At 36.0% G+C, this 72,089-nt stretch overlaps 2 protein-coding genes across 2 annotated transcripts; both read left to right on the forward strand.

Moving 5' to 3' along the window:
* The first annotated feature begins 10,682 nt into the window (after positions 1-10,682).
* On the forward strand, positions 10,683-23,672 carry LOC131636214 (uncharacterized). Its single transcript, XM_058906857.1, has 20 exons — positions 10,683-10,976; positions 11,064-11,133; positions 12,198-12,240; positions 13,774-13,851; positions 13,981-14,065; positions 14,174-14,256; positions 15,117-15,174; positions 15,394-15,504; positions 16,190-16,247; positions 16,433-16,529; positions 17,374-17,409; positions 17,641-17,777; positions 17,946-18,016; positions 18,105-18,158; positions 19,416-19,558; positions 20,585-20,725; positions 21,447-21,686; positions 21,856-21,915; positions 22,953-23,198; positions 23,277-23,672. The coding sequence occupies exons 1-20, from the start codon at positions 10,826-10,828 to the stop codon at positions 23,418-23,420; spliced, it is 2,106 nt and encodes a 701-aa protein (XP_058762840.1). The 5' UTR covers positions 10,683-10,825; the 3' UTR covers positions 23,421-23,672.
* Positions 23,673-57,311: 33,639 nt separating this feature from the next.
* On the forward strand, positions 57,312-59,093 carry LOC131636212 (uncharacterized). Its single transcript, XM_058906855.1, has one exon. The coding sequence runs from the start codon at positions 57,312-57,314 to the stop codon at positions 59,091-59,093; it is 1,782 nt and encodes a 593-aa protein (XP_058762838.1).
* Positions 59,094-72,089: the final 12,996 nt, after the last annotated feature.

Here is a 72,089-nt window from a genome sequence, read left to right on the forward strand (position 1 = left end):
CCTTTGCATTTTTTTGCTGACTGAGCCTGCAAAGCTACATCGCTCTTTGAATTTCATGCAGATCTTTTAGCCATTCTTTGTTCATGAGATTCAATATTCCCTTGAAGCTTTTCTTTTGACAATTTCGACAAATCTTTTTATTCTTCTATGACTACCACTATGTGGTTGAACTTGGAAGCCAATGACCTCAAGATTTTTGCAACAAATGATCTTAAAGTCAACATTTCTCCATATAACTTGATTTGACTCACTAGTTTCGTAACTCTAGTGAAGAAATCAGTTATGCTTTCACTTTCATCCATCTAAACTAATTCATACGTTCTTTTGTGAGTTTGTAACCTCACCTCTTTCACCTTTTTTGCACATCCAAAAGACTTTTCAAGAATCTCCCATGCTTCTTTTGCAGATTCTACATCAGTAACCTTTTCAAAATAATCTGGACTCAAACATTGATGAATTATAAAGAGAGCTTTATAATTCTTCTTCTTCAATTCTTTGTGTGCAACCTCTTCTTCTGTTATGTTTTCTTTAAGCGGTTTCAACCCTTCTTTCACAAGATCTCGAAGATCTTAACAACATAACATAACCTTCATCTGCTTGCACTAACTCTCATAGTTATTAACTTTCAAAATTGGAAGAGTTGCTAGAAAATTCTCATTCGGATGATTCATTGCCATCACGATTCTCTTACCTTAAATTGTTTTACTAGAGCTCTAAATACTAGATGTTGGAATTAAACTCAAACCTTTGAGTAATTCCTTATCACTCCACAATGAAAAAGAAATAAAGGGAATTTGGGGAGAAAGGTGAATTAGGGTTTACAAAAATAAAAGGGAAAAAAAGATGATTTTCTTCATAGTTTCTCTCTACCCACAAACCGGAGAAAACCTTTTATTCTCTTTGTGCTTTTAAGGTTGCAATCTTATATCCTTTGTTCAACTGACTGGAGAACTCCTTCATCTTTTTGTTATTGTTTGAACACGAGGACTCCTTGATTGACTAGAGCATGGTATGAGTGATGATCTTCTAGTTTAGTCTTTTGATTTCACCAACTTCTATAATATCCCTTTCTCTTGATTTTTCTGAAATTCATGAAGGTTTCTATTTATATATTGATGAGTATGATATAATAGACCATTGAATAAGTTTATAAATAAGAAGATTTAATTTTGAAGAAAATGCAAAAAAGTAAGAATAAATTTTCAAATTTTGGTGGTGAGTTTTGAAAAAGAATATTGTGTCGGAAGTCATTTTCCTCCTTAGACGATTAGTCCTATAAATAGGAGTTAAGCTCTGATGCCACTTGTTGGACTTGAGACTTCACACACAAGAGGGGAGGTGAATTGTGTGGTTTTGAAAAACTTTGAAAACTTTTTGAGATTAAAATCAGAGTTTGAAAAATATTTTTCTATATCTAAGCAACTGATAATAAATATTGAAGTAAAATAAAAAATTTAAAGAGTTTAAGGGAAGAAGAAAAAACACTGAGAATTATAAAGGTCCAGTCAAATCAAAAAGAGCTACTCCTCTCTCCAAGAATTGATCTTGAGAGTTTCTATTATATACTTGGGAGCTTTTAGTAGGTGAAGCTCACGAACCCCCTTTTACAAGGATATGGTGGTTGCCATACAACCATGATAATGCAAGATGGAAGATATGATCGTTTGCGTATTCTCCGTTGAAATGTTGAGACTGAAGTGGCTAAGCTTCCTTACCAACGGTAGATTGAAGCAGTAAGGCTTCTCTCCACAAAATATCTGAGCTCATATTGGTTTAACACTACCAATAATCTCTTGAGATTTTAATAGGTTGATATTTTAACCTATGGTTTTAAACGGGCTAACGATGAACCTAATGGTTTAAGTTCATTAATATTGAAAAACTTCATCCTTCAAATGAAAAAGGCTTTCCAATAGACTTAGAGGAAGATCATCAATATTAACGATCTTTAACCTAAATAAATATCAGGAACTTATCACACAATCCCCAACTAAAGCTTTTAAAGAGTTTAACTTCCAACCATATAATTTTATCTCTAAGTGGATTGTGTTCATCCAAGATCCATAAACAACATTCTTGGATAACTTATACAATGCTACCCATTCATAATTACAAAGACACCTCACTCACAAAAGATCTTTTCTAAAAAAAACATTTGGATATAAGAATTAGTGAGAGAAAGTGAAAATGGAAAACTTAGAGAGATATTGTGTGTGTCTCAATACAAAAACCGAGTTCTGGATTAAATGAAACGAGGAATGAGACTTCTATTTATAAGCTTGAAATTTTCCAAAAGAGGAGACATCGTTAAATAAAAAATGATCGTTACAAATCGATTAAGACAATCGATTAGATCATTTAAATTTAACGTCTATGGGCTCTCCAAAATAGGTAAGAAGTGATATATAGCCATTGCTAATCAATTGAGTGCATTCAAATTGTCTTGTTCTTCAAAAATGCGCCATTCTAATCGATTAGATCCAGCAAAAAAATATTTTCTAGCTTTTTGAATGCTCCCTTCATTTTTAATGCAACTTCTATATATGCTTCTCAAGGTTTATTCTATTCAAAACATTGTATAAAAATGTTTGTAGTGTGTGTGTGTAGGCTTATAGTCACCTACTACTATAAAGAGAGACTTTGAGTTTACAAAAGTTTCCTACTAAATTGAGAAATTGACTCTTCTAAGCCTTGTCTGGTAGATTCATTTATGTTGACACTTGCTTTGAGATTTCATTTGAGGCTTTAGATATAATATGTATATTGCGTTTGTATGAACCTTTGTTGATGTCTGAAACTTTGTCAATCCTTTTATCAAATTCATAGCTTGCATCTTTAACTGCTTAGGTATATTGATTGACTTTCTTGGTTGTTGCATCTTTATCATGCTGAATATCATTTATTCTGATCTTTTATGGTTGTTATCATGTTACATCTTTGTCATGCTAAATACATGTTCTATTTATTTTATAGTTGTCGCCATCAAAACAGAAACCTATTACCTGCAAAACAAAGTTCCACAGAAAAAGCGGAGATGCACAATGACTCCCACAGGTTACCTATTGAATCATATCAACCAAATCCTAAATCAGTTAGAAAAGGGATCCATTGGTCATATTTCTAGAGCCCAAAATGTTTAGGCCCACAATTTTACTAAGTATGCTATTCTGGTTAAAACAATGGGCCAGTTTGTTTCAGATTTTAAAAAATGGATTTTTTCTTTGTATTTTTGAAAATAGATTTTCTAAAACTGTTTTTCAAAATATTACAAATTTTTTTATATTCGTTTTTTTTAAAATGAAACACTAATTTTGACATCTTATAACATAAACATATATAATTGATGACCAAAACTTAGTCAAAATTATAATTTTTTTAAAAATTTGTATTTCAAAAATGATTTTTATGAAAATCTATTTAAAATAACTTTAAAATTAAGTGATTTTTTGAAATTTTGATATCCAATTTTTTTCTCATAAATAGATGAAATACCTAAAATCACATTTTAAAAATAACTATTCAAACAAAATTTTTATTTGAAGCTTTTATAAAAAGTTTCTTTGTAAAATTTTTTTCCACAAAATTTAATAACACTATAAAAATTATTTTAAAAAAAAACCAAAACAAACGGCCAAAAATCCCCTGAGCCCAAATGTAATATTGAAGACACATTCAATAATATATGAAAGTTTTCTTATTTTTTAGAAAGAGTATCACAATTAACAAAGTTATATCTTTTGGCAAAAAAATAATGTCAGAAATGTTAGAAATTTGGTATGATAATCCTGGATATCTTCAAGAATCGTGTTCGTTCACTTTTCGCACAAAGTATTTCGACCCTATTCTTGTCTGAGTTCACGAAATCTTTGCGGGCATAATTCTCGAAGAACAATCTGTTTCTGACAATGGAGAACAGATCAGAATGTAGAGGAAGTATCTTTTTCGTATTCGAAACCGAGGCCAAATGACTCCTTATATAGGAGATCAACAATAGAAACCGAAATGACACACCTGTTCGGTAAAAATAGTTATGTTGGTTGGGAAACGACGCATCTGTTCGATAAAACGGTTATGTCGGTTGAAAAAAGGTGCAACTATTTAAACGAAAATTTCGTAGCGGGACCCAAAAAAAATTGTGTTTGGTACAATGTTATCTTTATATGCATGAGTATTAATATTGTGTCTACCGACAAAAAAAATTCTAAGAAAGTTTGTGTTTGGTACAATGTGCTTAAAAAAATTGAAGTTTTAATTTGGTCTCTTATTCTTTTTTTCCTTTATTTGTTTCCTTTTTGGTTTAATACATTTTAGGCGTTGGCCTTTACCAAAAAAAAAAAAAAAAGTTTATATGTGAAATATATGACTAATATATTCCGTGTTTAATTATTTGTGTAAATATTGGTAAAATATTATTTATGAAAAAAACCCAAATAACTCATGTTATTGGTTGAAATGCAATGACAAAAATATTTTTTATAAGAAAAGTGCACAGAAATTTAATTTAGATACTTTTTCTTTCTTAAAATATTACTACATCAGATTTTTTTATATATAAAACTATTTATTTTTTAGATTAATTAAATAATTAATATATTTTTTTGACTTAAATAATTAATATATCTATTTAATCCATATATATAATTTAGATACATTAATTATTCAATAAATATATAAAAATAAAAAATCTCTTATAAAAAGAATAGAAGATAATCATCATAATTATAATAAAAATATACCAGATAAAAAATGATTTATTCTAAAACAAATTTATGTTTTACCTTTAGAAAAATAAATTTAAAAATGATTTTTTATAATTTTATTTAAAATAATAAAAAAAGAGTTTAATTGATATACACTGTCAGTGTAAAAAAATTTACAAGCATCATAAACATTCAATTGTATTACTTTAAAAAAAACTAGTAAAGGACCCGTGCATTCGCACGGGTCACGCAAAGTCGATATAAACAATAAATAAATATATAACGATCGTTAATAAATATATATAAAAGATATATAAATTAAAAATAAAAAAAATTTGAAATTATAATTGTCATATAAATATTAATTTAATCTAGTTAGAAAAATATACTTTAGTAAAAAAAATAGAAAAAAATAATTATGTAGTCATCTACCCGTGCGTTCGCACACATCATACAATATAGTTATAAATATATCGTGAGTAGTCATCTACCCGTGCGTTCGCACGGATTGCACAATATTATGAATAATAAATAAATATAATATATGTTGTTATATTTATTTGATTTAGTAACAGGTACCAAACTTTTTTGTCCAAATTTTGTTTATTGTCACTCATACCACTATCTTATTATAAGCATTTGAAATCATTTTACTTATTTTAAATAAAAATTACAATATAGTTAATAGATTTATTTTTTCAAAAATATCAGTTATAGGTTAATATGTAAATATAAAAAACAAAGGAAATAATTAAGTATTTATCTATCAGTAGTAAATAAATATAATATAATGATGGTTAAAAATGTAAATAAAATATATACACATTAAGTAGCTTTGCCCCGTCGAAAAATATATATTTTAGTAGAAAAATAAAGAAAATAATTAAAAAATAATTTACCCGTGCTTTCGCTCGGTTCATAGAATGTCATTATAAATAATAAATTAATATAATATAGTGATAGTTAAAAATGTATATAAAATACAAAAAGAATAACATTTTTTTATAAGAAATTATGTATTCATCAATCATAATTGTCTCATGTTAAATGTAATTTTATAAGTAGTTTCTGACAGTCGAAAAAATGTATGTTTTTCATAAGAAATCTATGTATTTATACATCATAATTGTATCATGTTTTTTTTGTAAAAAAAAATATTAATAGCAATTTTTTTAGTATAAATGTTAAATTTTATCATAAAAAATTACTAACATTTTTTTATAATTGAAGTTTTTAATATCTTTTATTATATTTTAATAGTATCTTTAATTATAATCAATATATTACATATATTTTAAAAAAAAACATAAAAAATAAATAATATTTATAGATAAAACTATATTTAGTATTATTATATAGTATTATTGTTAGTAGTTTAGATTAATGAAGCAATTCTGACAATAAATTAATTATTTGATTTGTTGATCAATAAATAATTCATTCAAATGTATAGTGCATATTGGTTCAATTACTGATAAATATTTATTATTAGTCCTTACTCAATTAACATATAATAAATTTTGAATCAATTTTGAATATCATTTAATTTTTTATTTTTTATTTTTAATTCTATACAAAATCTTTTTCGTTTATTTTCAATTATTTCTCCATTTAAATTTGAATTATGTCAAGATACTGTATATTTGTTGATATTGTATGGAAGGTAGAGATAAATGTATTCTAATTAAAAAAGCGATTAATATTTTATTAAAAAAATTAGTTATTTTGTTAATAAATAAATAATATTAAAAATATTTATTTCATTGATATAACTTCAAATAAAAAAAAATTAAACAACAACATTGATTATAATAAAATAATAAAACTAAATGATTATATTGGACGATAAAACTTTCCTTATCAAATTGATAGGATTTATCGGGTGTTTTGAAATTATAGACACCGCCTTACCTTTGATTTTTTTATATTTAAAGATTAAGAATATGGAAATAGATTAGAGTTATAAATCATATGCAAATGACAATGGAAATGGAGTGCATTAGAGTTATAAGCCATATGCGGTTTTGATAATAATAAAACTTAAAGTATAGTAGAACCATATGATAACAACTTCCTGACTTGGTAAGAACTCCCACAAAATTGAACCTTATGATAATATCAGAAGATTTAAAATTATATTCTTAAAAATTAAATCTACGAAAACCAATTTAGAAAAATATAGTGTTCAAAAAACCTAATAAAACCTAATAACAGAGACATGTTTTGCAGTGTTAAAAAATCACTCTTCCTGCATCAACAAAAAAACCAAATAAGTTGATAAGAAGAGTATAGCAATTTTTGAACCACGATGAAAATCGTTGAAGCATCTTGGATTTACGGTAAAAGAGGTGGGTAGGTTTCCCAAGAAGTTGTGGAGGCAGGTCATAATGAATTTGGTTTTATCGATACGTTAATGAATGGTCTGCAATAAATATAATTATTAAAATAGGATTTTTAGTAAAACGTATAATAGGGTTGGTCATAATGAATTTGGTTTTATCAATACGTTAATGAATGCTCTGCAATAAATAAAATTATTAAAATAGTTTTTTTAGTAAAACGTATAATAGGGTTTTTAGTAAAACGTAGTATAATAGGTAATCATGTATAATAGGGTTTTTAGTAAAACGTAGTATAATAGGTAATCATGGTACTACCTCTTAATGATTACTTTAAAAATAAATATACTATCTTAAAATTTAAGAAATTTTATATTGTAGGCTTGTTTATATATTTCACATGTAATTTATTAGTTGACATAGTATATTTTTTTTTGTAATTGAATTCGGAAAAAAAATAAAATTTATGTAATTGAAATGAATATTATAATTTAAAAAATTATTTAATATTATATTAAGTAATCATTTCTCTTAATTTTTTTACAAATAAGATAGTTATTTTATAATAAAGAGTAAGTTTTAAAAAAATGGACTCTCTCTTTTCATATATATTTTTGAATTTTTTTTTACAAATAAGATAGTTATTTCATAAATAGATTATTTAATCATTTTTTTAAGATAAATTTTCTTTATTTAGGTCTCATTTATCATTACCCATAAATTTATTACAATATAATGAATTTATTACAATAAATATATTTATTATAAGGCATGCTAATATGAGTCGATGATGAAAAGACAATTGTTGGCATGAATATCAGATTAAAATATGGGACCAATTTTTATATCCATTACAAAAAGTTGGGTAGTGTACCTCCAACCAATCACATGATTCCATCTTATTTAACACATTTAATTATTTATTAAAATACTATAAATGTTTGTTGTTTTTAAAATATTTTACAAGGAGGTAACATTACCCAACTTTTTGAGTTGGGTAGATAAGAATTCACCTTAAAATATAAGTTTAAACTTGGACATGAAATTAATTTTGGTAGACATCGATTTTATTAAATAAATTAGCCATTTTGTCAATAAATAAATAATATTAAAAATATTTATTTCATCAATATACCTTCAAATAAAAAAATATTAAATGACAACATTGATTATGATAAAAAATTAAATAACTAAATAATTAAATGATTATATTGGCCAATAAAACTTTCTTTATCAAATTCATAGGATTTCAGATGAATTGTTCCATGTAGGGTTTAATTGCATTTATAAGGCAAAAAAAAAAACTTTACGACAACATTGATTATGATAAAAATATTATTAAATGATAATATTGGACGATAAAACTTTCCTTATCAAATTGATAGTATTTCAAATGAATTATTCCATGCATTATTAACATTTAATATTATTAAAATTTTCTACAAATTGTATTCGAAATGGTTAATAATTAGTATTGAAGTAATATAAAATAATAAAATAAAATTTTCTACAAATTATATATACATATTTATGGTTAACAAATAAAGTAATATTTAATTAATATATTATCATAAACTTAAAATTCAATGTACTTTGACCCTATATTAAAATATTTTGGTAAAATACAATTTTAATAATATTAATTATATTTTAATAGTGTTTGTAATGGAAGTTAATATATGATATATTTTTTAAAAAGAATATCACAAATAAATTAAATTGATAGATATAATTATTGTATAATATATTTTACATTTTTATTTAATAAATATATTACCATAAATTAAAATTAATATATTTTTAAGAATTTGCTTCCGTATTTTCCATTGTCCCGTGTCCATCCATTATAAACTTTATTATAATAATGAGTCTTTAATATAAAAGTTAGAAACATACGATTACAATCCTTTCATAAAATCTACTATAATGTAGGTTTGAAAAAAATGAAGGTTCTCAATGTTGTAGCTATATTGGAATTACTATTTTTAAAACGTAGAGAAGTGAGATTGTAATTAAAAAAATAATTATTGTAGAGAAAATAAAATTTTAAATTTTAAAAATAATTAGGGATTGTAATTACAATGATTCATTACTTTTATCATAAAACATCTATAACTTAAAACTAACATTTATGCCATTCTTTTTTCTTCTGTAGTTTATCAGTATTGTAGAGAAAATGAAGTACTAAAAACTCACATAGGATTAAGTGGATACAACTTATAGAATGGTTTATAAGTGAATATATTTCATTTGGTATTAAGATCATTTCCTTTGGTATTAAGATAAAAAGTATACTGAATCCAAATGAAACATGATAGAGTTTTGTATGACCCTATGAAATATATACTACCTGCTTTATTTTGCTTTGAAAAACAGACATCAGTTTTGAAACTTAGGATTTGGATTGATTTAGAAATCATTCTTTTTTAAAAGCAAACAGATTTCAATTAACAAAAAACATGGAATTCATATAAACAGTTGGATAAAAATGTTCAGGGATATTTTTCACCCATGTTCAGACTTAAGATCTCTGTCTTTAAATCTATAAAAAACACTTTGAGATATAAATAACTTCACCAACACATGTCTGATAAATAAAACATTGAAAACGGAGACTTCTAAAAGACACAAAGTTTATAACACTCCATAAATCATCTGGTTAAGAACAAAATACTACGAATATATTAAAAGCAAGCAGAAAATGATTTCAAATAATAAGCAAAGAAAGATGAAACATATATGATGCCGGCGAAATATTATCCGGTTAAGAACAACATAGGATGGATAAATGAAAGCATTAGAAAATGATATCAAATAATAAGGAAAGAAAGATGACGACAGAAGAAAGAAGAAAAATTCCATGCAGCCGAAAAAACTATGGAAACGAAGATGAAAAGAAACATTTTGCTTGATAAAATGGAACTGAATAATATAAAAGAGTTTGATGGTCAGTTTTGTGGAAGAGAATGAATTTATAGATGGAGGGAAGGAATTGGAAGGAACTCTGGTTCAAATTGCATAACTTAGGTTTGCTTGGAATGACTAAAAGCAATTTGTTAAATGGACTACCCATTCCAATAAAAATATAATTAATTAGGGCTAAAGGCAATTGAATAGGTTTAGGTGTGTAATAATTACGTTTAGAGTTAATGAAAGGTTACTAAATAATTATAATATTTATTTGTTAATTTAAATATTGAGGGAGATGCAATTACTTTTATGTCCCCGTTTATCAGTCTCAAAATGGTGATTAGAGGGATAATTAAAAGATTTCATATGTATTCTACTTTATTATATTAAAAGTAGATTAAAATATAAGTCAAACCCTTTATGCTTACCAATGACTGTGATTCACTAACGGTGTAAAAAATCTTTACACTATTAGTGCATTTCAATTAAATTCTAAAAAATATTTAAAATATTTTTATAAATTAAAAAGACTAATTTTAACAATCATAAAATATATATTATTGAATATTAAAATATAGTTAAAATCACATAATATCTCAAAAAGATATATTTTAAAAGTAATTTTAAAATTAACTGATTTTTTTTTTTAATTTTAGCATTAAAAAAATTATAATAGAATTATGAAGCACTTAAATTAATATTGAAAAAAAAACCTTAAAGAAATGCCCTTGTTACCGTGAATTTTGTCAGAAATTCAAAAGAGGAGTATACAGACACTGCTACTTAGATATAGCCACTAGTAGTGAATCCCATTCACCGAGTTTACGTATTTCACACGATCCCTTACATCTGAATCCCCACGTTGCTCCCAATACCATGCCTAGGGTTCCGACGAATCCTCCTCCCCCCTCATCGTCAATGGCTTCCACCATCAAAGCCTATGCACTCCCTGTTATTCTCTTCGCCGCAGCCATGTTCTACCAGCTCTTTGTTATCCCCAATGCCTTCCCTCCTTCTCATTATGACGGTTACTCCCTTTTTATTCTCCTTTGTATTTAATTTTTGTTAATTGTTGTTTATTTTTTTGAATTTCTGTTTTTTTTTGTGATTTCAGTTCTGCAAATTGATAGGTATAGTTCCATCGACACGGTGAAGGAGGCTTACAACAATCTTGAATCTAAATGGTATTTGAGCTTTAAATATGTCTATTTGAATTTGGTCACTGAATTATCGGTTTTTGCACTTGACAAGTGAGATAGCACCGAAACTTCGAATTAAAGGTGTGTTTTGTAATACCCTTGTAGTAGTTATCTAATGACCTTCAAGACCCAGTCAACGTGAGATCTCAATAAGTTCAAACCTACATTTGCAATTTTTCAACTCCAAACCAACCGTATAATCAGAGCAGTCGCTCCTGGATAGCGGCGTGGAGCAGCCGACCTAAAAAATGGGATAGCGGGATTGCGTATTGTGGGATGACTGCTATTTGATATTTTTTTAGACAAATTACATGAATAGTAATTATAAGCATACAAAAAGGGAGGAACGAAGTGCAAGGGAGGGTGAGGGAGGAACTTGTGATTTTTCTCTGGAACGAAGAGAGAAGTGCAGAAATGTTGGTGAAGGAAGGTTAGGGTTGAGTCTCAATTTAAATATGATTGAAAAACCCAAAATTACCCTTAAAACATAGTGGCCGCTATAATGTTCTGCACCGCTAAGCCTCTTCCCATTGCGGCTGGTCTCCCCTCCGCACCACTATAGCGGGATAGTGCTGCTATTGACTACTCTGCGTACAATTAGTTTTAGGTTTTAAGCAATATATAATATGGTGTTGGACAAGGGGGTTGATTGTAGTTAGATGTTTTTGTTTCTGTTTAGGTCTATGCTTTTGTGGATGAGTAGTGGCTATGTAATGGGTACTACTCAGTGCTCACTCTACTTAGCATGGGCACTGTAGCTTCCTTATTTATATTTTACATTTTTTCAAGTTATCATAGATGGCTGGGATTTCATTAATTCTAAGTCTTAGAATTTTCCTTTAGTGAGGGTTTTTATAACATGTAAGGAGTTTGATGGTTGTAACATGAGGGTGTTAAGATTCCTTTAGCATAATACTTCAGATAAAGAACAATGATTTTGTTTATCCTGTAATTGTTTGTTTTAAATATGAAAAAAAGTTGTGCTATTTATGATTTTTTATCGGCATTCTCGCTAATAATCTTATGAGACTAGTTTCATGGTCTTTCAGGAATTCTGATGAGGAAGTATCTGATGTTCACGAGTTTTTAAAGGTTAGTGTCATTTATGAGCTATGTAGTCTATCATTTTAATTATTGTATAGTGCACCTCTTCAAAGAAAAAAGTCTTTGATACATAATTGGTGTGTAAAGTGGGATTATTAAATATGGTGCAAACACTATCATCAGGATTCTTCTAATCATTTTCATTCTGTTTGATCCTAGTTATGTTTTTTGTGTTGCCTTTGATTTAGTTTATTTTCTTACGACCAGTTTGATTCATGAATCATGAGGAATAACTTATACTTTATTTCTTAAAAGACTAGACTGTGCTGAATTCATTTGGCATTGTAGAAAGAAAGATAGCTTTACTAGTGCATATATATATATATATATATATATATATATATATATATATATATATATATATATATATATATATATATATATATATATACACACACACATACATACATATATATGTATATGTCATTATGGTTCTTAGGCATTGAACCTACAATAGTCAGAGACAAAAGTTAGGGGAAATAAAATACGAGAAGTGAAATGAGAACATAACTGCTTTGCTTATGTAGTAGAAGTTCAAATTTAAAGTTGAAATATGGTCTTTGCTAGTGAAGCTAGCATAGTCAGAATCAGTCTATTAACAAAACCCATTAGTTTTCAACAAGGCAAAATGATTGGTAGTATTTAAGTATATGCTAGTGAGGAAAAAGCAGTGACCTCAAACTGATTATAATTGTGATTGATTACACTGAAGAAGTACAACATTGATAGAAACTCAGGAGAAAAATTATAGAAAGTGGTAATTTATTGAATAAAGTAATTGAATGTGAATGATTACAATGGAACCAGAGTCACAGACTCCTACCAGAGAATATGTTCTCCTTACTCTAATTATCAAATACATGCCCCCTCCCACTAATCATGCTTACTTATAGTCATTCCAACACAACCACAAAATAATCCCACGTTCTGTAACCACCTACCCCCACTTCTCTAAGGATCCACATCCTGGAACTGCTTACCCCCACTTCTTCTCTTTCTTCTAGAATATACCTTCCAAATAATGGGCCTTGGTGGAAACACCCCAATATCAATATTGGACTCAACATTAATAGACTTAGGGGTTCTATCAAACATCAAAATATGTATGTATGCATTTGCATGTGAATGGATAAATGTGTTTTACAATAAGGTATAGTTAGTTATGACAGTCCATCTGCATGCTATATCCAGTCTTTGCTGAAAAATGGTGTGAATATGTGAATGCAAATAAGATTCAGGCGAATGAAGTGCGGTAATTGGATATCTTATTGTAACTTGAATTTGTTTGTTAAAATATAAAAATTAAAAACTATCAAGTCCGCTCACGGGGTTGTGCAAGTTGAAAATGAAATGATGAAATTGTTTTGGATGTTATAACCCAAAACTTTAAGGGGTGGAATAGCTCCGGGGGATGTACTAATATTTTAATTGTAATTTGGCATTGTCTTTTTCCTTCCATATGACACGGATATTGTGGGTTACTATGGTTTTATGTACTTAATTTGTTCTGAAAGCTTTCAGATTCGATATGCCTATGAGTTGCTCACTAACCCTTCATGGAAAAGAGACTACGACTTATTTGGCATTGATGAACAACATGTGAGTAAATTTTTTGCATTTTTTAAAATTCATGTCTGTTTTTTACAATTTGTTCCAAGTATGTCTCTTGTCCCTGATATATTTTTGTCTCCAATGTTTTTCAACTAAATGATATGACTTTTATGTTAGCATATCATTGAGGATGGCAACAAGCGTTATGCTGGGAAAAGTATTTCACAATTGGACTTCCCTTTACTAAATGCCCCTTTCTCTGGTTAGTCCAAGCCATTCATCATAAATGACAGGAATTGTTTGTTGAATATTTTTTGAGGATTTATGGCATGGAAATATTTTGATGCATACATCATTTTTTACCTCTCAGAGTCTATTGATCATTCTACTAAAGTCATTTCTGCAAGTGATTTCAAGTCTATATTTCCAGATTCAAAGCTATGGTTAATTCAGGTACGCACTGTGTAGAATATGCTGATATATTGTGACTAACAATCTCCATTTGTGAAATTGTGCTGATTGTCTTTGAACTTGAGTTAGGCCTAACTAAATTCCAAAAGCTAGTTCATGGGTGGTTCTTAGAATTGTGACCGGGCCTAATTCATTCCTACAAAATCGTTGTAATGCGAGGATTGCCCCCACTTATACCATCTTAGAATTGCGGTTGAGCTTAATACAACCTTTACAAAACCGGCTTGTAAGGTGTTGGATAGACTCTGATAACATCTTATATTTGTGGTTGAGCCTAACTCAACCTTACGAAACAAACTTATAAGGTGAGGATTGCCCCCACTTATAAAATATGTTTAGATCATATATTGTCTGATGTGGGACTCTTAACAGGGGTGAATGCCGTCCATCACTTATAACCACTGTTTTACTCATATTTAATCGACGTGGAATCCCAACACACCCCTTTAGTTTGGGACTAGGCATCTAGAGTGTGAAATTTGCTAGATTGGTCATGTATGGATGGCACATCATCTGGGTGGCCAGACACCTTATCTAGGATAAACTCTGATAGTATCATAGGATTTAGACTAAGTATAACTAAATCTCAAAGACTAGCTCTTGAGGGTTAGGCTTGCCCACCACTTGTAAGTTATAACAAATTTGTTTATTCCCTGAGTACATTTGTTTATTTGTATAATGTCAATATTTTTTCAACAAAAGAAATGTCAATATCTGAGAATGTTACTCTTTGGTAAGTGATTTGTTTCCATCATGTTGTCTAAGGATTCAGAAACTATTAATTATGTTTTTTCACATTTGTAAATCTGAGAATGTTTCTGAATTATCATACATGTATGTAGTTGTATTCATCTGGGAGCAATCGTTGTGTTGAGTTCTCAAAGTCTTGGAATAAAATAGGTATGCAATTTGATCACAAACTCCTTGTTGGATACTATGTTTTTTCTTGTGCAATAGTGTTTTCTTTTTATGAACAGAATTAAAATATCGCATTTATGAATGTGCTATTCTATAGTTTATAACAAGGACTCAATCTAAATGACATCCGAGCACTTTGTCATATCAGTCACCACACCAGTTTAAAGATAAGAAAATTCTGATTAATTTCTCTGTTTCTAGCTTCTTTGTTGGATGCATTTGCAAACACTGGTATGGTGGAACTTGGTGAGAAGGAGGTCTCTATTTACTTTGCCGATAGAAGATCAACGGGAAAACCCTTTTTCAGAAATGGTATGTGCTGAGTAAAAATTTTGTTTTCTGCCTCGTCAAAACATCCATTGCCCAGTTTTAAATTGCTGTTTTGTTTCACAATCTCATTTTATTTGTAAATAAAACATTCTAGCACGAAGGCTTAAACCCAATATAAGAATCACTTTTTTCACAGAACTTACTGTTATAAGTTCATTGTAAAGATTGTTTCTATTTGGCATAAATTAGACTAGTTGCAGACGTGCTGTTAATGCTGACTATTTGGTTCTATATATGCTTGTGTTGCATGTATGCATTAGTAATAGAAATAACCACTTGATTGGGCTGAAGTGGTTAATTAGCTCCACTTAAGGACAAATTGCACGGGAGAGCCTAAGTTTGAATCCCGGGTGAAACAATTATTGGCTAGACTTTACTTACCTTCCGGCCAAACTCTGGATTACCAGGCCCCCTACCCTGAAAACCAGAGTGTTAACACCAAAATAAGAAGTAATTGAAATGATTTTTTAGTGGGTAGGGACACGTGCCCCAGATCCTCCAACAGAGGTCCATCTATGACAAATAAATATATGTTAATCTGAGCACTCAGCACTGTTGCTAGATATACATTATTTGACATGATGATGTTTTAGAAATTTCTGAGCTGTTTACTTGATTTACAAATACATAAGTTACTTGTCTTGACATATTGGAAATGTTTATCCAGGAATTCCATCTCTTTTTGCCATTCCTCCTGGATGCAGTACTGCAAAATGTTTTAGAAGGTAGTAAGTTTTATTATAAGACAGTCAATGGTTTGAGTTGACGATACAATTATGACTTGAAGATCCTTTTTAACTTACCGAGGGTTATTCACATTTAAATATTAGATATTTACTATTACTATATTATGTACTTGCATTAGTCATATACTACAGCGCAGAATTACTATACATGATTTATGTGTTAGGTTTGATGGCGAGCTTACGGTTGACAAGGTTACAAATTGGGTTGCAACAGCTGTATTGGCTTTTCCTCAAATTAACTACTACACAAAGGAATCATTGGTAAGTTGTATAAACTCTAAAATATCATGCTCTTTTCTGTGAGTATGTGTGACAATGCTCTTTTTTTCCTCTACCATTCATTTTTAATAAGGAAATAGGAAATTTCTTGTACAAGTGAACATTTGCATTCAGCAGTGTTCATGGGTAGAAGCTAACGTAACATATAATATTTGATATAAACAAGCTTGGTTAAGCTTTTTGCTGTTTTCCTCCCTAGGTTCATTCCCATGCTTCTTTTTTCAAAATTTAATTTGGTCATTTTCGCTATTTTATTTTTTGAATACAGAGAAAGTAAATGGCAACACATGGCAACAACAAATTCTGTATTAATTAATTATTATACAAAATTAGCTCTTGGGAAAAGTTCTTTGCAAAATCATGATTATTAACTTTTCTAAACACAATAAGATGATCAATCAAACACACAATTGTAGGATTTGATTGGTGTCAACAAGATTCAGGTTTCTTGTTGTAAACATTTTAGAGAGGACTTGGATGGCTTTTCTAATATTTTCATACACCATATGATATAATCTCAATTCTAAGGGTTGAAAGAAAATTTCCATGTTGTATCGCCTGCTTATACTTATAATGTACGTATGGAATTTTTTTTAAGAAGAAAACAAAAGATTGATGTAGTTTTTTTATTTCCATCTTTTGAATTAGAAACACAATAAGGATGTACGAGCTGAGGTTATATAAATATCATGTTTGATGTCTACTTGAGTTAAATAGCATGTGGCCATTTCTAATTGTTTGATTTCTATTATAGTAAAGGTTGCTTGATCAAATTCTTATGATCACTAATTGAACTGTTTGTGAAACTCTACTTATAAAATTTCAGGTGCCAAATTTTTTAGGAAAAGTTAGTCATCATAAGGTACAATTAATTTGCTCTTCTATTATTTCTGTATTTTCATTCCCCTAGTTTGCTTAATATAAATGTTGCTTTTATAATTCCTCTGCTAGGTATCACCTTATTTACTCTCCTGGTTATAGAAAATATTTTGTGAAGGGCTTTTACGGTTTTACATGCTCTTCGATTCAGTAGATCTGTATTTGAATTTATCAATTTTATCCAGGGTTGAGTATTTTTGAACCATGCTTATAGGTAAAAGTAATATTATTCTCAAAAACCGGGGAGCGTGCTTCTCCATTTATACGACAAGTAGCTAAAGACTATTGGGCTTATGCTTCATTTGCGTTCATTCTCTGGCGGGAAGAGGAATCATCCTATTGGATGGGGGCGTAAGTTGCAATTTTCACTAAACCTTAACAGGAGGACATTGTTCTGCGTTACATTTCCCATAGAGATGGTGCCATGAATATTTTAAATAAATATTCACATGCTTGTCGATTCACTGTTTGATCTAATAATTTGTTGGATTTATTTTGTTTTAATTTCTTTAATGTCAGATTTGGGGTGGAATCTGCACCTGCTATAGTATTTTTGAAAGACCCAGGGGTCAAACCTGTTGTGCACCATGGTATGTTTCTTCTATGCCATTCTACTAATGATCCAATTGAATATACTTTATTCTTCCTTAAACTGACTATCTGTGTTGTGTGCTGCAGGATCAGTTAATGATTCTTTGTTTTTGAGTATGATGGAAAATAATAAAGAGCAAGGTAGGTACAGATCTTTAGTTTAATTTTTCCTGTGGTTTTGATTGTAAATTTTAATAATAAAAACGCCCTTACCTATATTTCTCTAGGCTTTGTTTGGGAGTTTGGAGGGGAAGGGAGGTGAGGGCTTTGAAAAAAAAAGGAAGGATGGAGTGGGAAAAAATGAAGGATTTTGGAGGGTTTATTTTTATTCGTAATACAAAATTCTACTAGTTTGGGGGAACTCAAAATTTGTATTGGAGGGAGGGTTTTGGAGGTTTTTTCATAAATTCTTCAAATATATTTTATTTTGTTATAATATTCTGAAAATTAAAAATATAGTAATGATAAACATTTATAATTCCTTCCCCCAACACCCTCCCTTCCCCTCTCCTCCAAATTCGCAAACAAAGCCTTAGAAAAGTGGGTCGGGCGGTGATGCTATGGGACCAAAAATCTTTAAATGGTATATTGGAATGGAGATAGTTGAAAAAAAGGGTGGATATATATAATTAGCTAGGAAAGAGAGCAGGGAACCAACTTCAACAAATCTTAAAGTGGACAGTTGAAAGTAGATATAATGCTATATAATAGATGGAATTTACTTTCAGTGTTAGAACCAAATATTTTTGGAGAATATACTTCATTCCTGCCTGAAAAAAACATTCTTAACCTTTAGGTTGCCGAAACCTTTGTTATCCAATTGATCAGAAAAAATAATTTAAGTAAACAGCTGAGTGTAGCAGTGGACTGTAATTATGTAGGAAGTGACTTTTGACTAAAATTTTGATTTTATCTCAATGCATCCTGGATCACAGTATTATCTTTATTAGCCTATGAGTGCTAGTCTGTTGACATAGTATATCTGTCTTTGATTTCATTATCAAATTCTTGTTTAACTAACTGCAAAGCAAATTTAATACTTTTATCCACTGTATATATGCAAGTCCCCTCTTTATTATCTGTATTAATGAACTCATTTGATCAATAATAGATCCACAATCTTATACTGTTGTCCTTTTAAGTTTGTAAAGTAGCATTTCATGGTAAAGTTTTATTTTTTGAATAGTAGATGCTATTTGTTTTATTTGTGGGTAGAGTTGTATCATTGACCTCCTTATCACTCCTAATATTGCATGGTGTAATCTCTTCAAGTTATTATTATCATTATGACGTTTAGTGCATAAGTCAGGCCACTATTCTGTGATTAAAGGGCTGAAGTTATTTTCTGAGCCCTGATTAATCTGCCCCATTTTTTTGTTTCCCCCTTTTTCTGTACAGAACTACCACAATTAAGGAGCGAGACATCTATGGAGCTAGGGTGTGATCCTCGTGGCTACTCACGTGCTGGATATGATACAACTATTTGGTATTGTGCTATTGCATTGGGAAGGCCGAGTATGGAGTTGAACAGACTGCGTGAAGTATGTACTTTGTATTGTTTTAAACCTAACTTGCATGATATATTTTTCACAAAGTAGGTGCTAATTCATCATTTACATTATGATTTGTCTTTACTTGGCTTCCTCATGAAATACCAAACAACTGGCATCATTGTTAAGCTATTAAGCACGGAAACCCCTAAAACGACCCCGACACTGACACGGCAACACCGTTAATAATTTGAAAAAATGTATAAATTAAATGTACTTGCAAGTGTCAGTGCAGATGTCCATCATCGACACGGACACCGCCACGCCTGATTTTAGAGGTGTCGGTGCTTCATAGTTGTTAAGTGACATGGGGCATTTGAGTTTTATCCAGTTTCTAATAAAGTAGGTCTGAGGCTCCGGTTTCAGAGTTTTAGTTGGTCAAAATGCATCAAAGGATTTTAAAACTACTACATCTTACTCATCCTTTTTGTCACTAGTGATTAGTTTTCTAAATAGATGCATAATCTTAAGCAGTTGTCTATAATATTTTTATACACAGTTTTTCATTTATCATTTTCAGTCCTTATACCTTGTGGAGATACCTACCATGCAAGGACAACTTAGTAATGAAAATATTAGAAAGTTTAGGTAACAACACCTATATGAAAAAATGGTAGTCTTGCATTAGGTGGTTCAGGCATGTAGAAAAATTGTAGGTCTTCTTGTAAGAACTGTAAATCAGATGAGCAATGTTTCAATAGTCAAAGATAGAGGGAAACCATGGAAACTATATGCCATAAAAAAATTTAATGGGTTGTCACTAGAAGTACATAGGCCATCCTTAGAAACACATGGCTTCCATTTTCGAAGAAGTAACAAGGGTAGATTCGATAGCAGATAAACTAATTGCTAGAGTAGAGGCAGAGGAAAACATGAAAAACTACAGGCAAATATATTATGGAAGATTTTGAGATTTCTGTCGTTGTTTGTTTGTACGTAGTAAAGATAAATATATATATTTTTTTAAATAAGCATGTATTTGTCAAATTTGTCAGATGTTGTAATGTAGGCCCATAGACTATTTGCAGGGTCCAAGAAACATTGTCTAAGCAAAGTGAGGTAGATGCATCATCTGAAAATCAATCCTTTGCTCCAGTCGTTGATGCGTTGAAGAGTAAACGGTTGACATTTGCTTGGCTTGACAGTGAAAAGCAGAAGGTTATTATTTTCTTTCATGGGTTTGGTTTATTCATTTTTTCTTTGTCATAATGTGTTACACAAAGCTGATACTAAGCTCTAGTCAATGAATTTAATAAATATGTATTATGAATATGCTTTTAATGATGGTAATACTATCTTGTACTTGATAATGGCCCATGATAATCAAGGAAACAGTACTATGAAATTGAATGCATTCTTTTTAATTAATGAAATAGAAGCATTTGCAACAGCAAATTATGTTGATAACTGTAGTTGATATATGAAGAGCGTGTTGGGTGTAGAAATATCTCTTTTAAATTTCTAGCTTGTAGATTAAATGATCTAATTTGAATGTTCAAACTTCAACTCAATGTGCATTTAAAAAAGGAAAAAATGTAACACTTTAAAAAAAATCCATTTTGGGTTCTTTGCTCCAGATAGTTTAATATTTTTATTTTGGAAAGTATAGAAGGTATTTAGAGAGCATTGAGTTAAACTCTTGGATGCCTGTTTTCTTTGGCTTTCAATTTTTATTTGAATCTATTGCATTTAAATGTTTGTTTCTTAAATGTAAATGGAAATATGCGGTTGTACTTGTGGTAGTAACTGCATTTGGAAGGCCTAATTCCTATATAAGCTAATTTAATTCTTTGAGTGAGTGCTTAAGTTAAGTTCTTCTGGTATGGTTGAAAAAAATATATACATTTATGCTTGGCTATTAACAGAACTTATTATTCAGGACTATTGTAAATTTTACCTTGGTGAAGGGGCAAGCGAAGGCACTTGTGGACAACGGAAGGGTATGACGGATATTGCTCGGTTGCTTGTTATTCGTTACCTTAGGAATAATAGTGCTGTTGATACGAGGACACAGGAACTTTCTAAGTGGAAATCATTACTGGTCCAAGATATAATCGATGATACTGATCAGGCAGGCCAGTTTGTAGCTGGGTACAAGGGCACAGCTGATGACTCAGAGGTTTGCCGTTTTACTGTAGAGTAGTTTTACAATTTTTATAACTCATACATGTATTTTCATCATATTTCCTATGATATAACCCGTGTGCTGTAACAATTACTTGTGTACAATCACAAAGATGTAATGCACAACTCTCAAAATATATTTCAAATTTTCTTTTTTTAAGCAGATATCCCAGTGGCTCGCAAATATTATAAAAGATGGTGACTCCAGAGATTTGCCATTCTTTGTAAGTCTTTAAAATTTCATTATGAAGTTTTGTTGCTAAGTCATATGAAAATATCATATAATATCTTATTGAATCCTAGATTATCTGTTAGAATTAGTTTCCATATTTCTTAGTCATTATTACAATTTGTTCCTGATTTTTCTCTAATGACACACAAATCACAATTTGTAGAAGATATTTAGTAATTCAACTCCAAGTGTATGTTATAGGAAGACTAGTGATCAAATACAATTGCATTGAAAAAAGAAAAATATAGGATTGAATGAGCTAAGCTCGTAAGGAAGGAAGAAAGAAGTCGGATGAAAGGATTCATCATCAATCATTGCTTTCCTTCTAATTCCATTCTCTTTTTTAGACGCCCTTCAGCTCTCCATATCCCTCAACCGAATGTTATTTATCCTTGCTCCTAGATTCTCGGAGCCTCTCTAACTGAATTTATCTCAACGTGATTGCCATGCTATGCTGACTTACCCCCAGATGGAAGCTTCATTACAATACCTTCCTCTCTAAAATCAACCTTTTAAAAGTTAAAGTTAGGATACAGTTGCAAGAGCATATAAGCGTTTCCTAAAAACTTCATTAGCCACGTATCCTATGAAGCCATCTTATGCTGCTAAATCTGTGATAAGAACTCCATCTTCCATGTTGGCAGTTTTAGAGTCCTAATTGTAACAAGTGGAGCTTTAACTTTGAACTTCATTGACTTATATGGAATTCTTTCTTGCCAATGAAGCCACAGGAAAGCTTAGTAACATAACATCATAACTACAACATTCTTTCTCTTTTACTTCTTTTCTCCAAAACCATAAAGCCTTAAACTAGGTCCAAATGCAGTGTTAAATTAGTAATCTAGGTTGTTGCTCCTCTACCTCCCTAGAGTCAGTGTGTGTGTGTGATTTTGTTTACTAATACTTTTCGTATATTACTCCTAGTTTCCATTATTATTATTATTATTACCTTTATAAAGCACAATTTGATGCTTCAAATTAAGAAATAGTTTTTGATTGAATAACAACTATATCAATTTCTCTTTGCAGACACTAAGAACTCCTAAGCTTGTTCCAGATGACACAGAACCTATTTGGTCTAAAACCGCACAACAGATTCCAATCAAAAATATTATACAGCGTATTCTTGGTGTTGTTGGTAGACTTTCTGTGTACCTTGATGATCCGAGAATCGGTCCTTTCCTGCTTTTGGCAGCCTTAATTTCTCTGGGCACCATCTGGCTAAGAAGAAGCCAACAAGCTCATCCATCTCAGTCAACACAACCTAGTTCCACGGTAACCGTATTTTCTCAGTGTGGTTGTCTTGCATATTTTCATATTTGAGGAAATAATTTTACATTTTTGCTATGACAGGAACCGCCCTCCCGTGATGAAAGAAAATCAAGACCGACTGATCGGGTCCGGAGACGGTCTGGTAAAAATGCGCCCCCAAGCATGACAGATTCGGAACCGCCCAATGCTTTTCAGATGCCACTTTCAGACTCTGAATCTGATTAGTTTCACTTTGGTTTCTCCTTAAAGAAGAGGAGCTTTTCATGACATAATGTTACACGTTCTAAAGGTGAAGGCTTATAATATGATGCAAGATTGCAACAATGTCAACAAGTGAATAGGACCTTATATCAAGCAAGATATTCCAAGATAGAAACATTTATTTTAAACTGTGTATAAAAATGAGATCACGTTTGACTGTTTCAAAGTCAAGTTATTGGCTTCTTTAATCTAAATTATCTAAAAAGTTTACTGGAAGTTTATTCATAAAGTTCTTGCATGCTAATGATATTGATTTAGACACATGCAGTGCAGCGAGCGTTTCAAAATATGATTTTAGATTTTTTCATTTTTAAAATTGGTTTTTGATTGAAACTAGATTTGAAAAGATTATGCGGAACTCTATGAGGAAGGAGTCGGGTGATCAAAATAGTTTAGGTGTCGTAAAAATGCAGAAACATCACCTGGAGTAGACGGGCTTTCAATCAAGGGTGTGTTTGGCCTAACTTTGTTTAGTCTATATAGCTATATTAATGTTCAAAATAAAAATAAGACCTTGGAAAATAAAGGAAGAATCTACGTGTCACTCCTTTTTTTATACTTGCCATCCTCTAAGGGATAAGTTTTTTTTACCATATTATCCATGTAAGATATCGGATTTTATTAAATTTTCAGTTTTGTACTGGAAATTTTAGAAATATATTGGATAGTTGGTTGGATTTACCAATTTATTGCGTATGATGATCCATATTGGAAATATAAAATTTTTGGTATCGGATATTTGAAATATCCGATATGTATCACCAGTTAATATTAATATCGGAAATTTAAAATATTCGGTACCGAAAATTTTATCGGATATTTTAAATTTTCGATATGAATTTAGTGTATAAAATTATCGGAATTCCGTCGCTAATATGACAAAAAAAAGACTAAAATGATACCTTTTGAAGAATTAAGGGTCCAATATGGAACTTTTTGAAGTTAATGGATCAAAATGAACCCCGGGGTTAACATACGGGACCAATTTTTCCTTTTTAAAAAAAAAATTGAATAACATAGAATAAATGTCGGTAAAATAATGAACCGTCTTAATACATATCTATCATTACAACATCACAACAGTTTTTGCATCCTTAGAAATATTCTTTCGAATGTCTGACTTTCCAGCCAATTCTTCTCAGTGTCTGAACCGACCCGCATATGCTGATTCCCATGCTTTTGCATTATTAGAATAATTATTCCTCCAACGATCAGTGACGGGAGGCAGTGGATAATTGAATCTTAACTTTATCTGAACCCAATGATTATGATTGACAAAACCAACAGCAGTGATCGTAAGCAATAGAATAACTCATATCGAGAATCGTCATCCATTTCTCCTTACCCTGAAGACCCAAGTGTTTTACGAGTAATGAATTACTAACATCAGAGACAATGTCATATAACAACTTGGAAAACAAATATGCGTGTTTTTGGATTTGAATATCCAGCTATCTTTGAACATCATAACATGCATCTTCCCCATCCTAATGCAGATGAAATACAACAGAAATCACAATTTCCATCCGGTTCAACATCAACAATGTCATCGATGTATGGATGATAGAAAACAGGAAACTGGGACAAGCACTTGGCTTTTGTAGAAGTGATAAAAGGTTGCTTACCAATCGGCATGATTGACGATTGACTCCCACTTGGTTGTGTGCATGATCTCTTTGTAGTCTGACTCCCCTGCGAAGCATCACCATATTCTCACTGACATGGATCACGATGCACATCACTTTCTTCCCCTTTTCTACTTTTCTTAACTTCTTACCCTTTGACCCACATTATCCATAGTACTGAATTGTCGCTTCAACTCTTCGCGCTCCTCTTCTAAATCCCACTTGCTCTCGTCGGACTTACCTTATATTTTGAAATTTTCAATTTTGTCCAACACACATGAATAGATTCCAAAGGTATAAGTATGCCTAGAATCTGGTAGCCGGCAAGCTGACACGCACACGGTAACTCATGTGTTGTTTTAATGTAACAACCACACTTGTGCTTGCTCGCACCAACAAATTTGACTCTTTCTAGTTCCTTTCCAATGATTTGTATACACTGTCTTGAAACAAAGCTGTGCAATTTAGAATAGAATGGAGTGTTATAACGATGCGCAATGTTGACAATACTTTTTTGAAATGACACTCTTATGGAACCTAGCTGCAACTTCAACATTGTGTTCACAGCCTCCTAGCTTGCACATAAATCACCACGACTTGTCGTCAACATGTTCTTCAGTCTCCAATGTGCAGACTCCACCCTAGAAATCATAGACACATTAAATAAACAAATCACAAATAGAAAATATAAACATATTTTCTTTTAGAATGTACCTGTTCGTTGTTGTGTTCCCTAAATTAGTGAGTCTATTAGTCCATGCAACAACAAATCTTTTCTTATATGGTGTTAACCATGTTTCTTTCACATACTTGGCAAATGATGAAATATCACCACATACACTCTCGAAGTGGTTTAGATGTACATCAAATTCGTCTTCTGTATTTGAAGACATCATGTTGTTCCATTGATCCATGACATGTTCTTGTCCTTTTGATTTTACATACTCTTTGTATTTCATGCTAACGTTTTTTGAGATATGAAACGTACACAACAAATGAGACACATTTGGATAAACAGAATCAATGGCATTCATTAATGCAAGTTCCCGGTCCGTCACCATGACATATGTTAGAAACTTCTCAAAATAGAACAACTCCTTGAGCCTCTCTAGTGCTCATGCGAAGTTCTCCTCCCTTTTGTGTTCCAAATATGCAAAAGTAATTAAAAACATCAATTTTGTTGATGTAACACCAGCAATCTCAAGCAGTGGTAGCCGGTACCTACACGATTAAAAAACGCATTCATAAACTAGACCACTCTACATATTTTTAAGATGGGAGAAATTAATATTAATATTCTGACCTGTTTGTCTTGTACATGCAATCAAAAATCAACACCAGAGGAAACATATTCAACAACTTGATCGAGTCAGGGTGTGTCTAGAAGATATCAACCATAATATCTGAATTCTCCTTATTTCTAGACCATTACATGTATTTCTTTATGTGAATAAGGCTCAATAACATTTGCATTTCTGTCACTGCACCTCTCTTTCCCAGTATGTATGTTGCTCTAGCTCGGTATATCTGGGTAATACTTGTGAGATTTTCTAGGTCTTTGTCTTTCAAAGTAGACGCGATGTACCTTGGTGCCATATTGTACTTCGTCATGTCATTCACAAACTTTCTTTCACCATCTTTTAGACGCCCCAAGATGTCATGACCTAACATATCCTTATCTAGTCTATGGTTATACATCCCACATTTAACCACCACCTTCCAACTAATACCACTGGAGCAGATCTCAGCCTAAATGGGCATCTAAGCCTCATAGTAGAATTGCCATCAGAAGGGGCCGCAACTTCATTTTTCTTTTTGTAATTTTCTCCTCGGTCACAACCCATAATCAATTTATCCTTCCCCCTCGCATTCCATTAGTAGAATCAGATCGGATTGTAACAACAGCAACACCATGATTTCTTCCAATAGCACGTGCCCATTCTAGAACCTTATCTCGTGATTCAAAAATCTGACAATCACAAAAACATACAATTACATATCTGCATTAATTTATAAAAGCAAAAAAAATTGTGTATGAAGTAAGGTAAACATACCATATCTGTCACGAAGTACTGTATAAGATCACTACAAGAATCCGTAGAAGAAGCTGAAATTGCCGGTTCTCGATCGCAAAGATATAAAACTTCATCTGCCATACCGAAAATTTCAGGTTTAAAGAAATTTCCGGTACACACCGGAAATTTTGAGAGATATGGAATTTTGAAGATTATGTTAAAAAAAAACTTGGAAGTTTTTTAAGTGTTTTCACTTAGATTTTTCCTAACTTTATGGCCATTTTTCTCCATGATCCCAAAGGATTTTGAGGAAACTTTTAACAAGGGACTTGAAGTATGTAGCAAGGGCTTTCCAAAGAGATCAATAGCATGAAAATCTATGGCTTGAGCTAGGAGATATGAAGAATGAAGATGAACATGAAGAACAAGTTTGAATTTTGTTCAAATCTGCAAGAATCTTCAAAGTACAGCCCCTCTAACTTGTTTAAGAGGCCATAATCAGAAGATTACACACTCTTTTGAGCTAAGATCCATGTGTTCTAAGAATTATCCAAGTTTCATGCCATTTATATACAAAAGTCACCACTTTCATTTTAGAAAAGCATTGCTTTTACAAAGTCCACTCTTCTTGAGCCTCCCCCATGTCTCTTCTGCAGCAAAATCATGTTAAAACCAACAAGCAAGATCTCTAAGATCAGATCAAAGCCTCCCAAGCATGCTTAAAGCATTGTACCCTCCAATGAAACCATAACTTTATCATTTCTTCACAAACAAGCAAAATGGTACAAGTATCACATGGGAGCTCAAAACTCTGAGATTTTTCCCTCCACAAACCCTAATTCTTGCCTATAAATAGAGGCCCTTTCCTCTTGGATCATACACACCAGAATTCTCCAAGTCCTACCTCACTTGAAATTCTCATTTTTCTTATCTTTACACTTTTCTAGTGAATTTGAGTTCTAAAAGTTCTGGGTGTCAACCAAAGGTTTAGACAACTTCTAAACATCATTTAGAAGCTGTCCATACCTTCCTCAACCTCTCAAAGGTCCCCCAACCAAAAGTCACTTTTTAACCACCATTAAAGGCTCATTCAAGGTCTTAACCTACCAAAATCCAAACCAAAAAATTACCAACCAAACAAACACCTCAAATAGCTTCCATTAGTCATATACAAGCTATCCATAACCTCTAAACACTTACCAAAAGCCTTGAACCAAAAATCACTTCTCAAATTTCCATTAAAAAACCTCTTTGAACCAAAGTTGTGATTTTTGATTTGGCTCGTGCGTTCTTGGATTTTTTGTGTTGGATACCTTCGATATCACATATAGAAGCTATCCAAACACCTGTTTTGGATCTGTAACACCTGAACACACACTTCCAGCCATAACTTTTTTGCTTTGTAGGTGAAATCGTGTTTGAAGTTGCAGGGTCCTCAAGAAGTTCTAAACGCCCAGAAAGCTTCCTTGGACATCACTAAAGGATTCCATATTGAATTGGTAGCTCAGAAACACCTCCGAGCAAGAGTTTGATTCTCACTTTCAGAGGTATTTTGCTTAAACTCGAGCATACTCATTTGTGCATTGTTTGTTGCATTTCTTGATACCATTGTGTTCAGAATAATGTAGGGAACAAAAGCGCTAAACTTTTAGGGCCTGATTGTTAGAATTGATCATTTAATTTGATTTTAAGTTTTTAGGGTTCTTAATTATTTTCCAGAAATTCATATTCATATCCGAATTTTAATGTTAGTTAGTTATGTGGTTAGATTCGTGTGTTCATGCTGATCAGTTAAGAGTCTTAAATTGCTAAAAATGATTAAGTTTTGAAAAGGTTTGAATTTGTGTGTTGTTGTTCTTGGCGCCATTGTTGTTGCTGAATGGGGAAGATGAAGTTGAAAAAATCCCATTCATGACTTGTTTTAAAATATAAGGAAATGGAGTCATGTTACTTATGACTACATCGTTCTAGCACACTTGGTAACCAGCGCGCCTTTAGTCCTCTCATGCCTATGGTCTGGGGTTCGAATCCCCCTCGCCCCAGACCTTTTGCATTTTATTTTTTTACTTTCTCTATCACTTGTTTTGATACTTGTTGAACTGAATGCATTACATTTTCACCAAGCACGCGTTGGCCTGATGGTCCATGTTTTGTGGAGTGTGTAAGAGGGCGTGGGTTCAAGCCCTAGTGACCACAATCCCATCTTTTTTTACCACTAATTTATTTTGATTTCTTCACAACTTTGAAAAATCATGTAAAATAGTAAAATAGGTCTTTTTAACTCCTTCTTTTTTGTGTGATTTATTTATCTTGCCTATTTTTATGTCATATTAAAAAATCCCAAAAAAGATTGATATTTTATAATTTAAAAATTAATTCAAAAACATGTCTTTTTAATGAAAAATCAACTAAAAAATCTCTTTATTTTGATTATTTCTTTGAAAGAATTTTGTGTACCTTTGTAAATATTTGTTTAGGGTTAGAGTAGGATGCCTTTGGATTCTTCATGTATCCTTAGACCATTTCTCCTAAAGAATTTGGTATTTAATCATTAAAATTAATTAGTTTTAGGTGTTTATTTTAAAACCTAATTCAAAACCCTAATGCAAAAAACTTTAGGTCTAAAACCCTAATCCGAAAACATGTTGATATTTGTTTATCCATGATTAATTAGGCTTGTAACCTTGTACATACTTGTTGATTTTAATCCTTGTCTTGTACTTAATTGTTTACCTTAATCATTATCTTGTTAATTTCTTATCACTTGTTATGTATATATTTTGTTTATCTAACCCTATGTTTAATCATCATATCAATCATTCACAATTCATACATGAGCTAGAAACCAAGGGTTTAGATACATCCATATCTCTTATTTATTGATTATCATACTCACTTGTTTGTTTGTGTCACATGATATCACACACACACACACACACACACACACACACACACTTGAGGTATCCATTGTTGAATGCTTAAGTTTGTTGTTTTTGTCCAAAAGGATGGGAATGATATTGACTAAAATTGTCAGGGTACTCAAACTCCCTTTCCAATATCTTTTATCTTGTGTTTAAAGTATTGTAAATATTTTTACCTTGTCCTTTAAATGGTTTAGTATTGTTCAAGCTTAACCCAATCCTTTTTTTGAAACCTTGGTACTAAGAATAGAATTATTCCTGGTGAAACTATTCTTAGTCCATTGACCTTGTATTTTAAAGCTTGGTCCTCTCATTTTGAAACCTTGGTATTAAGATTAGAATTATTCCCGGTGAAACTATTCTTAATCCATTGACATTTTATTTTAAAGCTTGGTCCCTTTTTTCTTGTGTTTTAAAAATTGTTGAGTATTTTAAAGCTTAAACTTTTAAAAATTGTTAGGTATTTTAAAGCCTAATCCTTTATCAAAACATTTTGTTAAGTACTGTTAAAGCTTAACACCAAAAATATTTTGGCCATTTTGGCCCCTTTTATTTTCCCTTTAAGAGGAACTACAAAAGCTCTGACTTCCCTTTACTTTAAAAGGAGTATGTAGGCCTAAGATGTGATGTCTTATCAAGCTCACTTTTAAAAACTTCTTTTCCCATCCCCACCCTCTATTTTAAACAAGTTCACATATGATTTTCAAAATGCATGTACAAACAAAAACAATAACATTTACAAAGAGGTTCCCATGGAGTACCATGGATATGAGGGGTGCTTAAAACCTTTCCCTTGTATAACAAACCTCCTTACTCAAATATCTAATAAGTTTATTAGTTTTGATTTTAAAAACTTCTGTGGGTTTTATTCGCTCTTTCTCCCATTCCTTTTTGGAAACAATAAAGCGCGATGGCGAATCTGTTTAAAACAAATGAGCTAAGTCTTTTCCATTGCTTTAGTCTCACCAATTTCACCACTACAGAAAAGTGGTCACTCTGCTGGGGATACTGATCAAATTATTGGTGTAACTTTGGAAGGGTTGACCCTACCTTTGTTTTTTTGTTATTGTTTATTTTTTTACTTTTGTATATACATTTGTCTTTTATTTTCCTATGTGTATATTTGTTACTTTTATTGGGCTGTATTGGGAAAAGGCTTGATTCCCCTTTGTGGTGAGATAAATCCTAACTCGGATTAGAGTGAAAACTTATGATAGGAGATGGTATAGTCATTTTGATCTCACGGGAGTAGTCCCAAAGAAGTCAATTTGAGATTCATCGCTCAGTGGAGGCCTCTTTGGATGTGACTTTGTTGACCATGTAGTTGGGAAAGCATCGTTGCATTCAACTAGGTTGTAGAAGCTGGGGGACCTAGAAACACCTTAACCAATATTGGCCATTAGGACGTAGTGTGGAAACTGTGTTTGGATTTAGTTCCAAAATAGTTGTTACTCGATACTACACTCGGATGAGGTTATCTTGGGATATTATTCAAATGAGCATGTAGTTGCAAAATTTATAATCTCCAAGTTGAGCTGCTTGAGTCTGGGAACTTTTAGAACCTTGATCTACAGGTACAAAATAACCATAGTACCCACCTTTGGAATGGGTAGACCTTTGGCTCCATGCTCGTGACGTTGAACCCTTAAACCCATGTTTTTGCTATGTTTGCATTCATTCATCCATGCATCTTAAAACCGAAATATCTTTCAAGGAATTAAAAGAAACCTTTTTATTTTGTAAACATTATAGGAATGGAACTTGAAAAAAGAAAAACCAAGAAATGTACTTTCAAGGGTTTAGAAGTGGAAGAATTGAGAAAGCTAGGGTCTTTGATTGTTGATCAAGACAAGTTCTGTAGCAAGTATGGAAGACTATTGTATCTCCTCAAGACTAAGATGGAAGAAGGGATCCTTTCAACATTGATTCAATTCTATGATGCTTTGTGTCATTGCATCACCTTTCTTGATTATCAATTGCTACCAACCTCGGAAGAATATTCAAGTATCATTGGATTACCTATCACTGGAAGGATTCCCTTCACTGGTTTAGAAAAAGATCCCAAGTCTCATGAGATTGCAAAGATCACCCACTTAAGGAAGGATGTGATTGAGAAGAACATGGTTACAAAAGGAGGATTACCTGGGTTACCTGCTGAGTTCTTGATTAAGGAAGCTTTCACATTGTCACAAGAAAGAAGATAAGATGACTTTGAGGCTGTGTTTGCTCTATTGGTCTATGGATTGTTTTTGTTTCCTAATATTGACAACTTTGTTGATATGAATGAAATTAAGATCTTCATGAAAGGAAACCCTGTTCCTACCTTGCTTGGGGACACTTACTACTCCATTCATCTAAGAAATTCCTATGGAAAGGGAATGGTTACTTGTTGTACTCCTTTTCTATACAAGTGGTACATCTCTCATCTGCCTGACACCCATGATTTCTGGAGTCACAAAGAAGGATTAAAGTGGTCACACAAGATCATAACTCTCACCAACACTGATATTGTTTGGACTAACAATCACTTTTGTTGGATGTAGACTTTGGATTACTGTGGTGATTTCCCTAATGTGCCCCTCATTGGTACAAAAGGAGGAATTAGCTATAGCCCTGTTTAAGCTCGTCATCAATTTGGATTTCTTATGGACAAAAAACCAAGGAACATTTTATTGGATGGGTTCTTTCTTGAAGGAAGAGTTGAAAACAAAGAATTTAGGGAAATGATTTCTAATGCTTGGAATCCAAGTCATAGAAAGTAAATTAAAGATTGGAAGACAAAAGGAGACCTCTCACCTGAGCCCTTTAGTAGCTGGGTTGGATCAAGAACTGCTGAACTTAGGATGCCTATTCTCCCTGGGACATCTGTACCTCGTGTTGAGAAGTATATTCCACCTATTGTAGTTCCTTCAACAATTGAAGATCTTCAAGAAGCCCTAAGGAAGATGAGGAAGTCAAGAGATCATTGGAGGAAGAAGTTTGAGTACTCTGAAGCTGAAATATGAATGATGGAAGAAGGATCTCACCATTGCTAAGTATGCAAGAGAGAAGAAAAGAAAACAAGAAGCAGAAGCAATCTCTCCAAAGGAAGCTGCATGGAAGAGCATTATTGAGAAGCTGGAGAAGGTCAAGCAAAAAAGAAGAAGACTCAAGATGACATGGATACTTCTCATTGAGCTTTGATGATTACTCTAAGATTTTACTAGCTTTCTCTATTTGTTTCTACCTTGTAACACTTGAAAGTACTTTATATCTTGGGCGTTCCTTTGTCCCTTTGTATGCTATCAAAAGAAATGGTACTTCGATGACCCTCAATTGTCCCTCGATGACCCTTTGTCCCTTTAAAAGTACCAAGGATGCCTTGTTCCATATCATTAATGAATAAAATTTTTTCTTCAAGATACTATATTATATTTACATTTACAAGTTCTTAAATAAACCCTTGAAAGATATTTTAAGATATTTTGAAAATTAAAAAAGAGTCTTTGCATTGCATGCACCATACCACATTCACATTCACATCTGAGTCAGAGTCTTATTCCTTCTTCCTCCTCTCCTCAGAAAGTAAAGCTGACAAACCGGTATAATACTCGTGCCAATCGTCAAAGAATGAAAGACAGTATGGTTGATGATCAAGAATGACAAGAAGAGATTGTTGTCCTACGCGTTGGTATTGAAAGGTTGACGTCTATGGTTCAAGACTTGGTGGCTGCTCTGAATCAGCCATCAACTCGAGCTCAAGCTACTATGATCTCTAAAGTCGAGACTCCTCAGATTCTTGCAATTCTGGTGTCAAATCCTACGACCAATAGGCCATATGGAATAGAGATGGATTTCCAATTGGCTGGGCAACAGATTCTTGTTGCACAAGAAACAATCCATCAACTGTTATGACTACTACTCCTGCTGTTGTAAACACTGTTCCTCTCCACAACGAACAAATTTTCCATGGAGCACCTTTTAAAGTTTGTCCTATCAAGGGGAACTTTTTAGACCAAATGGGGTTAGCATATTGACATTTTAAGGGTTCCCGCACACTGTGATTGGAGAGATTGATCTACCAATCCACATCATACCTCATGGTTTTGAAATCACTTTTCAGATAATGGATAGTGCTAGAGCTGTCACTTCCACCCTTCATCAAATGCTGAAATTTGCTGTGAGAGACAAGTTGATAACTGTTTATGGAGAATAAACCATGTTCTTCAGTCAACTGTCTTTGATTCCCAACATCAAAGAGATTGAAGCTCAGTTTCAAGCCTCAAAAGTTGTTAATCCTGAATATGGAAAGAAAGTTGGTGCACCTATTTTATCCTGGAAAGATTCCAAATAAGTGGCTGCCTAAGGATCATATGAAGGCTGGGGGCAAGTCATTGAGCTTCCCGCCAACAAGAACAAGACTGGTCTTGGATTCACATCTCAGAAGTTAAAAGGGAAAGAACCTGAATCTGCAAGCTGCAACAATACTCTGCATGAGACCTTTCAAAGTGCTGGCTACATCAACCCAGACAATCGAGACATATCTGTTGTTATTGAAGATGTTCCAGAATGTTCAAGCTTCGTGACGCGTGGAGAGGCTAACTCCAACTGGACCTCCGTCAATATTTGTTCTGTTGTTCATGAGTCTAAGTAGTTTTCTGTCCTTTCGCTCTGCCCAAGGTGAAAGAGTGTTGTGTCGGGCTGTCTTAAATAATTCCTTCTGTTCTGCCAAGACAAAATTGAACTTATGTAGGGCTTTTTTTCAAGTCATTAATAAAAGCAATTTTTTGCTTCCGTTTTGTTTATCGTTTATCTTTTTCAGAAAATGGTAACTCCTAAAAAACCAATAAAAGCAATCAAAAATAGTTTTTTTAAAATTTGCACATACACTCTTGCATTTATTTTATTTGTTTCTAAAAACAAAACATAAAATCATGTGCAGATTATCTCTTTATAAACCCGTTGAAAACAATTATCCTAGGCCCCCTCCCAACCTTGAATACCCTATGTACGAAGCTGAGGAAGAAAGTAGTGAAGAAATCCCTAAAGAGATCTCCCGTCTACTTGAGCAAGAGAAAAAGATCATTGAGTCGCACAAATAGCCTTTGGAAGTAATCAATTTGGATACTGAAGAAGAGAAAACAGAAGTTTGAATTGGGGCTTTGTTAGAAGCAAGCGTCAAAGAGAAAATGGTTGAACTATTGAAAGAATATGTGGATGTCTTTGCTTGGAGCTATCAAGATATGTCTGGGTTGGATACCAATATTGTAGAGCACATATTACCACTGAAGCCAGAATGTCCGCCTGTCAAACAGAAGTTAAGAAGAATTCACCCAGATATGGCAGACAAAATCAAAGAAGATGTTCAAAAGCAATTCAATGCCGGTTTCCACGTCACATGGGAATATCCTCAATGGCTGGCCAACATAGTGCCTGTTCCCAAGAAGGACGGAAAAGCCAGAATGTGTGTTGATTATAGAGATTTGAACAGAGCAAGTCCGAAGGATGATTTTCCATTACCACATATTGATATGCTGGTGGATAGTACTGCTAAGTTTAAGGTATTCTCATTCATGGATGGATTTTCAAGTTACAACCAAATCATGATGGCACCTGAAGATATGGAGAAAACAACTGGGGTACGTTTTGTTATCGTGTAATGTCGTTTGGTTTGAAGAACGCTGGGGTAACTTATCAAAGAGCCATGACGACTCTCTTCCATGATATGATTCACAAAGAAATTAAAGTTTATGTGGATGATATGATTGCCAAGTCTGCATCAGAAGAAAAACATGTGAGGAACCTACTGAAGTTGTTCCAACGTTTGAGAAAGTACAAGTTTCGTCTGAATCCAAGCAAGTGCACATTTGGTGTCCGCTCTGGAAAACTCCTGGGTTTCATCGTCAGCCAAAGAGGTATTGAGGTTGATCCCGACAAAGTCAAAGGCTATCCAAGAAATTCCTCCACCAAAAACAGAAAAACAAATCAGAGGATTTCTGGGACGACTGAATTACATCTCCAGATTTATCTCCCATATGACTGCAACTTGTGGACCAATAATTAAGCTTCTTCGCAAGGATCAAGAGTGTAAATGGACAGAATAATTCCAGAAAGCTTTTGATGATATTAAAGAATACCTACTGGAACCTCCAATTTTGAGCTCTCCGATGGAAGGACGACCATTGATCATGTATTTGACCGTACTTGAAGATTCGATGGGGTGTGTTCTGGGTCGCAAGATGAGTCTGGTCGAAAAGAGTATGCCGTTTATTACTTGAGCAAAAAGTATACTTGTCATACCCCAAAATTTTCCCTCCATACTTCAAGGCATTTTGGTTTAAACAATCCCTTCAAGCTAAAAAAATCAACAGTCTACTGGTTTGACCTAAAAGTCAACTGTGGTCAAAGTATAGTCAAAAGTTAAGATTTTTGGTCAACATCAAGTATATGAGGTCACATTCATCATTTGATCAAGGGTTGATCATGATTCATCAAGGAAATTTCAGAAATCAACAAAACTCAAGGTTTCTAAATTAGGGTTTTTGGACTAGAAGTCAACTGAAATTTGACCATCCATAACTTCCACATGCTTTATCAAAAATTTCCCAACCAAATTTTATATAGAAGGAAATTTAATTCTCTACAACTCTGTCTCTTTAAAGCCAAGTCCAAAAATGCATCATTTGAAAGATATGAGCTAAAACATTACAGGTCTTTTTATAAGTCCACAAAAAGCCATTTTTTGTCAGGAGCCATGTCAGGAGCCATATCTTCTGAGTCAGAGTTTTTCGGAGTTTGTTGTAACTCGTTTTTAATAACCGAGTTTTCACTTTTTAGTTTGGTAAAATTTTCTTTTAACTCAGAATTTTCTGCTTTTAGTTTTCTAGATTCCTCAGAATCAGATACCAAACCATGTTTCAGGTTCTTGTATTTGATTCGAAGTTTCTAATATTTTCAAGAATTTCTGATAAACTATCTTCTAATTGAGATCTAGAAAAGTAAGAGAATACCTCTTCTTCTTCTTCTTCCGATTCTGATTCGGATGAACTGGCATCACTTGATATATTGGCCATCAGGGCAATGTTGGTAAGTTCATCTTCTGATTCAAATTCTACTCCAGAAGATGCTGAGTCATCCCACGTAGCCATAGGACTTTTCTTCTTTTACTTAAGACTCCTCTTTGGTTTCTCCTTCTGAAGTTTGGGATAGTCGTTTTTGTAGTGACCATGTCCCTTGCATTCATAACATATAATTTCCTTGCTTCTAGACTTTCCGTGTCCAGAAGATGATCCAGAGTGATCTTTTGATCTTCTAGGGTTTCTGAACTTCTTTTGTCTGTGCTTCCGGAGTTGTTGGACCCTTTTGGAGAGAAAAGATAGTTCATCTTCTTCAGATAAGGAACCTCCAAAGCTTTCTTCTTCTTCCTGAGAAGCGTTAGTTTAAAACTTATTTTTAGATTTAAGAGCAAGAGACTTACCTTTCTTTTAGGGTTCATCTTCTTCGAGTTCTATCTCGTGACTTCTCAAGGAGCTGATAAGTTCTTCAAGAGATATTGCGTTCAGATTCTTGGCAAGCTTCAAAGCTATGAACATGGGACTCAATTTCTTTGGTAAGCTTTTGATGATTTTCATTACATGATCTGCTGTTGAGTATCCTTTGTCCAGAACTTTCAATCCAGCAACAAGAATTTGAAACCTTAAGAACATAGTCTCAACTATTTTATCTTCTTCCATTTTGAAAGCTCCGTACTTCAGAATGAGTGCAAGTGCTTTGGTCTCTTTGACTTGAGTGTTTCCTTCATGCGTCATTCTCAGAGAGTCAAAATTTTTTTAGGTTGAATCTCTTTTGTGATCTTCTTATACTCTGTGTATGAAATAACACTTAGAAGTATAGTTCTGGCTTTGTGATGATTTTTGACCTCTTTCTTCTGTTGATCAGTTATGCTTTTTATTTCGATCTTTTGACCACTTTCATTCACCGGATGTTTGTAACCATCTGTTACCATATCCTAGAGATCAGTCTCATGATGTAGAAAGAAACTCTCGATTCTGTATTTCTATTAATTAAAGTTCTCTCCATTGAACATTGGTGGTCTGCCACTAGTTTTGTCTCTATCATCATAATTATCATTGTTGTTGTTTTTAACTGGTTACGTCATCGGTTTTCCTTTTAGGAGCTTTTTCTGACAAGGTGAAGTGTATGCACCCAAAACCAGGCGCTCTAATACCAATTGAGGAAACGAAAAACACAATAAGGGGGTTGGATTAGGTTTGTAAAACTAATTTAAAATATGACACATTTCGTTATCCTAGTTCGTTTGAACTCAAACTACTCCAGTACACCCTGCCAAGGTGGTTTTGTCTCTCTCTTACGAGGTCTTAATCCACTAAATCAAAATAATGATTACACAATCACGAAGACAACTGTCAACGTCTTCTCTAGATCAAACCACACCCCGGTTTGCTCAAGGAAACACATATACAATTACAACTTTGTGTTTAAGAGATTGCTTCTAATAAGCTATATCACAACTGTGATGTTTACACAAATTTAGGCACAATAAAATTATGAATACACTAAAAAGATAATAAGAATTTGAGCTCTTGAATTTGGGCTTGCGTTCGTTAGCCTGTTCTTCTTCACGATGTCTCCTTTATATAGAGCGAACTTTTAGATCCGTTGAGAGACAAACATTCTTGTTTTTGGAAACTTGATGAAATGCTGATTAATTCTATTTCCAAAAATGAAGATTCTGTTTGCTGTAATTAATTTCCAGCCGTTACTGAATGATTCTGTATTTGATGATTGAACATTAGATCTTCTGATCATCATAGTAATCTTTGCAGCTTGTTGGGGCTTGAAGCGTTTGAATTATCAGAGTTTGCAAATTTTCTTTATTTGACTTCAGAACATCTTATTCTTGTAAACTTCGTTCAATCTCTTAGAACTTCTTGTTCTTGTATACTTCTCTCAACGTCTAAATTTTCTTATTCTTGTAAATCTCTCTCAATGCAGCCTTCTGCTTCTGAGAAATCACTGTCTAGAACATCTTCTTCTTATAAGCTTCTCTCAATGCATCCTTCTGCTTCTAAGAAATCACTGTCTAGAACATCTTCTTCTTATAAGCTTCTTTCAATGCAGCCTTCTACTTTTGAGAAATCACTTTTACCTACTTCATAACTGTTGCAATTTAAAATGTAGGATTAGAGTGCACATTTTTTCTTATCTAAAATTATGTGTTTGTTATCACCAAAACTCTTTCGAAGATGTAGATTCAAACTATGTTTTAACAAACATATTCCACTTGACCCCGTCTCGAATGACTGCAGTAATAGCTATCCATGCCCAAAAGCCTCTAGATCAGTAACCGACTTCAGGGTACCTCCATTTAAGAATGCATCTATCGTATTTGAAAACACTTTCATAGGATATAATATATTTTTATCTTTTCATAGGTTCAAACATAACATCAATCCAGTACTCGAAACACAAGATATGAATTTCCAAAGTTATCTGAAAATGCGAACACCGACGTCATGCAGCAACATACTATTACACACCTTACGATAACATCAAAACATAATTTCTTTGTACCAGTTCCAACACTTAACATTCTTGAAATCGTACTCATCTCCTCGCATTTCCGACTCTGATTCACGATTCAAAACATTCCAACAACTTCAACAACTTTTACAATCACTCATAAGGATCCCACGACAAGGTCTACAACAAATCTATCACTCTATCACCATTAAAACGTCGACATCATAAGCAAGGGCTACTCAAACCGACAACTTCATAGTCCACTAGCAGCGCTGAACATCGCAACTTTTTAAGTTCCATATTCAAAAAACTGTCCCCTTTACTTAACAATCACCTTTCGAAAACATCTGGGATTTACACTCTAGTCGTATATCATCAGCCATTACATTGCTCCTCATCCTTCGAGAAGTAAACATCAATAATGTCTGATAACTCCCCCTCAAGACGCTCCAACTTGATTAATAAACAAAGTTTCGAATCCATGTCACCTTCGGATTCGGGAAACAACCAAACTTCAATAATACTTGCACTATCGTCATCAGCAGCACACTGAACCAACATCTTACAACAAAAACATATCCAAGAAGCAAAGCTTCTCCCCCACTTATCTCAAACTAACTCATGCATACACGTGATTAGAAAAGAAAATAAGTACTGAAAGTGTTCCACACACTTGTCGCATACTAAAGAATAACACGTCGACAGTATTCAACTATCACACTAGTCTACTGACTCAACAACTTGGTCAGACTGACCGAACTGCTCTGATACCACTAATGTAACACCCCATTTCTACATGACGAATAATATTAAAATCAGAGTTACAAAAATTCCAACATATAAACGGGATGCCACATTTACTACTTAAAATCAACGGCAGTTATCGCATGCAAATAGATACATAACACTTAAAACTGGGATGTACTGATAACAATATATTTTGATCTTTGAAAACAAAACAACTTTCATTAAATAGCAGCGGAATCACAACTACAACTTAAATGACATATTATCTTGTCCAACTGAAAACAACTTTAACAAAATGACAAATTACTTATTAATATCAACTTAAAATTCAGCAACTTAGTATATATTCACAATGATAAAACACAAGCGTTCATCCCCCGAGTGTTACGTATCAGAATAACCAACAACTGACTCGAACTACTGAAGGTAAACAACCTTCATTCTGGATTACCTGCACGTTACCAACATAGAGGTAGATTCAAACAGAAGGGATGAGATATCGAACCATATAATTGAGTGTACGATTGTCATACCCCAAATTTGTCCTACCCTTATTTATCTGGCTTATAATTCATATACATGCATCATTTAGGTCGTGGCCCGATTCATGCATTCATATCATGGTTAGTGTTTCAAAAAAGGAGTTCCTGGTACAGAGAATTTCCGATCGAATATAAGGATCTAAGGTTTGGTCCTGTGGCATTATCTTTCTGAGGGTTTCCTTGAATCAGGGTTTCCTCACCTTCAAGTCAAGGCATTGGCTGGAGAATACAAGCTTGTTGTTCGTCTGACTAGCCTGAATTAGGGTTTCTTGACCAAAGTCAACGCAGTTGATTTTTTTGGTCAGAACATTGATCAGGAGCTGATTCTATGAAAAAAGATGGTATGATGACCGTGTGGAGGAGTTCAGTTGATTTCCATTGGTTAGAAACTGATTAATCGGGGATTTCAATAAGATCGGAGAAAAATCAGAACAGTTGACTTTTGGGTCAAAATCAGGTCAATCACTCAAATATTGAATTTTGGTGGAAGATTGGTCAAGAAAAGTCAAAGAATGGATAAAATCGAAAGTTTGACAAAAATTGCCAAAAATAGAAAATTATCAAAAAAGGAAAGTTTTATATTTAGAAAAATTTTTGGTTCTTAAAAAGTCTAATGAACAGCTCACTTCATCGCCAATTTACACGTGGCAAACGGCATTTTTTGGAGAAATTTCCAACATCAAAGTTGTTCCTCTCATGGAGGAGAACAACTTTGTAGTTGGACACTTTTTCATTTGAAGCTTGGTTAAAGAGTTACCAAGGTGTCATACCCCAAAATTTACCCGGTACAATTCCCGTTTTAGCCTACTAAGGGCGTTAAAAATTAGGAGCCATAGGGTTTAATATACCTATTATTAAACTCGCTCTCCTATAAAATTCCCTTATAGGTTGATTTAATAACAAATATTTGTGAACCAACTTGCTTTGGGCCCAATTATTTTTCATCATTTATTCATCCATCTTAATTCTTGATTAGTAAGGTCATTACTTATATATATATATACATATATATAGGTATCTATTATTTATGGGGTTATTATTATTATTAACCTATTAATAAAACTTAAATAAGTTAATTAGTATTAATATGTTAAAACATCATTAGTTTTATCTTAAAATATTAGTATCAATTAACATTTTTATTTTAGTTTTATTAATATAGTTAAATAATTTCTTATTAGGTTTTAAGTAAGATCAAACGGGTTAAGATGTAGGTGGGCCAGAGGCAATGGGCCGAGTCTTGTGCAGTGGACCGGGTCAAACCGACCCGGCCACTATTCATCATCTTCCTCTACGCAACCCTGGTGGCCGCCGCTCCCTTACCAACCAAACCCTAGCGTCAACCAACATCCAAGCCCAAGATTCAAACACAATCAAATGAAATCAAAATCAATCTTAACAAAGTGAATAATAATGCAAATCAAACAATAAACTGAATCAAATCTTAAAGATTTTATTGAATCCGAATCGATTACAAATACAATTCGTCCATGTCACAACCAAATCGAATCTAACAATTCCTAAATCAATCTCTAATTTCCTAACTTAAACTAACCCTAGGCTATAAAAGAAAAGAGAGGAATTAGATGAAGGGGGGGATTGGAATTTTTTTTCTGGAGTGGAATCCTAAGCCGCGAGCATCCAGGACCTGCAAGCTTGGATCTTCACTTCGATCGGACCTGCGAGTCAAACGAAAAGAGGAAGGAGATTAGGACGAAGATCACACGATCCAGAATCGAAGTTCATAAGGTAAATGCGACGAATCACTTAGCTTAGGGCTTTGATTTGTACTTGCATGTATGTTTGTGTTTGTTTGATTCGGATTCTGGAAAAATTAGAAGGGTTAGAGTTCTTGTTTTCTGGGTTCGGATTGAAGGGTATGGGTTCGGATTGAAGGATTCTGGGTTTGGGTATGAATATTCCGATGAATATTCATCGGATCCTGGGTTCCTACGGTGGTTTTGAGGGCGGTTTAAAGTTATTGACGGTGGTTCGGTGGCTGGTGTTCTGGGTAGTGTTTAAAGGAGTGAGAGAAAGATGAGGGGATTTGAGAGAGAAGGAGAAACGAGGAGAGAGAGAAATTGGTAAAGTGAGGAGCGTTTTTTTGTTTTTAGAGGTTAACTCACATCCGACGGTTGGATGAAGGACGTGTGGCCCATCTACGGCCACCTGTCTGCATGTCTGGACATGATCCAGCGTGCGCTCTTACCAAACACCCTCATGCTCATGTCCCCTGTCCACCCTCAGATCTTGGACAACGGCCCAGATTTTGTTGCCTCATTGTAACAACATACACCTCATCACATACAATCTAGCGAACTGACAACCTTCATGGGCTTAACCCAATACTAATCATACCCCCTGGTTTTACTAGCCCAACACAAAGTACACCCCCCTGCGCTATAAAAGAATTAATTAATAAAAGACTAAATTAAAATTTTTATAGTTATTTAATAACTTTGATAATTGTTTAATGTTTTTGTTTTTAATAATTCAATACAATTTTCTCCTCGAACCGACTAAACCCATTAGTCGCATTAGGCGAGAAATAATTTGGATCAATTTAATTAATTTAATAATTCTAAAGTAATTCTCTCCTCGACCCGACTAAATCTATTAGTCGCTTTAGACGAGAGATAAAAATACACAAATTAAAACACCTTCAATTTGCTGCCCGCGATGATCAATCTATCGATCTGAGCAATCAGCAATGCCCTTAATCCGTTAGCTATACTGACCAAATCCATTGGTCACCGCATCTAACGGTGCCATATGAAATCAGGGTTGTACGCCCAAAATATTCAAAACGTTTCAAATCAAATACGGATTTTCATCCTTATTCAAAAACTACGATAGGCCATTCAAAAAGCCTTAAAACCACTTCATCTCAAATTCAAATTCAAAGGCGTACAACCTTGTGCCCGAACTACGTTGACTCTGATCCTCCATAAGGAGGTACGTAGGCACTTGGTAACAAGGCGAGTCTCCCCCCTTAAAATCTCAATTCGGTTCTAAATCTCAATTTTGCCCTTTTCATTTCATTAGCTATAAACCTTATCTTTTGCCATAAAACTTGACCCTTAGATTCAAAGCCAGTAGGAAAGGGTTGAGGGTGCCTAACACCTTCCCTCGACCTGATTATAATAACTTACCCTGAATCTCATAACTGCGTAGGGTTTCCTATTCGCCCTTCAGAATAGGTGGCGACTCTAAACCTTCAATTTTAGGGCAGGTTGCTACAGCTGGCGACTCTGCTGGGGAAAATCATCAATGGTGAATTATTATGCTCCTAAGGCTTGAGAGGGTTTAGGTTTGGCAAATTACTTAGGTTTTTGGCGAGCGATTAGGGTTTGGCAATTTGCCATTTTTAGGGTTTGGGGAAGGTTTATTTTTTTTAATAATAAATATTTAATTCTTTATTTATTTATTGTTTTCATTAAATGTTTATTCGTCATATCTGTATAAAATGCTTAATTGTTATAATTTGCACTGTTGGGTTTTATATGTGATTGCTGTTAAGCCTAAGCGTGGGAATTATAATAATGACCAGAGGGGAATTACATCGCCTACGAGTCTTATTATAATTCCACTCAGAGTGGGTTAAATATTCGGAAAGGTCTGATACGAGGCTCGACCTTGTTGAGGGCTGGACTGGGTATTTAGTTGATCTCTCTGGGAACCAACCCCTAAAATTCGAACCTCATGGACCAATGAGTTGTTCCAAAATCCAAAGAGACAAAAAGTCTCGGCGGCTACGAACAATCCCATGAGACCTTCTAGAATATTCCTGTGGGAAGGGTAGGCTCCTGAGCCGTTACGTTGAACCTATGAACCTAGGGCTTATATGCTTATGTGTTTAACTGTACGCTTTCATTATTTTTTTTTATATCTCATATAATTGTGGCATTCATCATGCATCATGGGCATTCTTGCATCGTGTCTTATCAAAAAAAAAATAATAAAAAAAGAAAAAAGAAGAAGAGAGGAGTTATTACATCAATGGATGTGGATAAGACATAAACACGCATAAAACATATCATTCATGGCATGCATATCATTGTCATGGCATTGAAAGAAGATTTCTCTTTTACCTTCAGAGCAAGAGACCATTGGGAAGGATAATCTAACATCCCGACCGTCTTATTAGACAAGATTTCAGCAAAAGATATCAATGGATCAGCTAGAACAGAATCAAGCCGCCCTTCGTGAGGAGGTGGATCAACTAAAGGTTAGTGTGGAAGAGGTTAAAGGAGGTATGACTCAGATGCTAGGATTCATGAAGGCCCTACTAGATAAACAAGAAAGGGCAAAAGAGGTTCAGTCTGGGGATACCCTGGTTCAGGATGAGATTCCCAACGACGAAAACCCGCTGCTAGGATTTGTTTCAGGATTTGGCCCAACTAAGGACAGACTTTAGGTCCGATCTGTCAGGAGAGCTATCCAATTCCAAGAGAAAGGAGAGACCTCTCGAGAAGGTTTTGTCCCCACTTCACAAACAAAAGGGACAACCCGCACTGTTCGCATTCCTGCTAACAATGTCCTTAAGGACGATGATTACTTGGATCTACAATACGGAGTACAAGAGGTGGAAAACACAGACCAAGCACCTCAGACGCAGCAGTCTAATCCCAACTCTAGGGAAGACTTCAAGGACAGTGAACAGATCAAAGCGCTAGAGGAGAGACTAAAAGTGGTAGAAGGATACGATGCTTTCGATGTGGATGCCTTCGAAATGAGTTTGGTCTCAGACTTGACTATCCCACACAAATTCAAGATTCCTGACTTTGAGAAATACAAAGGACTCACATGTCCGAGGAACCACTTGCGCATGTATGTGCGAAAAATGGCTGCCTATGCCCACGATCAAAAGCTGATGATACATTTCTTCCAAGATAGCTTAAGCGGGGCATCTGTTAACTGGTACATGCAATTGGAGAAATCCTATATCCGAAGCTGGAATGATCTTGCTAACACATTCTTGAAGCAATACAAGTATAATCTGGACATGGCACCCAACCGGATGCAATTACAAAACATGTCAAAGAAGAAGGATGAATTATTCAAGGAGTATGCCCAAAGGTGGAGGGAAATGGCTTCTCGAGTCCAACCTCTCTTGATGGAAAAAGAACTGGTGGACATATTTATGAGTACTTTGCAAGGACCATACTATGATAAGATGGTCGGAAGCATATCTTCAGGGTTCTCGGACTTGGTAGTCATTGGTGAAAGGATTGAAAATGGGATAAAAAATGGGAAGATACAAGGGGCACCCTCAAGTTCCTATCAAGCAAAGAAGTCATACGATGGAAAAAAGGAACCAAACACTGTGGGGGCAATCCTGGTTAATCAGACCCCGACATTACAACAGAGGGATCAGCAAAGGCAACAGGGTAGCCAACGCCCCTGGAGGTCCAAGCCAAAATGATCATTTACTCCATTGCACATGCCACTGTCTCAAGCTTTGCAGCACCTGCTCGGTCAGTATTTGATAACTCTGCTACCTCCATACTCAGCTCCAGCTAACCCCGCTCCTGGGTACAAGCATCATGCTAGGTGCGCTTATCATTCAGATAGTCCTGGTCATGATACGGAGGATTGTGGGCCGTTGAAGCACAAGATCCAAGATTTGATTGAAGAAAAGCTCATTGAGTTCGAAGATCCTCACAAGTCTAACGCCATAGGTGGCTAGAAGGAGGATTTCTTAGATCATTAGTTTTGTTTTCATTCGCAATTTCTTTCCGTTTGTTTAAACATTAGTCTTACGACATATGCTGTGTACTTTACAATAATCATTAATGCATTGCTTACGTTTGTCTTGATTTACTCCTAGTGTTCTCACTATATTTAAAACTGTGTTTTTACTCGTTTTTCTCATTTGTGATATTCAACTCTCGTTAAAAGTCGTACGCCTTTAGAGGGAGAATGACGAAAACGATACCAAAATTTCATACACTACGCTTTCGAACAGACCGTGTTGACGATGTACAGGCATTGTTTCAATTCCTAAATAACGGAGATATAAGGATGTTAATCCCTTGTCAACCCCTTTGAGCCTAAAGAAGTAGGAGTTTTCCTTCATATAAAATAAAACCCTTAATACATAACCTGGGATAGGGTAGTTGCTCAGTTAACTTAATTATTCCAAGTTGTTCCTTTGAACATAATCACCGATGGTTCCCCGTCGTCATTAAGTCCGGCAGTCAATGTCCGCAAAGAAAAAGAAAGCAATGCAAGGGCCTGCTAAGTCAAAACCTATTAAGGAGACTTAGATAAAATTGGGGCATCCCGCTGACTGTAGTTTTAACGAACAGTTCAGGCAAAAGTTAAGGATAACAAAGTCGAAAAGAGGTCACCACATATCCTCAACAAAAGGAAGATATTACAAAAAAGGAGAATGACTGCCTTTGCAAAATAAACTTTTGGTTTTTGAACCATCATAAATGTCAATGTTATAATTCCCAAAGTCTTTTGGAGCCTAAATGTATAGTTGACTGAGCGTAGGACTGGAGAACGTCACGAGGAAAGGGGTGGGTACAAATAAATTTTGAGCCATTATCCTTTGTTTCTTAAAACCATGAACCAGGCCACGTTACAACCCTTAAAAGTCCTAACTGAAACATGGTTAGTTCGAAAGCGTACTGTTACCAAAAGGTATCCCGACTCCTTAAGGTCTACTATAACTCTTGAGTTGATATCACTTTCTTACAAAAAAAACTTTGTTTTACTCAAAAAAAAATGTTTTTAAGCTTTCAAGACAGACATATGCATTCGCATCTTATACACTGGTCTATATAGATTCAAATGTTTTAACATCGGGGAGAAGTTGCATGGGGCATGGCTAATGGCTAAAAAAAAAAATCCTACCAACAGGAGTAATAGCTTTAAAAGCACATCAAAGAAGAAATATCTCTTACGCCTGACTCGGATGGCTGTTGTATACACAGGGCATAGCCCGTTATTATCCTATTTATCTGGGGAAATCTAATCAAGATCCATGGAATATCTCAAGGACTCTGAATAGCCCATGGGGCAAGTCCATTACTAGGGGGCACATTGCAAAAGGTCACTCAGTATCAAATGTTGTCAACACCACTCTCACGTCCTTTCCAGGAACTTTTATAGAACATCTCTCAATCTGTCCATGTGGTCTTCTTTAAGACATGTTCAAATATCTATTATCCTTTCTAGGAGCCCTTTTCAAATAGTCTTCTTTAAGACACATTCTACAAACCTTTCCCAAGTGTCTCTCGTCATTTTCAGAAATCTTTTCAGATAAGTATTCTCTAAGACATATTCCTTTCTAAGAACCTTTTCTAAGTAGTCTTCTGTAAGACATCTCTTAACTTTTTCAGGTAGTCTTCTTTAAAATATTCCTTACCCTTTTCGGGTAATTTTCTCTAAAAAAAAATATATAGCCCTCATCCTTTCCAGGAACCTTTCTAGGTAATCTTTTTTAAGATACCCATCAATCTTTTCAGTTAGTCTTTTTTAGACATGTTCAAATTCCTCTTATAAACCTTGTCAAACTTTGTTTAAAGTACAGTCCTCTTTAGGGCGGTATCCCATCCTTTCTAGGATAATCTTCTTCGAAACGTCTTTTCCTGAGTTTTGTTTAAAACACTACATTCCTTAAAATAGTCTTTGTCCTCTATAGGAATCTTTTGACCTTCTTTGCAAACGTGCATCCCCGAGCTTTGTTTAAAGCACAGTCTTGTTCAAGACGATCTCATATCCTTTTCAGGAACCTCTTCAAGTAATCTCCTAGAAGACATCATTTCATTCTGAGTATTCAGTGAACTTTTGTCCATCGGACACGACCAAGACGCATGACTAATTCTGAAAAGCAATACCTAGCATCAGGGAGATTGGGTTAGACAAAGGCGATCATTGCTAATAAAGATCCCTGAACCGGGGGAACCACATCTAGAGGGTTCTCCTAAACAGGGGCATACAATCAATGATCCTAATGACTGGGGCATATCTTTCAAGAATTCAAATACTAGGGCAGTGCATATCAAGGTTCATGGCACGACATGGTAATATTCGAGGTCCCTCTAAGGATATTTCCTTCAAGTCAAATGGTGCGTCTCTCAAAACCTTTGATATCGGGGAAGTCACGCTAGTATCATACAAGGAGCATTGCTGCATAATTGGCCTTCCTACGCCTGTATAATTTGCGACCTGCAATATGGGGGTCGTCACACATGCATAATTCTCATTTATTTTGAGAATCTCATTACATGACATATGCATCATAACATTGCATAAAATTAACATTCGCCTTTTCAGGTCACTCCAGAGTCAAAAGGATATCATCATCCAAATACGGTGCAAATACGATCGTTTCAACGATTTAATCTTAACAATTTCGATGCTTCATTCCGAGCCTTTCTTCAAAGGCAATTCAGAAACAATCCAAGAATTTCTTACCTTTTAAGGTAGTCTTCTCCAAGACGCTTATCAACCTTTCTTATCCTCTTTAGGGTCCTTCCATTGTCAGTCTTGTTTAAGACATATTTGGGTTAACCTTGTAATTTTGTTTAAAATGTTTCGTATCCTTTCTAGGAACCTTTCTAGGTTGGTCTTGTTTAAGACGTTTCATATCTTTTCAGAAGCCTCTCTAGGTAATCTTGTTTAAGACGTTTCATATCTTTTTAGAAGCCTCTCTAGGTAATCTTGTTTAAGACGTTTCATATCTTTTTAGAAGCCTCTCTAGGTAATCTTGTTTAAGACGTTTCATATCTTTTTAGAAGCCTCTCTAGGTAATCTTGTTTAAGACGTTTCATATCTTTTTAGGAGCCTCTCTAGGTAATCTTGTTTAAGACGTTTCACACCCTTTTAGGAGCCTTTCTGGATAATCTTGTTTAAGACATATCTCAACCTCTTTAGGAAATACTCTTCAAAAATTTATCCAATCTTTTTCTAAAGACACATCTTGCTCTTTCAAAGAGTTTCCTCAGTCAGTCTTCTCTAAGACAATTCTTCCCGAGCTTTGTTTGAAGCCTAAATCCCTGTCACATCAGTCACTGAAATACCGGGTTCAGGAAACCTCTTCAGGTAGTCTTATGTAAGACATTACTTCACCTCTCCTCAAATACAATCCGAACAAGGATTCACACACATCTCAAAAGGGTGAAACAAATTCAATGGGTGATAAGGAGATAAGACGGTGGAGTTATCATACATACATACATACTCATTTGCATACACGCAACATCTACATGTGTAAACATTCATACATCTGCAATGCATACACATTTACAAAGCGATTTTCTATACAAGTAGACTTGCCTGAATCAGAGCAAGTGACCCCTATTGGTGCGGGAAAAGCTTGCTAGCACCATAGCAAACTGATCACAACTAACTGCAGGTCCTCGCTATGTAAGTCTCGGGCTTTAGCAAGGCGATTTTTTTCTCTCACACTAACTGCAAGGTAAATTTAGGGGTCTTCCATTATTTAATAACTCTTCGATTCGAAAAGCGTGAGACCTGCGTATTCTCACGCCATTCAATCCAAGATAATTAAATAGGGGCAGATGTCATACCCCTAAATTTACCCGGTACAATTCCCGTTTTAGCCTACTAAGGGCGTTAAAAATTAGGAGCCATAGAGTTTAATATACCTATTATTAAACTCGCTCTCCTATAAAATTCCCTTATAGGTTGATTTAATAACAAATATTTGTGAACCAACTTGCTTTGGGCCCAATTATTTTTCATCATTTATTCATCCATCTTAATTCTTGATTAGTAAGGTCATTACTTATATATATATATATACATATATATAGGTATCTATTATTTATGAGGTTATTATTATTATTAACCTATTAATAAAACTTAAATAAGTTAATTAGTATTAATATGTTAAAACATCATTAGTTTTATCTTAAAATATTAGTATCAATTAACATTTTTATTTTAGTTTTATTAATATAGTTAAATAATTTCTTATTAGGTTTTAAGTAAGATCAAACGGGTTAAGATGTAGGTGGGCCAGAGGCAATGGGCCGAGTCTTGTGCAGTGGACCGGGTCAAACCGACCCGGCCACTATTCATCATCTTCCTCTACGCAACCCTCGGTGGCCGCCGATCCCTTACCAACCAAACCCTAGCATCAACCAACATCCAAGCCCAAGATTCAAACACAATCAAACGAAATCAAAATCAATCTTAACAAAGTGAATAATAACGCAAATCAAACAATAAACTGAATCAAATCTTAAAGATTTTATTGAATCCGAATCGATTACAAATACAATTCGTCCATGTCACAACCAAATCGAATCTAACAATTCCTAAATCAATCTCTAATTTCCTAACTTAAACTAACCCTAGGCTATAAAAGAAAAGAGAGGAATTAGATGAAGGGGGGATTGGAATTTTTTTTCTGGAGTGGAATCCTAAGCCACGAGCATCCAGGACCTGCAAGCTTGGATCTTCACTTCGATCGGACCTGCGAGTCAAACGAAAAGAGGAAGGAGATTAGGACGAAGATCACACGATCCAGAATCGAAGTTCATAAGGTAAATGCGACGAATCACTTAGCTTAGGGCTTTGATTTGTACTTGCATGTATGTTTGTGTTTGTTTGATTCGGATTCTGGAAAAATTAGAAGGGTTAGAGTTCTTGTTTTCTGGGTTCGGATTGAAGGGTATGGGTTCGGATTGAAGGATTCTGGGTTTGGGTATGAATATTCCGATGAATATTCATCGGATCCTGGGTTCCTACGGTGGTTTTGAGGGCGGTTTAAAGTTATTGACGGTGGTTCGGTGGCTGGTGTTCTGGGTAGTGTTTAAAGGAGTGAGAGAAAGATGAGGGGATTTGAGAGAGAAGGAGAAACGAGGAGAGAGAGAAATTGGTAAAGTGAGGAGCGTTTTTTTGTTTTTAGAGGTTAACTCACATCCGACGGTTGGATGAAGGACGTGTGGCCCATCTACGGCCACCTGTCTGCATGTCTGGACATGATCCAGCGTGCGCTCTTACCAAACACCCTCATGCTCATGTCCCCTGTCCACCCTCAGATCTTGGACAACGGCCCAGATTTTGTTGCCTCATTGTAACAACATACACCTCATCACATACAATCTAGCGAACTGACAACCTTCATGGGCTTAACCCAATACTAATCATACCCCCTGGTTTTACTAGCCCAACACAAAGTACACCCCCCTGCGCTATAAAAGAATTAATTAATAAAAGACTAAATTAAAATTTTTATAGTTATTTAATAACTTTGATAATTGTTTAATGTTTTTGTTTTTAATAATTCAATACAATTTTCTCCTCGAACCGACTAAACCCATTAGTCGCATTAGGCGAGAAATAATTTGGATCAATTTAATTAATTTAATAATTCTAAAGTAATTCTCTCCTCGACCCGACTAAATCTATTAGTCGCTTTAGACGAGAGATAAAAATACACAAATTAAAACACCTTCAATTTGCTGCCCGCGATGATCAATCTATTGATCTGAGCAATCAGCAATGCCCTTAATCCGTTAGCTATACTGACCAAATCCATTGGTCACCGCATCTAACGGTGCCATATGAAATCAGGGTTGTACGCCCAAAATATTCAAAACGTTTCAAATCAAAATACGGATTTTCATCCTTATTCAAAAACTACGATAGGCCATTCAAAAAGCCTTAAAACCACTTCATCTCAAATTCAAATTCAAAGGCGTACAACCTTGTGCCCGAACTACGTTGACTCTGATCCTCCATAAGGAGGTACGTAGGCACTTGGTAACAAGGCGAGTCTCCCCCCTTAAAATCTCAATTCGGTTCTAAATCTCAATTTTGCCCTTTTCATTTCATTAGCTATAAATCTTATCTTTTGCCATAAAACTTGACCCTTAGATTCAAAGCCAGTAGGAAAGGGTTGAGGGTGCCTAACACCTTTCCTCGACCTGATTATAATAACTTACCCTGAATCTCATAACTGCGTAGGGTTTCCTATTCGCCCTTCAGAATAGGTGGCGACTCTAAACCTTCAATTTTAGGGCAGGTTGCTACACAAGGTGTGAAGTTGAGGGTTTTCATTTGAATCAAGTCATAAAGCTGGGCAAATATCTGTACACGCGTAAGCATTATGTCAAACACATGGCGTACCATATTGGAATCAATTTCTTGAGCTCCACAGGTGTCCTATGAACCCAAACTTGGTATGAATATACTCTCCCCCATGCCCTTTACACAATGAAACAAGGATTGAGTCCATTGAGCGAATAATGAAACAATTATGAGTCTTCAAAGTCATGCCCTTGCGAAGCCTATACGACGCATCCAATCAAGCCAGGATTCCAGGTCACGCGCGTCATTATAACAAACACGTGGTGTGCCATGTTTGAAGCTAATTTCAGAGAAGTAAAAGCAACATTTGGAGTCAATTCTAATGTCAATCTCTTCTCCTCCATGCCCTCTATCTATTGATCAAGAAATCGTGAAAATTGGAGGTGGGATGACTAAATTCAAAGGTCCAAAAGTCATTCACTCGAGCATTGCATATGGACTGGGCAAAGGTATAACACGCGCACGAGCACAAGGCAGACGTTCATTAGCATGTTTCATTGTGTTTTTGAGTAGGATGTAGACCTCATCTCAAGGTACTCTCAACACAAATGTTGTTCTATACCATCCCTTCTTTATGGGGATACCAAAATCAGGTCCATTGGTGGTCTATGGCAAGAGATATGCATGCACAAAGTGGATGTTTGGAGCACGTTAATTGCCATGGACATTTCACTCAAGCGTAAGGCTAAGTCAAAGTTTGCAGCATGCGAAACTAACACTTCATCACCAGTCACTTACCATAACTAGCCATGCACAATATGTCACGAGAAAGTTCATGAGGAGCTTGCCATAAACTCCACTCTTGCCCATTAGGTTTTGCAAGGTCCCACTCCAACCACACACATCACAAGTAAAGGCACAATCACTCTATAAAAGGACCTCACTCTCATTCTTTCGGGCTCTCTCTAGAGTCTCTCTCCCTCTCATTCGTTCCGTCACTCTCTTCTCCACTTTCTCTCTCTCTCTCTCACCATTCTTCTCTATACCTTCAACAAGTTTGTTACGAATCTGTAACCAACCTTTCTCATCGCAACTACTTTCAACCTCCATGGATCTTCATCATGAAGCTCTCAACCTCCATGGATCTTCATCATAAAGCTCTCAACCTCCATTGATCTTCATCATCCATCATCTCAAGGTCGCTTCTCTCACATCACGGTTGCATCATCATCCTCAGCATCATGACTTCGCCATTCTCAGCCTAGAACAAGCCTATTACGTAGCACTTTGAGTTTATTTCTCAAAGCGGAATCAAGAATCCGAAGCGGAGCTGCTACATCATCATCACCTCGTTTATGTGATATCGCAAGTGAGGATCTTCTTTTACTTGCTTCAGCTCAAGAACGCATCCCAAGTAAGCTTTCTAGATCTCCTCTGCATATAGAAATTCATCTTAGGCTTGTTAGAAATGTATGTCAAAAGTATGATGCATATTGTGTGAACTTTGATCTTGATTCGGTTAAGATGATATCGTGATTGGTTGGACATTTGCACTGTATATTTGGATTCTGCGCTAGTAGTGGATTAAACTGATGTGCTTATCTTACGTTTTGATGAAGAACAGTCATGTTAGGGTTTACGTTTTAGCATTCAGTATAGTCTTTAGAGGAAATATTAATGGAATCTAAGAACGGATCCGTAATCAGCATGAAAAAACGAGTAAAAAGGTATTAGCTTTTCACTTTTCTGAGTAGTTTGCTTGCCGCCGCCATCGTGGCCTGAGAAGACGACCGGAGGCTGCGCTCCGGCGTCTCTGCACATACATGATTTCTTTTTTTCTCTGTCTTACGTGGCACGATCCTATTCGACTCTATTCCAAGTTTTTTGGCTTATTCTATCTGTCTATGATCATTTGAGGTCAATGCGTGGCATGTGTATATTGGTTTAGTTTCCCAGCTTTTGGCTATTTTGTTTTGTTATACTCATTGGCAATGGATGTGTAGCTCCGTGATTGGCTGATAGTATTTTTATCCTTTTCTTCATTTAATTTAACTTTGACCAGTTGATATTCATGTTGATACTTATGCTAGCCATGTTCCATATACAAATTTCACATGATATTTTTCACATGCATGAATAAAATAGTGGCTGAATAAATGAAATAAAAGATGTAAATGAATGGATTGTGAAACGCTGGGCCATTCGCTTTGGGCCACGCTATTTTCTGGATTGCACCCCTGCACACCATCACATGTTTGGACTGGGCCTTAGCGCCCTAGCTATTGCCACACCCCTGTTTAAGCCCAGTTTGTGCTTGTAACTGATTTTAGTTCTTTTAAAAATACTGTTGCACCCCCCTGGCAGTTTGGATTTCTTTCCATTTAATTTTGTTTCTCTTTCAACTTTTAATTCATAATTCTCTTTTTAACTCAAACATAAAATGTATAAAAAATGACTTTGGATTTTTTAGGATGCTTAGGTTTTGTTAATATTTTTGCAACTTTCTTCTAATTGTTTTAATAGCCTAAATAAATCATTTTTGTTGGTACTCGTGAATGCCCTTTTGACTTTAATTCCTCTTGTAAATAAATTGCTAGTTAACTTAGGATTAAAATTTGATTTCGATTTTTGTTGTGAGAGCTCAATTAACATGTATGGAATTGGATTTTACTTCTTTGTAGATTTTAATTCTTGACTTTCTAATTAGACTTTAATTTCTTATCTTGTTTTTGCATATTTCCTAGAATTGCTTAATATAGTTTAGACTTAGGATTCCCCTTTCAAACAACAATAATTCTAGGCTTAGAAATTAGGCTAGTCTCCCCCCTTTTCATTCTTTTTTTACAACATTAAAATACTTAATAAATATCAAAATAAAACCCCCTTTAAAAAATACCAAGAAAACACTTAAAAAACATTAATAAATAAGTGAAAACAATAAAAAAGGGAACGGAAACTCTCGTCCCTCTTGTTTAAGGGGATCACTTGAGTGGAAGTTGCTAACCCTAAAAAAACACAAACAAAGAGTCGACCGAACCTCACTTGTTTAAGTGAGTAACTCGAGACGCTCGACAAATCTTCTCTCTTCTCTCTCTCACCTCGTTTGGCATTCTTAAGGGCATTGTTATTTCCGCTCGAACGCATCGTAGGTTGTCCCCTTATGCAAGAGCGCGAACGTTAACTCCGCCCAACTAAAAAACACAAAACAAACAGAAAATCGTGAGCCGAGCTACGGTAACTCTGATTCTTGAAAAGGATACGTAGGCAGCGGAGTAGGGCCCGTGCGAGTACAATTCTTTATTTTCCCTACATTTTGCATTCATTCGCATATAGACATAGACATAGTACACACCCTTTAGATAGAAACAAACATAGGTGGATACCATCGAGTACGATGGGCGTGAGGGGTGCTAATACCTTCTCCTCGCGTAACCGACTCCCGTATCTAGATTCTCTGGTTGCAAGACCTTGTTCCTTCCAATGTAGGTTATCTGATATTCCTTTCCCTTATGGGATAAATATATTGGTGGCGACTCTGTTCTTTTTTCGCGAGCGTGCGACAGCTGGCGACTCTGCTGGGGACGTTGATAGACCTGTGCTGGTCCATTCCTAGAGAGTCGATCCTAGCCTTTGTTTGTTTCTTTTATTGGGTGTTTATTTATTTGTTTACATGTTTACCTTTGTGTATATGTTTGCATATCATGTCTATTTCCTATATGCATATCATGCATCTGGACTATATTATGGGTCCCCGTGGGGGCCACATATTTTCCTGATTTGTTTTGCAGGTGGGGGGTTTGTGTGAAGTAAAAGGCCCACTACCCAGGCCAGTGATACTTAGGATTAGTGTGGATGCCCATGTCAACTCCCGTAGCCTTTGATACGATCGAGCTTGACATGGGGTACCACGACCAGGCGAGATTCTTTCATGGAACATTGTGTCTAGCACGTTTGTGCCTCAAACACATTGTACCCCATGGGAATCGTTAACCCTGGTGACCATTAGGGACCACCTGTCCGTGTCTAGACTTCATACCTGTGAGATTGGGGTGGGACAGGATACTAGCCTTCATCATACCCGGATTTCTATATTGCAATCTGAAGCCGGAATTTTGAAACTGTTACATTCAGTATAACCCAGATATCCAGATATGCGAGAGAATCTGTCTCTCAACACATTGCACACATATCACATCACATCACTACTATATCCACTTTGTTTCATCGTGGGAGGATCCTAAAGTCTGTTTTAAAAAAAAGAGAAGAAAAAAAAGAAAAAAAAGAGAAAAACAAAGTACTACAAAAAAAAGAGGAGAGAAAAAGAGAAAATGGATATAAGGAAACAAAAGAGAAGACTTTATGATTCTCCCCCAAACGAAACACATTCCATCATATCATTTAACATGCATGTTTCATTTATTTTCAGGATCTTTTGGCTTTGTCTCCGATCAGCATACTGTTCTCAAAGATGAGGCCTGGCAGAAAGAACACCTACTCGTACACTTTTCCGAATCCGAATCTGGATTCTCTTAAGGGGTTAGCAAGTCAGATTACACTGGATGAGTTGACCAAGTTCAAACAAGATTATGGGAGGATTCTGTACTTCCTCAAGACACCGTTTACCAAGTATGAATGGGACGGAGTTCACACTTTGCTCCAATTCTACAACCCTTCTCTCCGCTGCTTCACATTTCCTGACTACCATTTGGTTCCTACCTTGGAAGAATACTCTTTTTTTCTCGGCATCTCTATCAAAGAGCAGATACCGTATCATAGTATGATGAAGGCTCCTACTTCTATTGAGATTGCAAAGGCTCTTTATTTGAGCAAATCAGTTGTGGAAGCAAACCTCAAGGAAAAGGGAAATTGTCCTGGATTTCATTTGGAGTTCTTGGTTCAGAAAGCTTATGACGCTGTTGTGGCTAAGGAGTGGGACACATATGGAGCTCTTCTGGCTCTGAGTATCTATGGCATAGCAATGTTTCCAAATGTGGTCAATTTTGTTGACATGAAGGTGATCCATATCTTCATTCTGAAGAACCCGGTTCCTACGCTCCTGGGTGATGTTTATCACTCAATACATCACAGAAATGACCGAAAGGGGGGATTGGTTCAGTGTTGTGCTCCATTACTGTATCGTTGGTTTAGGTATCATCTTCCTGAGCGCGGCCCTTTCGTTGACAATAGACATACATCAAGATGGTCTGATAGAATCATGGGGCTGGTAGCCAAAGACATTGTCTGGTATAATAGATCGTTGGATGACGTGGAGATTATTATGGGTTGCGGAAAATTTAATAATGTGCCTCTCATGGGTTTAAGAGGAGGAATCAATTACAATCCCATCTTGGCTAGAAGGACTTTTGGATATGCTTTTGTAAGTCCCCCTGAAGAGAATGAAGTTGATGATGTCATGTTCTTCCAATTGGCCACAAATTCTGGTAAGCTGGAAGAAATGGTACAAGCCTGGAAAACAGTTCGCCGAAAAGGTAAGAAGCATTTTGGCCCAAAATATTGTGCTACTTATGAGGCCTACATTGCATGGGTGAAGTCTGTGGTTGAAGCTCAAGGGATGCCTTTTCCTCCTAAGGATCCCTTATACCCTCCATCTGAGGACCAACCCAACATTGTTTCCATGCCACGCTACAATCAAACGGTGAATCAAAATAGGGAATTAACTGAACAAATGGAAACAATGCAGGTTAAGATGGACATTGCTCGCCAAGAGAAACTGTCCGCGATACATAAATTAAAACAGAAAGAAAAAGAGCTTGAGGAATTGTATGCTGGTGGGAATACCTCTCAGAAAAGATCCCGAATCGTTGATAGCTCTAGAGAAAGAAAGATGAAGGAGCAATATGAGGTTAAATTGGCAAAGTTGACTGAGCAACTTCAGATTCAAACTGAGAAGGCTCCTTCAGAAAAAACCCGTCGTCAGAAGGCAAATAAGAGTCTGCTAGAACATCAAGAAAAGTTGGAAGCATGCTATGCAAATGATAGAGAATTGAAAAGCCAGGTGGAACGCAAAAATCAAGAGAACACTCAGGCTCAAGAAGAGGCGAGGTACTGGGAGTTGAGAAACCGTCAAATGGAAGCGATGCATGCCAGAAAGGACCTGCTAATCCAAGCACTCATCCTGAAACCTAATCATGAGGATACCAAGATTTTGTTCGATGAGATGAAGGCCTGGAGCGAAAAGTATATTGGAGAGAGCGCACTTCGTCATGTTGACATGGAGGGTCCTCCTTAGAGATGATTTTATGTCGGACCACCACCAGACTTATTGGTTGGGGTTCTCTTTGTTATGTTTGTATTTTGTTGGCTCATGTGAGCGGGATTATTTGTACTTGGTATTGCCAGAATTGGGTTTTGAAGTTAATGGATTGTTTCTTATTCCTCATCATCGTTCTTGTGATTTCTTATTGTTCCCTTGTGTTGTTTGATCTGAGACAAAGCTAAAGGACCTTAAAAATAATAAAAACATGCACTCATGCATTCATGCATTCATAAATATCATATCGCATTTTCAGGTTCTTGTATCAGAAGCTAATTGGGGTCCCTTTCAAAATAGATTCCTGCTTCAACGACAAAGCTGACTTCCTTACATCCATACCGTACCAAGAACAATCAGAAAAGGATCATGGACCACTTCGAACAGAATCTAGCTGCCCTCCGTAGGGATATGGATGTCATGGGGGATAAAATGACCCAACTCATGGAGACCCTCCATGCTGTCGTTCAAGGACAGGATGAACTCAGAAAGAGCGTCGCTAGTTTGGTCAAGGATGTTCCTGCCACTTCTACCGATGGAGGGACGAAACCTAAAGAGATTCTTGTTGAGGGGGTACCAAAATTGGTGGACGATCACCACGATGTTATTGATCTTGACCATGATCTTACCACTGAGTTGACCGAAGCTGCTAAGATGTACCAGGCTCTAGAGGAACGCCTTAAGGCCATCGAAGTTGCTAAAACTTCAAGTTTCAACACTGCTGCTTTATGCCTGGTTCCTGGGATTGTTATTCCCCCAAAGTTTAAAGTGACTGATTTCGATAAGTACAAGGGGGTCACCTGCCCATAGACTCACCTTCGTTCCTACTGCCGTAAGATGGCCGCTCATGCTGAGAATGAACCATTGCTCATGCATTTCTTTCAGGATAGTCTCACTGGAGCCCCGTTGGAGTGGTATATGAAGCTTGAGAGGGCTAATGTTAGTACTTGAGGAGAACTTGTTGATGCCTTCTTGAAACAGTACCACTATAACACCGCTATGGCTCCCAGCTGCGCCCAGCTTCAAAATATGGCGCAAAAGTCTGAAGAATCTTTCAAAGAATATGCCCAGAGGTGGCGCGAACTTGCTGCTCGAGTTCAACCTTCCCTCCTCGACCGCGAATTGATTGATCTGTTTATGGGTACTCTGAAAGGGCCGTATCTTCAGCACATGGTTAGTAATACTTCTCCTTCCTTCTCAGATGTGGTTATCATTGGTGAACGGGTTGAGAACTGTGTTAAAGTTGGTACCATTCAAGGTGTTACTAGTCCTGGCAATTCTAATGGCAATGGTAAAAAACCATACTCCGGATTTGTGAAGAAGAAAGAAGGTGAAACCAGCACTGCCTCAGTTGACCAAGGTCGAGCTCCTATATACTCTGCTGTTCCACCTCCTTACTACCCAATGCCTTATGCCGTTCCCAATCCGTATGCCCCTCAGGCGTACGCTGCTGCACTTCCACAACCATGGGTGGCACCTCAACAACCTTTCATCCCACAACAACAAGTTGTTGCCCCTCAGAATCGTCAACAAAATCCTAGGCCTCAAGGTCAAAGAGCTCCACAAAGGCAAAGATACCCTGAAAGGCATATAGATCCGGTCCCGATGCCATATGCCCAGCTCCTTCCCCAATTGCTTGCTGGTCAGTTGGTGCAACTCCGTGAAATGGGTCCTCCACCTAGTCCTCTTCCTCCAGGATATGATGCTAATGCTCGTTGTGAGTTTCATTCAGGTGCTCCAGGCCATACAATTGAAAAGTGTAGAGCATTAAAATATAAAGTTCAGGATCTCCTCGATGACAAGCTTATCTCGTTCGCTCCTACTGGTCCTAATGTGCAGAATAATCCTATGCCTCCCCACGCAGGTGTGACCAATGCTGTTGAATTGTGTGATGAACAGATCCTGGTAACTGATGTTAATGAGGTTAAGATGCCGCTTGCAACTGTCAGAGAACATCTCGTGCAACAAGCGGTTTTGTGTGAACTACATGACTTCTGTTTACAATGTTCTTCTAATCCAGAGGAATGTGCCAGGTTGAAGGATGAGATTCAAAAGCTTATGGATGAAGGTGTCGTTAGAGTGGAAAGAGTTATTCCAGATGAAGAGGTGGATGTTCTAGCGATCCCTTACTATCAGGCTGATGTTTCAAAGGCTCGAGGCACCCCTTTGATTATTCATGCCCCGAGTACTTCTTCGGCTATTCAGGCTCCGAGTACTCCTTTGGTTATTCAGGCTCTGAATACTCCTCTGGCCATCCGTTCCCAAGCTCCTCAGACTCCATCTCCTGCTCCCTCTCCGTTGGTTGATTCTAAGGCTGTTCCTTGGAGTTATAATGCTGTGTATATTCGAGGGAAAAAGTATGATTGTCCCCCGGTGGGTAATTCGAATGTCACTAATATTGCTGGGACTAGTGGCATCACTCGAAGTGGCCGAATCTTTGCCGCCCCACCTCCACCTCCCAAAGAGACTAATAAGGATGTTAATGCCCAGACTAAAGGGAAACAGGTTGTCGTTGATCCTCCTGAGCCCCGTACTGCACAAGATGCTGAACAACTTCTGAGAATTATAAAGAAAAGTGATTACAAGGTGATTGATCAGCTTGACCAAACTCCAGCTAAAATTTCCATCTTGTCCCTTTTGGTGCACTCAGAAGCTCACCGTGACGCTCTAATGAAAGTTCTGGCTTCCGCCCATGTAACTCAAGACATTACTGTGCCACAGTTTGAAGGGGTTGTAACCAATATTGCTGCTGGTAATTGTTTGGGTTTTTGTGATGAGGAACTTCCACCTAAGGGTAGAGCACATAACAAAGCATTACATATCTCCATGAAGTGCTTGGATACTGTTTTATCTCGAGTTCTGATCGATACAGGGTCTTCCCTTAATGTGATGCCCAAGGCTACTCTGTTCAAGCTGAGTATGGATGGGGTTATGATGAGACCGTGCACTATGAGCGTCAGAGCGCTTGATGGTTCTAGAAGGTCCGTAGAAGGGGAGATTGATTTGCCTGTCAAGATCAGTCCACACACATTCTACATTGCCTTCTATGTCATGGATATTCGTCCTTCGTACACTTGCCTCTTGGGTCGTCCTTGGATCCACGCTGCTGGAGCTGTGACATCTACCCTCCATCAGTGTTTGAAATTTGTTGTGGGTGACAAGATTGTTGTAATCACTGGTGAAGAGGATCTGGTAGTCAATAATCTAGCAACATACCGTTATGTGGAAGTGGAAGGGAAGTGAATGAGACGCCTTTCCAAGCCTTGGAAATTGTGTCAGTCGATAAACTCCCGGTGGTTGAAAACAAGAAGGAACCTGGAGCACCACTCTCGTCCCTAAATGATGCCAAAGCTTTCCTAGAAGCCGGTGTTCCTCATGGTGACTGGGGCAAGTTGATTGATGTCTATGAAAAGCGAGACAAACATGGGCTAGGGTACCAACCATCCTCTTCTACTCAGCTCAGCACAATTCTTGGGAAGAGGGTGATCCCCCCAATTTCTCAGGTGTTCGTCAGTGCCAGTACTAGTTCTGGAGGTCAGGTTCTCGCCATGGATGATGACAATGAAGAAGATCTCTCAAGATTCATTTGCCATGCTGCGCCCGGACAGGAACTCAACAACTGGACCACATTGGACATCCCTAGAGTCACTTTTATGGAGATGTAATTTTCTTGTTCCGATAAATCATGTGCTTCGCCTCAAGCATTTTGATCGCTTGTATAAAGAGGGGGCCCCCCGTGTGCTTCAATATGTTTAATGATGAATAAAAATTGCATTTTCGCATACAATTACTGCTCCATTTCTTTCATTTTTATTTTAAAAACTTTTTCAAAAAATAAATAGTAAATGGCAAAGTTTTTCTTTTTCATTTCCTCTATGTGCTGCATTCTAAAGCATAAATCATCCATCGTGCAAATCCGGCTCGGATTCCATCAAAAATGATAATGTTACAGTTCCACGTCTTGATATCCTTGAGAATCCAATTGACCAAGCTGATGAGGATAGTGGGGAAGATTGTGAAGTCCCTGAGGAATTGACAAGACTATTGAGACAAGAAGAGAAATCTATTCAGCCACATCAAGAAGCCATAGAAATCATCAACCTCGGTACAGAAGAAGCAAAAAAAGAAGTCAAGATAGGTGCCTCTTTGCAAAGTGATGTAAAGAGAAGGTTGATTGAGTTGCTTCGAGAATATGTTGATATCTCCGCCTGGTCGTATGAAGATATGCCTGGTTTAGACACTGATATCGTTATGCACAGGTTACCGCTCAAACCAGAATGTCCGCCTGTAAAGCAAAAACCGCGAAGAACTCGACCTGATATGGATTTGAAAATCAAGGAGGAAGTTGAAAAACAGTTGAAGGCTAGTTTCTTATCTGTGTGTGAATATCCTCCATGGATTGCAAACATCGTACCTGTTCCTAAGAAGGACGGAAAGGTGCGCATGTGTGTCGACTATCGAGACCTGAATAGGGCAAGTCCGAAGGATGATTTCCCCTTACCTCATATTGATGTGCTAGTCGACAACACTGCTCAGTATTCGGTGTTCTCATTCATGGACGGTTTTTCTGGCTATAATCAAATAAAGATGGCTCCTGAAGATATGACCAAGACCACCTTCACCACTCCATGGGGTACGTATTGCTATAAGGTGATGCCTTTTGGTCTTAAGAATGCCGGTGCAACGTATCAGCGAGCAATGGTGACCCTTTTCCATGACATGATCCATAAAGAGATTGAGGTGTACGTCGATGATATGATTGCAAAGTCTCAAACTGAAAAGGAACACTTGGTATATCTTGAGAAATTGTTTGCTCGTCTATGAAAATTCAAACTGAGGCTCAATCCAAATAAGTGCACTTTTGGAGTGCGATCTGGCAAATTACTTGGATTCATCGTGAAACAACGAGGGATTGAGGTCGACCCTGATAAAGTAAGAGCAATACAGAATATGCCAGCACCGAAGAATGAAAAAGAAGTTCGAGGGTTCCTTGGGAGATTGAATTATATAGCCAGGTTCATTTCTCATCTCACTGACACTTGTGAACCCATCTTTAAGTTGCTGCGCAAGAATCAAGATATCCGTTGGGATGATCATTGTCAAGAAGCCTTCGAAAAGATCAAACAGTACCTCCAAGAGCCACCAATTCTCATGCCTCCAGTTCTTGGGAGGCCGCTTCTTATGTACTTAACTGTGCTTGAAGGATCTATGGGGTGTGTGCTGGGCCAGCATGACGAGTCTGGTCGAAAAGAGTGCGCCATTTATTACCTGAGCAAAAAGTTTACCGATTGTGAATCCCGTTACTCACTACTCGAGAAAACTTGCTGTGCTTTGGTATGGGCCGCTCGCCGAATGAGGCAGTATATGTTGACTCACACCACTTTATTGATCTCCAAAATGGACCCGATAAAGTACATCTTTGAAAAACCGGCTGTTACAGGAAGACTAGCACGATGGCAAATGCTTTTATCAGAGTACGACATTCAGTATGTTACACAGAAAGCCATCAAAGGAAGTATCCTTGTAGATCATCTCGCTCATCAGCCATTAGAAGAATACCAGTCAATGAAGTTTGACTTTCCTGATGAGGATATCATGAAACTGGATGATGATGAAGGACCCGAACCAGGGGAGCAATGGACTCTCACGTTCGATGGTGCATCAAATGCTATGGGCCATGGTATTGGGGCAGTTTTGACTTCTCCTCGTCAAACTCACATCCCTTTCACAGCCAGAATATGTTTTGATTGCACGAACAATGTGGAAGAATACGAAGCTTGTGTAATGGGCCTCGAAGCGGCCATTGATATGAGAATTAAGATCCTTGAAGTTTATGGGGATTCTGCCTTGGTCATACATCAAATAAGAGGCGATTGGGAGACGCGACACCCCAATTTAGTTCCTTATAGGAACTATATCTTGGAGTTATTGCCCGCTTTTGAGGAAGTCACCTTCAATCATATTCCCCGAGAAGAAAACCAGTTGGCAGATGCTTTGGCTACTTTGGCAGCAATGTTCAGAGTTAGCTCCCCTAATGAAGCGCCAGACATAAGGATCCTCCGTTACAAAGAGCCTGCACATGTATTCCCTGCTCATTGTCTCTCTACTGAAGATGTATATGATGAAAAGCCTTGGTATTACGACATCAAGAGATATGTTGAGAAGCAAGAGTATCCCAAAGATGCTACGATTGGTGATAAGCGAACACTTCGAAGGTTAGCATCCAAGTTCTTCTTGTCAGGAGACGTCCTGTACAAAAGAAACTATGATTCCGTTTTGCTCAGATGCGTGGATAGACACGAAGCAGAATTGATCATGCGAGAAATTCACGAGGGATCTTTTGGAACTCATTCTAGTGGACATTCTATGGCTAAAAAGATCTTGCGAGCAGGATATTATTGGATGACAATAGAAAGTGACTGTTATGTGTACGTGAAAAAGTGTCACAAATGCCAAGTGTACGCAGACAGGATTCATGTCCCTCCAACTCCTTTGAATGTTCTTACATCACCATGGCCCTTTGCCATATGGGGCATCGACATGATTGGACGAATTGAGCCACAAGCTTCGAATGGACACAGATTTATTCTTGTTGCTATCGACTACTTCACCAAATGGGTTGAAGCTGCTTCTTACAAGAACGTAACCAAGCAAGTCGTCACTCGCTTCATCAAGAAGGATATCATATGCCGATATGGGGTTCCAAACAAGATCATCACTGATAATGGGTCCAATCTTAATAACAAGATGATGGCAGAGTTGTGCGAAGAGTTCAAGATTGAACATCACAATTCGTCACCATATCGGCCAAAGATGAATGGCGCAGTCGAAGCTGCTAACAAGAACATAAAGAAGATCATCCAGAAAATGGTTAGAACGTACAAAGATTGGCATGAGATGTTACCGTTCGCCCTACATGGCTATAGGACTTCAGTTCGCACTTCAACTGGGGCAACTCCATTCTGTCTTGTATATGGCATGGAAGCTGTACTTCCCGTCGAAGTGGAGATTCCTTCGTTGAGAGTCTTGATGGATGCCAAACTAGATGAAACAGAATGGGTTCAGACGAGACTGGACCATCTCAATTTAATTGAGGAGAAACGCTTATCTGCTATCTGCCATGGTCAGTTGTATCAAAAGAGGATTAAGAAAGCGTATGACAAGAAGATCCGGCCTCGAGAATTCCATACAGGTGACCTGGTCGTAAGGAAGATCTTGCCAATTCATACCGATCCAAGGGGCAAATGGACTACCAACTACGAAGGGCCATATATTGTGAAGAAAGCGTTCTCAGGGGGTGCTTTAATCCTGACAAAGATGGATGGGGAAGACGTTCCACTTCCAGTCAATTCAGACTCAGTCAAAAAATACTACGCATAAAAGACCCGCTAAGTTGAAAACTCGAAAGAGCAACTTAGGCAACAATGGGCATCCCGGTGGACATAAAAAGGAAAGTCCAGGCAAAATTAGGGATAAAACAAAAAAGAAGAATGACCCGCTAAGTTGAAAACCTGAAAGGGAGACTTAAGCAAAAAAGGGTATCCCGCTGGATTGAAAACCCGAAAGGGCGGTCCAGGCAAAAGTTAGGGATTAAAAGCGAGAGGCTGCAGTCTGAATGTCCTTCACAAACACCACTGTACGCCCTTGGCAAACGGACAGATCAATTCAACTACTACGCTTCTGAAGCAAAGCATTGAGAGGATCAAGGATATGGGAACTGTAGCAATACCAGTTTTAATGGAAATTCGAGCATTTCTCTTTCCCATTTTGTCCAGTGCGCCTTTATTTTTCCTTTTTTCGCAACTACCTCATTTAGGAGTTGCTTTCTTATACATAAGCCTATTCATAGGCATGTCATCAATAAAATGATCCTTTTGCTAAAAAGCTTTCCTTTTTACTTTCCTTTTTTCGTATGCGAAGTGTGATTTAATTTGTTATTAAACATTGCATTGAAAACATGGGGGAATAATGATCATAAATCAAAACGAAACATGATGTTACATAAACATAAAGGTGCTCTAAAGGGCGCCATTTGCATCCAAACGTTGTTTTTCTGTGCAAGTTGCAGGTTCTAATGGTCATCTTGACTCATGTCATATCACAAAGGTCGTCATCATCCCGCGTAAAAGTTCAAGTGTGTAATCTATCAGTACTGGTAAACATGGGGCACCTAGAGAAGCCCATGTCCTCTCCTCCACGTGGTAGACGAAGAAGATCTCCTCAAGATCGCAAACCCCAAGCAATTCAGGATGTAAGGAATGTCGAGCGAAGTCACTTCCTCTCCAACAAAGCTATGCTCTAACCCTCAGCGCAGTTTCCAATAATCTTTGGTACTGTAGGGTTCTAACGCCAACTCATGATGACATCTCAAGAGAATAAGCAACGGACCCCAATGATCTTGTTCCTCCATCTCACCAAGGCCTTTATTTGGCACTTTGCATATAACATCTATTGCATATAACATAGCATCCTCAAAGCGTAGCATATCCATCAAAGTGGATCATTACGCCATACAGAAAAATTCAAACATGCATGCAAAGGCATAAGCCAGATAATCAGAATCGGAACTCAATCAAAACAATGTTACATCCCCACAGAGATGTTATCCTTACAACCCCCAATTGATATCTGTTGTCACATTATAAACCACCGCAAGTCCCGGTCCTAATTCCTGGTGTTCTCAATCCCCAGCGAGTTCATTAATCAATCTTATTGCGTATAGCTCCCCAACACACTCGTTTGTGTCTCTCCTTTGATGCTCGTTTGTATCTTCCTTCGATACTCGTCTGTATTGAGTCAAGCACTCGTCTGTGTCTTTTCTTTGATGCTCGTCTGTATCTTCTTTCGATACTCGTCTGTATTGAGTTAAGCACTCGTCTGTGTCATCCCTTTTGGTACTCGTATGTATCTTCTTTCGATGCTCGTCTGTGCCATTCCTTTGGTACTCGTATGTATCTTCTTTCGATGCTCGTCTGTGTCGTTCCTTTGGTACTCGTATGTATCTTCTTTCGATGCTCGTCTGTGTCGTTCCTTTGGTACTCGTATGTATCTTCTTTCAATGCTCGTCTGTTTCGTTCCTTGGGTACCCATCTGTATCTTCTTTCGATGCTCGTCTGTGTCGTTCTTTTGGTACTCGTCTGTATTTTCTTTCGATACTCGTCTGTATCTCTCTTAAAACATTCGTTTATGTTACCTTATCTTTCTGCCAAACTTATTTCTCTTCAATCTCTGTCGCACGCATCAATCATTTCCTTTGAGAACCTTGTATTAGCACCAGGTCTACGTTACAAGCTATCACCATTCAAATCCAGTTATTCACTATATATTTCACCACCAGAAAAACAAAAATACTTTTTCCCCAACAGATATCAAAATACAAAAATAAGGATAATACTTACACCATCATTTCAGGACAAATTTCAGGTCTTGGATATTTAATCTTCTTCTACTTCGAATGTTCGAAAGGCTAGCGCCAATCTCACCTTCAGGTTTAAGACGATTAAATAGGGGCAGCTGTCATACCCCAAATTTGTCCTACCCTTATTTATCTGGCTTATAATTCATATACATGCATCATTTAGGTCGTGGCCCGATTCATGCATTCATATCATGGTTACTATTTCAAAAAAGGAGTTCCTGGTACAGAGAATTTCCGATCGAATATAAGGATCTGAGGTCTGGTCCTGTGGCATTATCTTTCTGAGGGTTTCCTTGAATCAGGGTTTCCTCACCTTCAAGTCAAGGCATTGGCTGGAGAATACAAGCTTGTTGTTCGTCTGACTAGCCTGAATTAGGGTTTCTTGACCAAAGTCAACGCAGTTGATTTTTTTGGTCAGAACATTGATCAGGAGCTGATTCTATGAAAAAAGATGGCATGATGACAGTGTGGAGGCGTTCAGTTGATTTCCATTGGTTAGAAACTGATTAATCGGGGATTTCAGTAAGATCGGAGAAAAATCAGAACAGTTGACTTTTAGGTCAAAATCAGGTCAATCACTCAAATATTGAATTTTGGTGGAAGATCGGTCAAGAAAAGTCAAAGAATGGATAAAATCGGAAGTTTGACAAAAATTGCCAAAAATAGAAAAATATCAAAAAAGGAAAGATTTATACTTAGAAAAATTTTTGGTTCTTAAAAAGTCTAATGAACAGCTCACTTCATCGCCAATTTACACGTGGCAAACGGCATTTTTTGGAGAAATTTCCAACATCAAAGTCGTTCCTCTCATGGAGGAGAACAACTTTGTAGTTGGACACTTTTTCATTTGAAGCTTGGTTAAAGAGTTACCAAGGTGTGAAGTTGAGGGTTTTCATTTGAATCAAGTCATAAAGCTGGGCAAATATCTGTACACGCGTAAGCATTATGTCAAACACATGGTGTGCCATATTGGAATCAATTTCTTGAGCTCCACAGGTGTCCTATGAACCCAAACTTGGTATGAATATACTCTCCCCCATGCCCTTTACACAATGAAACAAGGATTGAGTCCATTGAGCGAATAATGAAACAATTATGAGTCTTCAAAGTCATGCCCTTGCGAAGCCTATACGACGCATCCAATCAAGCCAGGATTCCAGGTCACGCGCGTCATTATAACAAACACGTGGTGTGCCATGTTTGAAGCTAATTTCAGAGAAGTAAAAGCAACATTTGGAGTCAATTCTAATGCCAATCTCTTCTCCTCCATGCCCTCTATCTATTGATCAAGAAATCGTGGAAATTGGAGGTGGGATGACTAAATTCAAAGGTCCAAAAGTCATTCACTCGAGCATTGCATATGGACTGGGCAAAGGTATAACACGCGCACAAGCACAAGGCAGACGTTCATTAGCATGTTTCATTGTGTTTTTGAGTAGGATGTAGACCTCATCTCAAGGTACTCTCAACACAAATGTTGTTCTATGCCATCCCTTCTTTATGGGGATACCAAAATCAGGTCCATTGGTGGTCTATGGCAAGAGATATGCATGCACAAAGTGGATGTTTTGAGCACGTTAATTGCCATGGACATTTCACTCAAACGTAAGGCTAAGTCAAAGTTTGCAGCATGCGAAACTAACACTTCATCACCAGTCACTTACCATAACTAGCCATGCACAATATGTCACGAGAAAGTTCATGAGGAGCTTCCCATAAACTTCACTCTTGCCCATTAGGTTTTGCAAGGTCCCACTCCAACCACACACATCACAAGTAAAGGCACAATCACTCTATAAAAGGACCTCACTCTCATTCTTTCGGGCTCTCTCTAGAATCTCTCTCCCTCTCATTCATTCCCTCACTCTCTTCTCCACTTTCTCTCTCTCTCTCTCTCTCACCATTCTTCTCTATACCTTCAACAAGTTTGTTACGAATCTGTAACTAAACTTTCTCATCACAACTACTTTCAACCTCCATGGATCTTCATCATGAAGCTCTCAACCTCCATGGATCTTCATCATAAAGCTCTCAACCTCCATTGATCTTCATCATCCATCATCTCAAGGCCGCTTCTCTCACATCACGGTTGCATCATCATCCTCAGCATCATGACTTCACCATTCTCAGCCTAGAACAAGCCTATTACGTAGCACTTTGAGTTTATTTCTCAAAGCGGAATCAAGAATCCGAAGCGGAGCTGCTACATCATCATCACCTCGTTTATGTGATATCGCAAGTGAGGATCTTGTTTTACTTGCTTCAGCTCAAGAACGCGTCCCAAGTAAGCTTTCTAGATCTCCTCTGCATATAGAAATTCATCTTAGGCTTGTTAGAAATGTATGTCAAAAGTATGATGCATATTGTGTGAACTTTGATCTTGATTCGGTTAAGATGATATCGTGATTGGTTGGACATTTGCACTGTATATTTGGATTCTGCGCTAGTAGTGGATTAAACTGATGTGCTTATCTTACGTTTTGATGAAGAACAGTCATGTTAGGGTTTACGTTTTAGCATTCGGTATAGTCTTTAGAGGAAATATTAATGGAATCTAAGAACGGATCCGTAATCAGCATGAAAAAACGAGTAGAAAGGTATTAGCTTTTCACTTTTCTGAGTAGTTTGCTTGCCGCCGCCATCGTGGCCGGAGAAGACGACCGGAGGCTGCGCTCCGGCGTCTCTGCACATACATGATTTCTTTTTTTCTCTGTCTTACGTGGCACGATCCTATTCGACTCTATTCCAAGTTTTTTGGCTTATTCTATCTGTCTATGATCATTTGAGGTCAATGCGTGGCATGTGTATATTGGTTTAGTTTCCCAGCTTTTGGCTATTTTGTTTTGTTATACTCATTGGCAATGGATGTGTAGCTCCGTGATTGGCTGATAGTATTTTTGTCCTTTTCTTCATTTAATTTAACTTTGACCAGTTGATATTCATGTTGATACTTATGCTAGCCACGTTCCATATACAAATTTCACATGATATTTTTCACATGCATGAATAAAATAGTGGCTGAATAAATGAAATAAAAGATGTAAATGAATGGATTGTGAAACGCTGGGCCATTCGCTTTGGGCCACGCTATTTTCTGGATTGCACCCCTACTTCGCCAGCACACCATCACATGTTTGGACTGGGCCTTAGCGCCCTAGCTATTGCCACACCCCTGTTTAAGCCCAGTTTGTGCTTGTAACTGATTTTAGTTCTTTTAAAAATACTGTTGCACCCCCCTGGCAGTTTGGATTTCTTTCCATTTAATTTTGTTTCTCTTTCAACTTTTAATTCATAATTCTCTTTTTAACTCAAACATAAAATGTATAAAAAATGACTTTAGATTTTTTAGGATGCTTAGGTTTTGTTAATATTTTTGCAACTTTCTTCTAATTGTTTTAATAGCCTAAATAAATCATTTTTGTTCGTACTCGTGAATGCCCTTTTGACTTTAATTCCTCTTGTAAATAAATTGCTAGTTAACTTAGGATTAAAATTTGATTTTGATTTTTGTTGTGAGAGCTCAATTAACATGTATGGAATTGGATTTTACTTCTTTG

The sequence above is a fragment of the Vicia villosa genome, unplaced genomic scaffold, assembly GCF_029867415.1.
Source record: "Vicia villosa cultivar HV-30 ecotype Madison, WI unplaced genomic scaffold, Vvil1.0 ctg.001667F_1_1, whole genome shotgun sequence".
Classification (NCBI taxonomy): Eukaryota; Viridiplantae; Streptophyta; class Magnoliopsida; order Fabales; family Fabaceae; genus Vicia; species Vicia villosa.

Coding starts and splice junctions, on each gene's coding strand:
- LOC131636214 (XM_058906857.1), top strand. CDS start 10,826: ATGCCTAGGGTTCCGACGAATCCTCCTCCCCCCTCATCGTCAATGGCT. Junction 11,134..12,197: donor AACAATCTTGAATCTAAATG/GTATTTGAGCTT, acceptor ATGGTCTTTCAG/GAATTCTGATGAGGAAGTAT. Junction 14,066..14,173: donor ACTAAATGCCCCTTTCTCTG/GTTAGTCCAAGC, acceptor TTTACCTCTCAG/AGTCTATTGATCATTCTACT.
- LOC131636212 (XM_058906855.1), top strand. CDS start 57,312: ATGAGGCCTGGCAGAAAGAACACCTACTCGTACACTTTTCCGAATCCG.